The sequence below is a fragment of the Nelumbo nucifera genome, chromosome 1 (assembly GCF_055504915.1).
Source record: "Nelumbo nucifera cultivar China Antique chromosome 1, China Antique-T2T, whole genome shotgun sequence".
Lineage (NCBI taxonomy): Eukaryota > Viridiplantae > Streptophyta > Magnoliopsida > Proteales > Nelumbonaceae > Nelumbo > Nelumbo nucifera.
This window is the reverse complement of record NC_142649.1, coordinates 216,423,034-216,495,122: the sequence shown is the minus strand read 5'-3', so window position 1 is coordinate 216,495,122 and position 72,089 is coordinate 216,423,034. Positions and strand designations below refer to the sequence as shown.

The window sequence follows — 72,089 nt, the reverse complement described above, 5'->3', positions numbered from 1 at the left end:
CATCTCATGTATCTCCGCCTTTAGTTCAGCCGCCAGATGCAGTACCTCTCCTTAATCGTACCACTTCCTATTCAGCTGAGAACTCTTCTCCCGTACAAGCTCCTGTCCACAGGCTGCAACGTTTTCGTACGATGGAGGACTTGTTGGCTCATACACTAGTTGTACCACCACCCACTCGACAGCATTCTATGACCACTCGTTCTATGGATGGCAATCTCCCTGCTCGAGCACATCTCACCACTCGGTATCCCATTTCAACCGCCTTACTTAGTTTTCTCTCATCTGAAATGGAGCCTCACTCCTATACAAAAGCAGCCAAGTCTCCCCAATGGAGGTTGGCTATGCAGCTGGAGTTCGATGCTCTTTTGAAAAATCAAACATGGGATCTCGTGTCGTATCATTCTCCCATGAATGTAGTTGGTACTAAATGGGTGTATAAAATTAAGAGGAAATCAGACGGTTCTTTGGAGCAGTACAAGGCCAGACTTGTTGTTCAAGGTTTTCATCAGGTACCTGGCATTGATTTCACTGATACCTTCAGTCTGGTAGTCAAACTAGTAACTGTTCGTACCATTTTAGCTCTTGCCACTACTCATCGGTGATCTGTACGGCAACTGGACATCAACAATGTTTTTCTTCATGGACTTATAGCAGAGGACATCTATGTTCACCAACCCAAGGAATTTGAACATCCTGAATACCCAGACTATGTCTGCAAACTAAAGAAGGCCCTGTATGGACTCAAGCAAGCCCCTCATTCCTGGTATTCTCGTTTGCCTTCCACTCTTCTTCATTTGGGTTTTCGCAACTCTATGGCTGATCCCTCTTTATTTATTTACAAGAATAAGTCTACTCTTGTTTACATCTTGGTGTATGTCGATGATATCATTGTTATTGGCAATTCTCCGTTTGCTGTTTCATCTCTCCTTCAGCAAATCTCTACCATCTTTCCCGTGAAGGATCTTGGCACATTGCATTATTTTCTTGGGATCGAGAGACAATGGACCTCTACTGGTCTTGATCTATCACAGAAACGGTACGTTCTAGACTTATTGTATTGCACCAAACTTGATGGCGCAAAACTCTGCAGTTCTCCGATGGCAGCATCTGTTCGAATAAGCAAGACATCAGGCACCCCTCTCTCAGATCCATCTAAATACAGGAGCATAGTTGGTGCACTACAGTATATCACTCTCACTAGACTGGATATCTCCTTCTCAATCAACAAAGTTTGTCAATTTCTTCAGACTCTGACTGATGAACATTGGTTTGCGGTTAAATGTATGTTGCGTTACGTTAAGGGAATCCTAGGTCATAGTCTGGATTTTGCTACATCCTCTACTTCACTTCTATTGAATGCCTTCACAGATGCTGACTAGGCTAGCTGTCCAGATGATCGCCGATCTACGGGTGGCTTTGCTATTTATTTGGGTCCTCACCTCATAAGTTGGAGCTCTAAGAAGCAACATATTGTAGCTCATTCAAGCACAGTGTTTTTTTGACTAATCTCGAGTTTCCAGTCTCCAAGCACATGGTATGGTGTGACAATCTTGGTGCTACTTACCTTGATGCTCATCCAGTTTTTCATGCTAGAACCAACCATGTGGAAGTAGATTTTTTACTTCCTTTGGGATCTTTGCGTGGCTAACGAATTATCCCTTCGACATCTCTACTCTGAAGATCAAGTAGTTGACATTTTCACAAAACCTCTAGCCACACCACGATTCAGTCTTCTCCTGTCCAAGCTCCACATCTATACTTTCAGCTTGAGGGGGCATATTGGAGATAACCCTCATAACTGAACCAGATTTGGAGATTATCCTACCAGATCCAGAACCTCTAACCTATCCAGATCCAATCTAGACTCTGAGAAAAATAAGGATAAGGACTATAATCAAGATCAAGATAATCCATCCTGTACTCTATCTAGCTTTCTATTGTTATCTTGTACATATCATTGTATGATCCAAACTCTTCACAACAGTCTATAAATACCACTAGCTTCAGATCTTCAATTCATTGAAGTCTATTCCCTCATATCTCTCTATTTCTGTTACTTCTTTAGTTTAAACTCTTCGAGACGGGGTTGTCACCAAGATACACAAAAACTTGTGACAAAACGGTGGGTGGAAGCACAACCGCCCCAATCACTGGCGCAATAGGCATGAATGGTGTGAGAGAGCTATGAGAAGAGAGAAGGACGCCATGACCAAGGGACCCTTTAACGTAGCTAAGTATTCGTAGTGCTGCACCCCAATGAACTTCATGAGGTTTGCTGAGAAATTGACTGAGAAAATTGACGGAATAAACTATATCTGGCCGGGTAATCGTTAAGTACTGCAAGTGAAGATCAGACATCTATATTTAGAGGGGTCAAACATGAGAGGCCCATCATTACTATCAAGAGTATTGTTTTGCTTCATGGGTAACTTGGCTGGTTTGGCATGAAGAAGTCTGGTATTGAAGACAATGTCCATGGCATACATGTGCTGATTGAGAATGATGCAATGTTTTGATCACACAACTTTGATGCCTAAAAAGGGCGAACAACGAGTAGTTGGCCATTGATTGGGTGAACTCGGCTTCGAGGAGAGAACTAGAGAATTTGGAGAACCAAGTCCTAGAGGCTTGCTTCAACCCGTATAAAGATTTTCAAAGGCAGCAAACTTTCTTCTCCCTCTCAATGGTAAAACCCAATGGGAGTTGCATGTACACATCTTCATCAAGGTCACCATGCAGGAAGGCATTGTTTACATCCAATTGAGAGACAAACCGGCCTTTGGTGGCAGCACAAGCTAGAAGGTAGCAAATTGTGCCCATTTTGACCATCGAGGCGAATGTTTCCTGGTAATTGATCCCCTCGGATTGCATGAAACCTTTGGCTACGAGCCTAGCTTTGTAATGCTCAATGGAGTCATCTGGGTTATACTTGATTTTATAAACCCATTTACAACCAATAAAATGTTTTCCTGAGGGTAAGTCAGTAATTGTCCAAGTGTAATTATACTCAACAACCTAAATCTCTAGCCATGGCATTTCACAATTGGGGCTCTTGAATGACAACCAAGAAAGATTGGTGTTAGCAGTAATAGAGCTAAGGAGTGCAAGATGAGGAGAGATACATTGGTAAGAAATAGTGTTAGATATGCAAGTGGACATACATGGAACCAACAATGAGCGAACTAAGTAGCAATAATCACAGAGATATTGTGGAGGATGCCATTCTCTCGTAGATGGTTGACTAGGTGCTAGGGGTAGTTCATGGTTTGTAGGTACAGTGTTGGAAGGTGGGTGAGGTCCTGGCGATGGAGAAGGGTCAAGTGAAGGTGGTTTGATAATCGCATGCGGTGGGATGGTAGAAGAAGTGACCTCGGTAACAAGCCGAGGAAGAATTGGTGTTGGGGTAGAAGGGAGCAAGATAGAGGAGAAAGGGAAGACGTTTTCATGAAAAATGGCAGTGCAACTGGTGAAAATGGTGTGGTTGAGTAGGTCATTAGGTAGGCCACGGTGAGAACACATTCACCCCAAAAAGCAAGAGGTAGACTTGCCTGAAACCAGTTGGAGGATGCAACCGACTTTAAGGAGATTACAGTGTTTACATTTAAGAACCCCATTTTGTTGAGGAGTGGTGGGTGGAAATGCAAACTGTGGTAATGGAGTACTGTTAGACTGTGTATGCCCTTAGCTCCAATCAGCTTGATGTACATTATGACATTTATTGTAAATGAATAAAATATATATTTGATTCATGTTATTGTGGTGTATTTCTGTGTAATACCCTTAAACTGGACAAATATGAGACTCGTGTTAGTTTAGAATCTTCACAGCCGTTGGATAGATCTGGGGAGATTTATCCTTCCAAGGCTGACACTGATGTGCCGCAAAGTTGGTAGGGGTGACTTGTCTCCGCTGCCAGGGTGAGACCTGAGGTACATGCAATGTGGGTTTTCTTGAAACCCTGAACCAAACCAAATTCTAGTGTTGCCCTGGACCTTGGAGATAGATGGGAAAAACTGGAATGTTACACCTAACCCCTAGACTCGATTATGGTACTGCACTAGGTGTCGAATTAGGCTGTCTTTAATATAACAATCAATGAGATCTTTAGCGGGGTTCAAAACCTGGGTATGTTGGGATAGTCCGAGAATTCACCTGAGTGGGTGATCATAGTGACAGGATCAGCCCCTTTGTCGAACAAAGTGAATGATCGGGGAAATGCACTCTCTCTAATAGAAACCGAAACTGCCAACAGTGGATTTCAAATGTGTTTGAAATTTGGTTTTGCAAAATATATTTATATAGAGATATACTTATATATTATGTTTTCACAAATTGTTTTCAAAAGGTTTTAATGCCCGAGATCCATTTGAGTAAAGAGTGCAGCATTGTACATTGCAGTCGAGGGAGAGGTCCTCTCTTGTCGGGAAGTGTTTGATCATTATGGGCTAAGAGGTTAAGTGTAAGACCATTCAGGGTTATACCTGATGGGCTAATCTTGCATCTGCCCAGTCCTTGGGCCTTCATAAGATGGCTAGACCCAATGACCATTTAGTGTAAATGTTGGGCCCATTGAGAGCCCATGGTGATGGACTCAAGGGTTCACTATATCTTACAGTGAATTCGGTCAAGCCTTATAACTAAGGCTGGGCTGAACCCATGTAGATGATGTGTAGTTCAATGATAAGGCCCCACGCCATACAAAGAGAGCCAATCTAGCCAGCATTAAAAAGAAGTGAGCCTGAAAGCTTAATGGGCCTAAAGCCCATTTTGAAATAGGTTAATTGGATTAATTAAACAAGGGCGAATCTGGGTATGGATCAGTAGATAAGGATAAGAGGATAACTCTTATTCACTTAAAGAGTCCAAATCCAAATAGAGATTTGAATCAGGGAACTTCTAATTTGATTAGGAGTAGTTGATCTTAATCTGTAGAGAAGATAAGGGATTATCCTTATCACTTAAAGAGTTCAGATCCAAATAAAGATTTGGATCAAGAAACTCCTAATCAAATTAGGAAATTATCTCTTTAAGGGTTATTCATTAAGAGCAGGGCGGACCTGAAAAGTGTAACTCAGTTTGACTGTTTCTGCCTCCAGTCTTTTGTCTCTGCTCTTGCCACCCTACCCTGTTCAATCATCATTTCTTGGAACTGATCAAGATTTGATCTTGATATTGTTTCTTGCTAGAACAAACAATTCTGAAGCTGTGCTCACTACCCCATTCGATTCTTGCTGAAGAATCCAAGGTTCTTGGTGAAGAACTTGATATTGTTTCTTGCTAGAACAAACAATTCTGAAGCTGTGCTCACTACCCCATTCGATTCTTGCTGAAGAATCCAAGGTTCTTGGTGAAGAACTACCTACTGATCCTGCCTCATCCTAAGTTGTGTCATCTTCAGTGGAGGAAGGATTTGATACATTCTTTGGGCGTGAACACTTGCGTTGGGAGGAGCTTTTTGCGTGGATTCCGTATCAGGTATACATCTCCCTAATCTTGGTTTCAGACTTGGTCCGGTTTATTTACAAGAACGAACCTTGAAAATGCAATTTTCTAAATTGGAAATACGATTCCCAAATGTGAGTAAAGAAATTTTTGAAATTTTGCCCAACCTTCCTAAAGGGTTCGGCCATCCATATGATGAATCTCCCATCCCTTCAAGTACCCCATGGGCTGTTAGAAATTCTGCATGGGTTGTGAAAAAATTCTTGACCATTGTTCATATGAATGGATTTGATGGTGTAGGTTCAAATGTAGTTAAGAAATGGAACTTCAGTGGATTTTTGTGGAACTTTAGTTCATTTTTCCATAGAATTTCAGTGAATTTTTATGTGGAGTTTCAATGGATTTTTGTGAAACTTTAGTTCATTTTTCTGTAGAATTTCAGTGAATATTTCTATGAAGTGGTGATGGTGGTATTATTCCTGGGCTTTGATGCGGTCAGCCAGATAGGTCTAGGAGAAATCAAGGTAGGCCTTGTTGAAGTGAGAGAAAGAATCTGACAAGGAAGGGAGAGACTCGTGATTGGTAAAGTTGTATCGGGAAGCGGCTACCGTGTTGGAGGGCTTAGAATTGGGCTTAGGGGTGATGGTGGTAGTATTCTGTGAAATTCTGATCTAGGGACTAGGTAGCAACCTCGGAGGTAGGCTTGTGAGACATCTCTAAAATGCACAATCCACAATCAAACTGTGACAGTCCAAAAATGTTATAGACACATGTTCAATGTCACAATCCACAATCAAACGATCAATTTTTTTTTACATCGGTGTAAGTTTCCAAATGATAGCAAAAGTACTAGTGGCAATTGGACGGGTTGGGTTGGGTTGAGCTTCAACCGAACTCATTTAACCCACCAACCCATTAATGACCTTGTCATATAAAATTAAATGGGTTGGGTTCAATCCAAACCCGCTTTAACCCAATCCAATCCGCTCAAACCCATTAATCTTATATTTATGGACTTAAAAAAAAAAAACTAACTCTTTCTTAGCAAATAAGTTGGTCATAGCTTGGTGGTAATTGTAGTTACTATTTATACAAGTGATGAAAGTTCAAATCACATTACATGCATGTTATTTATATACAAGCGGCGAAGCCATTTGACTATGTTCGGATTTCGGGTTTGACCAAACCACTCAGATCCAAACCGGTCAAACCAACTTGAATTATCTAATTGGATTATCTTCGAGCTAATCACATCAAAGGGTGGTTGAATCGTTTAGATTTGGATCAATTCGGTCGGACCAAACCGGACCGGTTCAGTCAATGGTGGATTGACTTGAGCCGGACCATATCAGGTTTGTGCATGGGTTTGGGACCAAACTGACTAGCCCAAAGCGGATCAACATAAGAAAATCAGGTTGGTCCGGATTCGGGTCGGGTTGTGTCGCTATTGGTCGATTGGATGATCCAGACCGGGCAAAGCACACGAACACTGAACCATCCCGCCTAAAACTATTTTAGATTCAGGTCGGCCCGAATCGGCTTATGCCGGGGCAAGTTGGGCTGTGTGAATACTGGTTGGACCAAATGCTCCAAACTAGACAAAGCAAGCAGTACCGAACCATCCTGCCCGGAATCTATTTCAGATTCGGGTTTACCCAGATTAGTATATGCTGGTTTGTATTTTTCAAACCAGTAGAATGCTAATTTACACCCTACAATTTTGTATTTACCCCATTTCCAAACACAACCTTAATGAAAAAAACTATAAGGCTCAATTTGAAAAGAGTACAAATACAAATATGTGCAGTTCAAACATATATAAAATAATATAAAATATAAGATTTTGCACTCTATATATTTGTATTTGTACTCCTTCTAAACTAAAACAGGGGCATAATACGGGTTGGCTGTGAAGACGAAGAGAGAGAGAGAAAGTTAATTTGCATTAATAAACTTCACATGTCCCCTTGCCATTGATAATTCCTCATTAGTATTTAGTAAAGCATGTTCTCAATGAGCCCAGATTTTCAAGTCACGTTTCCTACCCACTGAAAATTGCAGTCACACATCTCTAATTCATAATAGGGATGTGTGGCTACAATTCAGGGCGAGTAGAAAGTGGGTAGGAAAAATGAGTAGGTAATCTCGACTGGTTCTTCAATGGCCAATAAGCAATAATGGCAATTACATGAACGCGCTTTATTTGTATAACCTTCTCTCCTTGCATGCAATACGATTTTCCATTTCTCTCTGATTATGTTTCTGCCGGAAGGAGAACAATTTGGATGCTCAATATATAATTAATATTAGCTAATAACGTTGATTTAATTTTTGGTTTGAAAGAAAAGGTAAAGAAAGGAAGGAAAAAGGTAAGAAAATCTATATAAGGTTTATAAAGGTTCTTTACGTACCTTTCCTTACTTTTTCCTTCAAACCAAACACACAGCCTAATTAAAATCAATAACCTGATTGCATTCAGTGACGAGTTGTTGTTTTAGTTGGTGTAAGGTCTAACCGTCTAAGAAGAGAAGATTTGCAGCTCTTGGGACCAAAATAATTATATTGCAACTGGTGTTTATTATTTGTTGTAATTAGAGCCTCGTAAAGTAAAGTTGTATGTTTGTGTAGCTGGTACCCCAATAAGATGATCTGTAAGAGCTAGCTAGTTGTCTAAATATTTGAATAAATTGGTTACCCGATCGACTTGGCACTACCTTCCTCTTCAGTCCATCTCTAATAACCTAATGGGAAGATGAGATCTGTGTTTAATTATTTAATAACTAACATGCCCACTTGTAGAAATGAAATAGCCTGCGCCTTAAGTAATGCAACTTGTTTTTGTGTTTAGTAAACCACTTCTTTTAATCTGGATTCTTGGTTTTCCTTCTTCGTTGCAGAGCATGCTCGTGTATTTGTGTATGTGTTAATTTAGGCCCCATTTGGTTCGCAGGAATAGGGCTTCGAATCGTAATTGGAATGACTCCAGGCATTTGTTGGGTGGAATCAGAATCCGATTCTCCTTCCTAGTAGAATGTCAATTCCCCATTTGAGGGAATGGTCATTCCCGACCCACCTCCCAGAAATTGGAATCTCATTCTTGCTTTTTAAAATAAAAATAATATAAAAGTCCTTGAACCTTTCTCATTACCCGATTCTAATTTTTTAAGCCTTTCTCCCTCATCTCTCGTCCCTCTCTCCTTACAGCTGAAGTTAGAAGAACGGATTTGGACTGAAGCTCCAACAATGGCAAGGTAAATCATTGTCGATTTTTCTCTCTCTCCTCTCCTCTTCTTCTTCTTCCTCTCCTCTCTCTCTCTCACTCTTTTTTCATTCCTCCCTTGCCTTTCTATCGCATACCAGACCTGACCACAGTGAAATTGAATCTATGAGCCCAGCAACAGCGATGTCTGCATCTAATCAGAAATGATCCACTTCTAGGTCGTCAATCAAGATGTCAAGGTTGATGATGCGGACGATTAGAGGGTAAAGTGGATTGTTTTGGAGTTGGTCCTATAAGAACAGGACTTGGGAGACTTCGAGGATGAGCAAGGTGAAGGATTGGGGGACAGAGAGAGAAGAATGGAGGGAGATGATGATGGCGGCAACTCTGCTTCTAGCTTCAACCACCATTGATGACAGTGATAGCAGTGGGAGTGATCTTCCCCTCTTCCCGAGTCGGGATAACTCAACCTCGCGTGGGGTTCATCCCATACTTGGCACCTTGTCCGATTGGTGGTGGTGATGATGGTCCATGAACATCACCACTGCTTCACTGTTCATGGGGGTTGTTCCCTACTTCATCGCGTCATTCAACGTTTTCCCCTTAAGTGCTTAATATTTTTTATAATATTAATAATATTAACATTTTATATATATTATTTTGAATTAATTTTAGTATTACTTTTTTGTAATATTAATATTTGATTTCAAATATTAACATTTTGAAAATAACAAATATGATTTTATAATATTTTTTGGCCCAACCTGATGGTTGCATTAAGCAGAGAACTTCAACAAAATTTCTGTAATTTTCAGAAATTTCTATAAATTTTCCAATATTTTCATGCATTTTTTATATTTTTTATTTTTATTAGGGGCAAAATTGAAAATCATGACAAATTCCGATTTCATACTGTTAATGAACCAAACATCACAAATCAAAATCAGATTCTAATTTTTGTCTGAAACAAATAAGTAAGGGAAATAGATCATTCCTCCTATCCCAATTCCAAGGGATTCTAATTCCAATTCCAATTCCAATTCCGTTGACAAACCAAAGGAACCCTTCTTTGTTCAATCTTTGAAATGCTACTGCTACTTACTGAGTATTTCATTAGTATTAATCTTCAGTTCAAGGATCACCATGTCATGGCACCAAAGGATAATGCCCAACCTCCCATGGTTCATGATACGAGTAGTAGGTTTGGTTTGCTAATTTTGTGATTTTGTGAGCTTACTTAAACTATAATTTAAGTACAAATTTGGAAGCAAGCAAAAGGTACAAATTAAATGATTTTGGAGCTCAAAAAAAGTCCAAATTTCGTCCCAAAGACCCCCTTTCCTTGAGTTTCTAGACTTTAACACTTTCACCCATTGGACCGTTAATGGGAATGGGGAAAGTAAAATTATTAAATTGCCCATTCAAAGTTATGTAGACTGATATAAACAGATATTAAAATGATGAACGTAACAATTTGAAGGCACAAATTGTTCTGAAGAATTGAGATGAACTTTGTGCCAGTTCTTGTTTTTCAAAACAAAACCAATCATATTGTGAAACATCCCCTAGTTTGGAGTTTCAAAAGATGTTCAATCAAATATTTCATGAATTTAATTGATAGAATGCTAATAACAGGGGCAAACAGCTGAAATGCAAAAGTTAAGGGGTCTTGCTGCAAAACCAAGTTTGGAGGCCAAGTGTCACTACCCTTAAATGGCTGTCTGTAATTTATTCAAATTAAAACACCAAGATCAGTACCCGAACTTTGTAAGAGATCAGTACCCTGTAAGCTGTACTTTGGCCACTGTCAAAGTACCCTGTTCTGGATTGTCACATTTTATGTGATCATAGGCTTTATGGGTGATGCACTGTCAATCTCAATTTTGTAAGAGAACAACGCTAAGATAGGATGGAGCCCACCCGGCTGAACTACCTATCACGATTGAATACACCAGCTGGGTCCTAGATGGAGCCCACAATGAACATTGGTGTGTTCAACTGTGATAGGTAATTCAGCCGGGTGTGTATGATTTTGTCTCCAGCTCATTCGGACTGGAATAGGAACCCACCTCCACCCTCGATTATTATGGGCCTGTTACACCTAAGCCCGTTTACTATTTTTCATACTTCTTACCTCCCCATTATTATTATTTTTGGTAAATCTATTTATTAGGGTCCGTTTGATTTATAATCGGAATCAGTATCAGAATGATTTATTTTCATAGTCTGTTTGATTCAGACAAAAATCGAAATGGGAATTGGGTTTAGTTTAAATGGGATTTCATGCCCAAGAGAGAGAGAGGGAATGGCCATTCCCTCAAATGGGAGAATACCATTCTACCAGGAATGGGAATGGGATTCCGATTCCACCCAACCAAACAGTTAGAATATGAATTGCCCATTCCGATTCCGATTCCAAACCCCTATTCAGCTTAAATGGGATTTCATTCCCAATGGAGGGAGAGGGAATGGCCATTCCCTCAAATGGGAGAATACCATTCCATCAGGAATGGGAATGGGATTCCGATTCTACCCAACTAAACAGTTGGAATATGAATTGCCCATTCCGATTCCGACTCCATACCCCTATCCCCACAAACCAAACAAGACCTTATTTTATATATTGTCTATTACCAAGGTTCAAAGTATCGACACGTATCAGTTCATATCGGCCGATACATATCATTTTGGAACCCTTCCAATACACCCCTATAGTGGGTGTATCGGGGATTTGACCGGTTCAGAGAGTGGAGGAGACCTAAATTGGCCCCCCTGAACCGGTTTCAGAAAAAAAAAAAAAAAAAAAAAACAAAAAAAGTAGTATCGTTTCGCTTGATACGCCCATACCGATATATCAGGCGTATCGATATTTTAAATCTTGTCTATTACCCTTTTATTTTTCCGCTTTTAAAGCAAAAATAAAAAATTAAGGCCTGGTGATATTTGACGACATTTGTAGGGTTATGCACTGATTGAAGAACTGTCTTCGGTACATGCTGATTTTTGGACCAATTCATCCAGTACGTAAGTATCCATCCATCTCTAAGGCTGTATTTGTTTTCGGTTTAAATACCAATCGACATAAAACTTTATCGTCAGTTCACATTTGCATGCGTTTGTTTTCATTGTAAATACAGATCGGTGAAAATTTTCACTCCCAGTCCTTATTTTCATGCGCTTGTTTTCAATCTTTTCATCAGTTGACTTTTCCATCAACAATCGATGTAAATAATACATCGCTTTTATCGATATACATTTACACTGATTATCACATCAAAAAAACTCCAATGGTCCACTAAAATTTTAAATTCATCATTTGTTTTGCATCAACTGAGTTTTACATTGATGAATTTTCTACCAAAAAAAACGTAGCTTTAAATATATCCAACCCTCAAAAAGCAACACATGAGGACAACTATAACCTAAAATTGAGTTCAAATCAGCACCTCACAAGATCCCCCCCACCCCATAACGTCTTACAGTACATTTTCGCCGTGTATTGAAAATATCTCTCAATGATAACATCAAGATTATTATCGAAAGATCTTTCTAATACACGGCAGGAATGAACTGTGGAACGTTGTGGGGGCAATCTTGTGGGGGCTGATAGTCCCTAAAATTTAATGATGTGCATAAATCATTGTCATACAAATTTAAAAAAAAAATGGAAAGAAAGTATGAACTTGTCCCTCAGCCTTTCATGATAAATCATGCACGTGAAAGACATGGCGAAGAAATTTGGCAACCACCCACAACCACGGCCCATGGGTTCTCGGGTTCTGCCCCAAAAGAAGTTGACGATCACGAGAAATTGAAGCTTTTTGTCTTGAGTTGGCTTTGACCAAGTCCAAGAGGCCCATTAGTAGCCCACGGTAGAACGAGCCTAAGGTATATATATGCTTCACTTTCACTCAACAAAGCAGCATTGGACTGTTGAGTGTCGACTGATGGAAAATTGGGCCATGTCGATTACCTTACCTTGTTATCATGGAGGGGTTAAGAATCTCTCCAATATGGATTACGTGGCTTTATTATCCACCGCCAAATTTTTCTTTCACCACCAGGCAATAGGAGATATCATTCAAAAGCGATGGGCTCACCTCTTGTCTCTTGGCACTGATGAATTGGCCCATTCAAAGACCAAGAGAAGAGGTTTCCACTTTCCAAATTGAAAGAAATCGCTCCATATGTTTGAGCGAGGCAAATCGGGGTTACTCCCTCAAATTGCCTTTAACGTGCAGCATCTTTATTAATGCAAGTTGAAATTTTCAACCACATAATAAGAGTCTCAAGTTTGGGCTCAGCCGACAATTTTTCAATCCACAACCCAGCCCAACCCAAGCTGCCTCTTAGTACATCAATTTGCAGGGGTGTAACTTGGTCCAAGTTAGCTCAACCCAACCCGCAAAAAAAAAAAATGTTAAGAGATTGGGTCAGGTCAGGTTGAAGACCAAATTAGGATTAATTAGAGTTGAAAATATCAACCCTGTAGAGTTATATATTGCAATCAAATGTCTTTCCACCTTCGTGTGAACAACAAAGAAGAGGTTCAATGGTTCAAATTGGTCATCAGTAAATCATGTCCGACATTTGCTCTCAGATCAAATTCCCTTTCATTATTCGATGTTGTAGAAACTTCAAATCCATATAATGTTTGTTCTCCTTCCACCTTATTGTCATAATGTTAGAAAATACTCATTAGGATAGGACTCGGATTATGGCCCATGGTGGCCACAATCCAGATTAATTGGTCCAAATCCAAACACTCAAATTAGAGCTCATTATGTGGGTGTTAGGACAAACAATTTCCTAAAATAATCCCTTGATTAGGGGACTTGAAAATCCAAATTTTGAATTTGAAATGACCCATTAATTTGGTAATAATGGAGGCTGTTAATTAGAGAAAATTAAGGGAATTAAATTCCCTCTAATTAGGTAAGCTCTTTGATAAGAAGATTGCCTAAAAAGACAGAGAGAGGACCCCTCTTCCCTGGGTATGTGGTGTGTATTCTCTCACTACTTATCTTATTCTAACCTCCATTAGAGTGCTCTCTATCAACACTGTTCCTGAGAGAGATAGAACACAGAGAGAGATTGGTTGTGGCCTAAGGGGATAGTTCAGTCCTCGCAACCACTGATTATCATATTGGTGAAAGACTGTTATTGCACTCAGTTACGTTGATTTGGTGAAGAAGATAGCGTGCACGCGGCTAGACTTTGCTTCAAAGGTCAAAGGCTGAACCGCATACAAATCGACTTCGAAGAGGACATTAACACAGTGGCTATGGTTAGGGGTAGCAAATGAGTGGGTTGGGTAAGGGTTGAATACCAATCCACTCATCTTGATCCACGAACCCACTATGACCCATCATCGATGCTTGGTAAAGGGTTATAACCCACCCTAACCCTAATCCACTCATATTGACCCACTTGACCAATTCATATTGTCATATTGACCTTTACCCACCCTCACCCATATTGTCCACCAACCCATATATCCAAAAATAACAGTCAAGAAAAAACTCTATCAAGGATATCATGTGACAGAAGCGAGTCAGGTTGACCCATATACCCAAAAACAACGATGACAAGAAAATAATCTCTATTAAGGATACCATATGGCAGAAGCGGGTCGAGTTGACCCATATACCCGGAAAACAACGATGTCAAGAAAACAATCTCTATCAAGGATACCATGCGGCAAAAACAGGTTGGGTTGACTCGTATACCCGAAAATACAAAAATTATGCAGAAAATTACCAAAAAACTTTGCAAAAAAGACAATAATATTGCAGAAAATTCATAAAAAAATACAGAAAATACCAGAAAATTCCAAAAAAAAAGCAAAAAATGCAAAACTTTTGTAAAGAAAATCAGAAAAAATGCAGAAAGTATCGAAAAATTGTAGAAATGCATGAAAACACAATAAAAAAGTAGAAATTAATTAGAAAATTTACAGAAAATTCACAAAAAAATACAGAAATAACAGAAAATTGCAAAATTTATGTAGACAAATACCAGAAAATAGCAGAAATGCATACAATTAGCAGAGAATACCAGAAAATACCAAAAATTACAAAAAATAGCATAAAATACTAGAAAATAGGAGAAAATAGTAGAATATTGAAGAAATGCAGGAAATTATAAAAATTACAAAAAATAACAGAAATTTGAAAACATTATGCAGACAAATAGCAAAAAAATACCACAAAATTGCAGAAAATTACAGAAAATACCAGAGAATACAAGAAAAGGGCAGAAAATGCAAAAAATACCAGGAAATTGCAAAAAATACTAGAAAGTACCAGAAAATAGGAGAAAATTACAAAAATGCAAAAAAAAAATAGCAGAGAATACCAGAAATTGTAGAAAATGCAAAAAAAAAAGCATAAATTATAAAAAAAATGCATAAATTTTGCAAAAAATTAAAAATAAATGCATAATATAATGTTCTAAGAACCTTCCAATAGTATCAAAATTTAGCATAGTAAAGATGGATACCTCATAATTGATAAACTAAGTAAGCAAAGAAATAAGTAATGTTTGAAAGAAAAACCATATAAGATATTACAAATTTCTGTTTAGTTATAATTAAATGGAAGAGATAGCTCACCAAGGAGTTATTCTAAGGAGTTCTTCTATCAAATTGTCACCATATTAGGGTGATGCTACAAAAAACCAGAATTGTCAAATAATTGTAAGTTAAAATAAATATAAATGGCATTCAAATAATCAAACTATAAACATAAATTGATAAATATATAAATGATACTGTCTTTCTAGTTAGATTGAAGGAATATGCTTTGAAATTTGGAGATTTTAACCTCTAAATCAATGTTTACATCATCCTTTTCTACTTTATCTATATTTACAAAAGGAAAAAAGTCAAAAAAATGAAATAGAGGAAGAAAATGTAATGTGCAATATTTACCTTCAGACCCAAATAACCAATCTTGAGTTCATATCAATGCCTCATCCATTCTTGGGGCAAGAGAGCTACGGTACTGATTCAATAGTCTTCCCTCGACACTAAATGCTGCTTCAGAAGTCACAGTCAAAATTGGAATGCTAAAAATATCACGAGCCATTAGAGACAACTCAGGAAATCATTTTTCACATAACTTCCAATATGCTATGATATCTAGTTCAGTTTGTCTCTCAACATATGGCTCCTCAAAATACAAGTCAAGTTGCGACTTCCTTTCATTTGTAGAAAAGACTTGACTTTCATAAGCATCATAATCCTACATAAGACAAAGAAACATATAATTAAAAATGCAAACCAATATATATTCATCATTTTGCATAGGACTTCTTATCATTTATCAAGACAAAAATATAAAATAATACTCACCTTCATAAAGCCATATTCATTGTAACATACATGTTGTGTTGCTACCCTCAGTTGGACTTGTGGAAGCACTTAGATCAATGAATGAATAGTGACTCATGTATTCTTTAAATAATGCATACAATCTCCAGCTTGGCAGTTACGATAGTATGGGTCCACCAACTTCAAGTGGCAAAACACCTTGTAATACTCAACTGCTCTTTCAAGCATAAGATAGGTCGAATTCCACCTTGAAGGAATATCCAAGCATAGGTTCCTCTTGTATTCCATTGAAAACTACAAGACGCATTCTATGAACTTCATCAATCGTGACTCAGAACCCTTGACAAATTTTACATGTTACGGATTTTTATCACAAATCCATCTATCATTTTCAACTCATCTTGCACTATTAAATTCAAAATGTGTGCAATACAACTCACATGAAAGAATTTGCTATCATACAAAAGTGCCTTTTGAAAATTCAACCGAGATCTATAAACATTAATAAATGCTTCATTAGTTGAAGCATTATTTAATGTAATTGAGAACAATTTATTCTTAATCTCCCACTCTTTCAACAATTTTGAAACCATATATGTAATGATAGTACCAGAGTAAGGGGGTGGAAAGTGGCAAAAACTGAGTATCCTCATCTACAAACGCCAATCAAAATCCACAAAAATGTACTATAATGCAAATATAGGACTCTATTGTGATAGAAGTCCACATATCATTAGTTAACTTTTCAAAAACCCCCTCATACATTTGAAAAAACCTCTTTTTCCACTAGTAGAAGTTGAGACTTCTGACATTTTCAACAAAATCTAGAGAAAAACATGCAAACATACAATTTAGGTGTATGGCAAAGAGAAAAAAAAATACATATTTCATATTGTAAGTGTATGAGAAATAAGAGAAATAATACAAAAAATAACATTCTTTATATGTAGCCATGAGAAAAATTAAGTATATAGTATAAATACATTAAGTTGAAGTTGACGATGAAATCAGTTTGTGGCATAAATGAAAATTTCATGGATAACGTTGATAGATAGAGATAAACTCCCTATCTAATAAGAGATAAACATGGGATGACTTAGAAAAAGAAATACTTTAGAAAGATTTAAGAGAGTTTTTAAGGAATGGGGGAGAGGTTGAGAGATTTTAAGACGATTTTTAGGTAATTGGGAAGTAAGGACCAAAAGGAAAACAAATCATTCAAAGGATTTTGAAATGGTAGACCAAAAGGGATTCTACAAATAGCAAAAGTTGTAGAAAAGATATACAACAAAAAACAAGAACCATAAACTTGAAATATAAAACACAACAAAATAGAAACTAGAAAACAACCCAAAGGCAAAAGCTAAAGTGGTACCACTTATAGATAGGAAATTTGTACCCACTCACTGAATCGCTCTACTATAAGTGCACATTGGGAAAGGCCATACACAGACCCACGCAAATTTAACAGCAAGATAAAAAGGCTTTCCTACACATAGGAAATGTTTTCCACGTCTAGAAAGGATTAGCAAGTGGAAAACCATGGCTACCTTGCTTTAATAGAATTACGATCAACAAGGATGGAATGACAGAACATGATTTACATATCTGTCCCCAAGTACATGAGATAAAGCTAATTAGTGATGATACGGATCTTACAAGTGGTCCTCTTTGGCATTTTTGTTTTAATTTTTATCTATTGATTTATCTTTTGCTTAGTGTTCATCATGTGCACTGATATTTTCTCTAACTTTTAATTTCTATTAGAAACTCTTTTGATGACTGAAAAGGGTAAACTCAGGGGCTAGGACTCTAGTAGAATGAACGATGTTTGGAAGTTTTGCAACACATGGTAGTTCACAATGCTACCATGGTATGTGTTACAGGTCTCCACAGGCACATGGAATGCAGAACTTCAGGCTATGTTTGGTTTGAAAGAAAAGGTAAGGAGAGGAAGGCAAAGGAAGGGAAAGGTAGGTTTGTATAGGTTTCCCTACCTTTTCTTTCAAACCAAACACAACTTTAGATATTGTGAGTTGTTACATGGAAACAATGCTATATATAAGCTCCTATCTCAACTAAATGTGGGGACCATTGATGGGCTTGTGTGGACATACATCCTTCATGGGAAAGTTACAACCTCATCGTGCATTAATTTGCTTACCATGGATTCCCAAAAGACTGCTTTCCACTCCCCATGATCGATTGTCTAGTGGATGCAACTTCAGGGCACGAGTTGCTGAGCTTCCTAGATGCCTATTCGGGCTACAACCAGATCAGGATGGACCCAGCTGATGAAAAAAATACTGCCTTTATAACCGAGCTCGGCCTGTACTGTTACAAGGTCATGCCCTTTGGGTTGAAAAATGCTGGGGCAACCTTTAAGCGACTTGTGAATAAATTATTTGAGCCATTGATTGTCAAAAAAATACAATGCTATGTAGACGACATGGTCGTCAAGACCCAATTTTCGCATGATTTAATACAAGACTTGCATTCAGCTTTCGAAATTTTACGCAAATTTAACATGAAATTGAACCCCAATAAGCGTGTCTTCGGTGTTACCTCGGGTAAATTCCTGGGATACATCGTTAACCGGCGCGGCATTGAAGCCAATTTGGACAAAGTAAAGGCCATCCTAAACATTAGACCACCCCGAAAATTGAAGGAGGTTCAGAGGCTGAATGGCCGAATAGCTGCTCTGAGCCGCTTCATGTCCAAGTCGGCGGACCGCTGCCTGCCTTTCTTTAAGGCAATTAAGAGCAAAGGTTTTGAGTGGACCGAAGAATGCCAGTTCGCGTTTGACGAGCTCAAAAAGTACCTTGCTAGTATACCGGTCTTAACCCGGCCTGAGGAGGGCGATGTCTTAGAGTTGTACCTCTCGGCAAGTGACGAGGTGGTCAGCTCGGTACTAATAAAAGAGGTAGATTGGTTCCAACGACCTATCTACTATGTTAGTAAAGTATTGCAGGGAGAAGAGACGAGATATCTAGAGATAGAAAAGTTGGCCTATGCACTAGTTATTGCAGCCCAAAAAGCTCCGTCCGTACTTCCAAGCTCACACTGTCATCATCCTCTCTAACAAACCTCTAAGGCAATTTCTACTCAAGCCCGATGTCTCTGATAGACTGACGAAGTGGGTCGTTGAGCTCAGCGAGTACGACCTCCAATACAAACCGCGAACTACTATCAAGGCCCAAGCCTTAGCAGACTTCATCGCGGAATGCACTTTCAGCTCCGAAGTCCCTAGGCCGGTCGAGCATGAGGCCCCCAGCTCGGGCGAGCCCAAAGCTCTCAGGCCGGTTGAGCTCAAGCACCGTGAGGTAGTAACCAAGCGTGAACTGGGATGAGGAGCCCTGGATCCTTCACGTAGATGGCTCCTCAAACCAGCAGGGCAGCGGAGCCGAAATCGTTCTGTACGGCCCAAGCGGCACAAAACTGGAGTACACACTACGCTTCGAGTTTGTGGCATCCAACAATGAAGTGGAGTACGAGGCATTTATAGCCGGGCTAGCTCTAGCCAAAGAAGTGAAAGCCAAGCATATCATCATCTGCAACGATTCCCAATTTGTGGTAAATCAAGTCACAGGTGAAATACGAAGCTCGCGAACCAACTATGATTTCCTACTTAGCCAAAGTAAGAGAGACTCTACTCAACTTCCAGTCACACTTCATCAAGCAAATCCCGAGATTGGAGAATGCTGAGGCCGACGCCCTATCCCGGTTAGCCAACACCAATGATAATACCATGAGAACCATGTACATAGTGAACCTGCCTCGGCCTAGCATTCTCGGAGGGGCAAAGGAGGTCGCTCCTGTCGTTCAAGTAGAGCCGAGCTGGATTGTTCCTCTCGCGAGCTTCCTGCTACACAGGACCCTCCCTGCGGACTGCAATGCCACCAGAAGGGTAGAGCGTCAGGCAGCCAAATACGTCAAGATAGACGAATGGTTGTACCGAAGATCTTACATGCTCCCCTACCTACGCTGCCTGCAACCTTCCGAAGCCGAGCTCGTGCTCCGTAACACTAATGAGGGCCTGTGTGGCGGACACTTGGGGGGCAGGGCCCTTGCCCAAAAAGAGCTACGACAGGGGTACTATTGGCAAACAATGAAAGCAAACATGATCGTGCTCGTCAGAAAGTGTGACAAATGCCAAAAGTATGCCAATGTCCACCATCAACCTACCGCCGATCTGAAGTATCTCATCAGCCCGTGGCCTTTTGCAAAGTGGGGGATCGATATACTCGGACCATTTTCTCCAGCAACAGGCCAGAGGAGGTTCTTAGTGGTAGCAGTTGATTACTTCACTAAGTGGGTAGAAGTCGAACCTCTCGTAACAATCAAAGCTCGGAACGTACAAAATTTTTTTTGGAAAAGTATAGTGTGCCGCTTCGGGCTACCTCGGGTACTGATCTCCGACAATGGTAAGCAGTTCGAGGACATTAAATTACAGAACTGGTGCCAAGACATGGGGATTCGACAAAACTTTACCTCAGTCGCACACCCTCAAGCAAACGGCCAAGCGGAAGTCACGAATAGAGCTATCCTCCACGGATTGAAGGCACGCCTTGACCGAGCTAAAGGACTATGGGCAAACGAGCTACCCAGTGTTCTATGAGCTTATCGGACCACAGTGAAGACCGCTATAGGTGAGACTCCCTTCAACCTCACCTATGGTACTGAAGCAGTCATCCTAGCTGAGATCGAGGTTCCCTCGCTACGACTAGAAGCGTACGATGACAAGGCAAATGAAGACGAGCTACGCACCAACCTCGATCTGCTTGACGAAGTACGGGACCTCGCATATATTAGGACCGCGGCTTACCAGCAGAAAGTAGCTTGGTACTATAACGCCAGGGTCAAGAAGTAGAACCTCCGTGTTGGTGACCTGGTCCTTCGCAAAGTTATGGTGCCTGAGCCCGATGTTGGTAAGCTCGAGCCAAATTGGGAAGGACCCTACCGAGTAAAGCGACTGCTCGGGGAAGGAACATACGAGCTCGAAACCCTAGAATGGAAATAAGTACCTCGGGCATGAAATATTGTCAACTTAAGGCAATATTACCTATAACTACTGAGTAGACCATGAATCACTCTCAAAGCCTAAGGAACAAAATGCCAAGCTAACGTAAACCTCGGTGCGAGAAGACCCAGTCGCCTCTATGGCATGGTCGAACTACTGAGTAGACCACAAGTCACTCCTAGAGCCTAAGGGCCAAAATGCCGAGCTAATGTAGACCTCGGCGCAATAGGACCCAGTCGCCTCTATGGCATGGGCGAACTCCAAGAGTGGACGATAAGTCACTCCCTTGGCCTAAGGGCTAAAACGTCGAGCTAACTAAGACCTCGGCACTGTGAAAGACCTAACCGTTTCATCGACAAAGGGCTAAAACGCCATTATGCCATCGAGGTTGAGCCCGGAGAACTTCTTCCGGACCAGCCAGCGGTAGAGTTTAAATCCAGAGTGGTAGGAGCTCGAGCCGTACTCCACCTGGAGGTCGTGGTACTCCTGGGAGTCCTTGAAGTCCCACACCGCCTTAGCTCGCTCAGCCTCCACCATGGTGCCGAAGTTCTGAGTCCAATCCTGAAGCATGGACTCCAATTCCCGGACCTGCTGGTGAAGAATCTCCCTCTCCGTTGCCACCCTTGACTCCTCCCCTGGTAGTGAGCGCTCTCCTTAGATAGTCGGGCGATCTGTGACTCCTAGTCCCGGATGAGCATTTCCTGGGCCTCGCTCCCCTTTCGAGCCTGAAGGACTTCACCTCGGGCCCGATTGAGTTCGCCTTGGAGCTTCTGCACGGTTGACCTCTAAGCGAGAGCATCGCTGGAGTGAATGTTGGTCTGGAGGGCCATGGCATGGATGGCGGAGTTCACCTGCCAACAAAAGGCCAAGGTCAAAAAAGAAAAAAGAAGAAGAAGAAGGGAAAAATAGAAAAAAGTAGTCACTTACCACCATGCAGTGAGCGGAGGCTAGCCTAGCAAGCTGCTTGGGGTCCATCCCTCCCCAACTGGCGACCTCCTCGTGGGAGACCGCCTTTCAGCTCCTTCGTGAAGCCACAGTGAAGTTAGTGACGCTTTCCCACCCCCCTGTGGGAAACTGTGGAAAAGCGAAGGGGTGAGACTGCTCAGGCGAAGGGAACTGCCCTTGCGCTGGGACCTCGAGCTCTTCTGCACCACCTTCCGTGGCTACTCCCTCGAACGGGACCGGTGGGACCTCAGGCGGTGGAGAAATGAAGGCTGGATTAGCAACCTCAAACTCAGCGCTCCCGGAAGTGGAAGCTCGGTCAGGGCGTAACCTCTTCGCCCTACGCTTCTAGTTGCTGGACAGAAGGCGGCGTGCGTCTACACCAGACATGATGGCTGAAAAATCACAAGGCATTAGTCCAGTAAAAAAAATTGCAAGGCACTACGCGACCTTAAAGGCAACCTACTAGGGCTCAGGTCGGCCTGCGCGAGCTTGTCCTCGGTCAAGTAGTCCGACCAATGGAAGCCAACCACTGCCCAGGATTGCAGCATTTCCCAAACTTTAGGATCCAAGTCAACACCTGAATCCTAGATGGCAGCCCTCCAATGAGTTGGGAAGGGCCACCCTTCGGGGTCGCGAACTACAAAATAGTCCCGCTTCCAGGCCGAGATCCTGTTTGGCAGCTCGTGCAGGAGCTTGAAGCCTCGACGGGGAGAAAAATAATAGGAACGCCTTTCTGGAGGCGCTCCGGGAGAAGCATTCTTGATGGAAAGACAATATTCATAAAATAAAGAAATTGTCCCAACTACATTTCGGATTGAGTTGGGGTGAAGCTGGTCTATAGTGACGTTAAAATGGTTTAAAACCTCTACTATCAGAGGGTGCAGAGGAAGACGGAGGCCAGCAATGAGCTACTCCTGGAAGATCACGATCTCATCGTGACCGTGTTCCCAAGGGTAGTCACCGGATGGGAGACTATAGATGAGGTTTCTGGGGAGGTTAAATTGAAAAATCAAGGTCCTAAGTCTCTCCATCAACATGGAGGAAGGACCAAAGCTATCTGGCTCCCTGCCCCGGGAGGTGGAAGCCGTCTCGCCGGAGGCCTCCCGAGCCTCCGGAGCTTGCTTCCAAGCTCCCCATGAGCTCAAGGGGGCGTCGTCTTGGTTACCACCCCGGGGAAAGATATTGTACGGATACCCAGACATACTGACAGAGTGATAAGACAGACTCACCAGGGAAGAGAAGAACTGAAAAGACGATGTGAACAGGAAGAAGAGCTCGAGCAGCTAGGTGAAGGCGCGACCTCAGAATCCGAAGGCAAGGCAAATTGGCGTGAAGGAAATGAAGCTTGGGGCCCTCCTATTTATAGCCACTGTTCCCACAAAACCAGCGGTCCAAATTAAGGCAAATATGACGATTTGCAATCAAGCTGACCGCACGTCTTCCATGATTAAGGTAATGCCGACTGCATGACTTTTGGAGGTGAGAGCTGTTTTGGCGTGCTTTTTGGCATTTGAAAAGTCTTGACATCCGTGTGTGTATTTAATGCGATTGGTCAATCAAGTTTGAAATTCAGGTCAAATCCACCCATCACACTCCATGAACTCCTTGCACCAAAGGGGAATCCTTTGCCCGAGGAGTGGGGGGCAATTGATGGAGGGTAATTTGACCCGACCTCCTAAGAAGGCAACACATGGATGTGACTTAGCATGACAGCCTGGTTATGACTGAGTAGCGAGCTCGTTAAGGTCCTCCCAAGATAGCTCGCTACATTACAACTCGCCACGGAATGAGCTCGCTACAGCGCGAGCTCATGGACCCCGGCATGTGGAAAGGGAATACTCCAAGACAAGTCTATCCTAGCTCGCGAGTTGAGAGAACCAACTTGCTCCAATACTTAGGCAAGAAGATTGTTCCAAAGGCAACCTCAGGCGGAATCACCTCGGGACACATCCAAGAGCTCCCTACAAGGCAGCTCGCTATGGGATAGCTCGCTATTAAGCGACGCAGAGTTCTCAGGAAGCTTCTTATCTGACAAGATCGTACCCATCAGACTACATCACGTCTCCTGACTGACGGCGCAGTCCCTACCAACCCAGCAGACTGCACCCACGTCCCTCGACAGGTGGTGGTGTGTCTGTCCTTTCCGGGTCGTGTCTCTCATCCGATTGGGCAGTACTCTGCAACAGTTGCCTACGCGGCCTTGGCGAATAACGACTGCGATAGAGAGCCAGTGGCGGTTACACCCGTTTTGACAAGAACACCTGCATTTAAAGGCCCCAGGGTTGAAGGGGCGAAGGTATCTTGTATCTTGCATCTTGTACCTTGTATCTTGAATTAACCTTGAATTTACTGACCTAGCACTATCTGCACTCTTAGCTCTCTTTGCTTTCCTTACTGCACTTTCAAGTGTTCTAACTTAAGCATCGGAGTATTATCACCGGGCAAGTCCCCCGAGAATCCTTCACCGCCTTCTTCTCAGGTACCGTCCGTCGCCAAATAGGAGCCAGTCGACTTTCAGGTAGGAGTGCTCGAATCGCGCTACATCAATACTATTTTTTCAAAATAAAACGTTGTTCCAAACCACACCTTGGAATCGGGAAAGTGTGGTCTAGAGCAACGCAAAATTTAACATTTTATGAGAAAATGGCACATTGCTGCCTATAGTGCAATGATGTGGCATCAATGTGGCATCATCTTGGATGTTGGATAGTATAGACTAATGCTAAAAAAGGTTCCACAGCACTAGTACCATGCACAACTGCAAAAGGTTGTGAGGACGGTGTGAAGACAACTTTGTGAAGACCAAATCCAATCTCCAAACTCAAAACCCTTCCCTATCTATTACCAAAGAACTTTTCAAAACAAACTCTTCCACTCTTTCCCACTTCCCAATTCATTTTACCCATCCCCTATTTCAATCTTCTCCAATCCAAAACAATTATTACATTGAATATTTAAGGCTAAAAGAAGCAACAATTACATTCAAAGGTTTATTTTACTTTAATGTTTTAACTTCCATTATTGGTCGGTTTAGGTAGGTTTTTTTAGTTTGTTGTATGTTTGTTGGAGTTGCAAATTGAGTTTAATGTGGTATTTTTGACTTGAAATGGACTTGGAGCAAGGGGAGCAAATATTTTGCCATTTTTTACAGGTTCCAATAAAGTGATCTCTCTCATTCTACAATTTTTTGTTTCCTTATTTGATTGAGTGCAAATTTCAAGTATGCACCTTGCTTTCACATAACCTAAGAAAACGCCTAGACAACATCTTCCCTAAGTAGGAAGTGTCCAAAATGGTGTTTCCTCCAAAACTTGTTTTCAGTATAAAAACCATTGCAATTGATCAATCAACCAAATAGGATTTTAGTGGAAATGCCTATGTGGCCACAACTCTACAATGCCTACGCAACACCATGATATGAAACACCACATTTATTAGGCATTTTTTTTGTGGTGAATTATTTACACTACACTCCTCAACTTAATATTGGTCGATCACAATACTCTAAAAGGATGTTTGATGGTATGATTGGTTTTGTTTTTGAAAAAAAACACAATAACCACATCAACAGAAATAATTTAATTTGTTGACATGGAAATACTATGTTTTTGAAATTAAAACAAAATCATGTTGTCAAATACAACATCCCCTACATCATCTCCATATATATATGAGTCCCACATGTCAAGTTGGCAAGGAATATGAAGAATTCAATATTAGTATAGCCTAGTATCATATCCCCACTAATGGTGTTCTATAAAAGATGTTAGGAAATTTTTTTAGTATTTTTAATTAAGAAATTACAAAAATGTTGACTATTTATAGTTGGTCTTCAACCGGAAGAAAGTGTTCTTCTTATTTATCATAAATGGTTCCCAATGTTTACGGTTGCAATCCGAATTGGAAAAAAGTTGGTTATAGTCCTAAATAGTGGTTTTTGATGCTAACCTTCTTTGGTGGTTATGCGTTCTTTGGTTCACAGCTTTGATCTGCCATTGGATCCAGAATGAGGCAAGGAAAGGGAGGAGAGGGAGATGAATGAAAAATGGACAGGGAAAAGAATGTATCCCATGTCCTCCCCCCCCTGAGGTCAGTTTCAGTCAGTGCAAGACTCATTTGAATCCTATTTGAACATCCTTTACAACCTTATATTGGGAATATCTCTCTACTTATATACTTTATTTCATTTTCATGGGGAGATATTCCTAATGCAATGCTATAAAGGCTGTTCGAATGGGCCTTGCACTGATTGAATCCCCTCCCCCCCCCCCAAAAAAAAAAAAAAAAAAAAAAACATGTTTTGTTGATTTGGTCCTAATGTATGGGATGTCATACCATCATGTTGTGCACTAAGGGAAGGAATTGTTGCACAATTGGAAAGAGCAACCAACTAACCAAGGTGGGAAATTTTTAAATCAACTTTATCATCAGCAAAAAGTTGAAATATATATGTTCGTGAACTTTTTTTTATCTTATTTTGAGAAGGCAAACAAAATACATGTTTTGTTTCAAGAAACCATCAAAATAATCCACTTTTTTTTTATTTTTAAGCCACAAATACAATGGTTTCTAATTCAAAAATAAATTTTGGATTACAGATATTGTAAATCATGATATCAACCACCGGGGCGAAGACATTGTTCTTTGAACCATAAACTGGTTAAGAATTTTTTTTTTCAATTTTGAAACCAAAAAACACATGCATAACACAATATCATGATTTCTATGTTTCTTTCTATTTTTAGAAACCAATTTGTTGTCAAAACATTTGGTTTTGATATGTTTTTGGAATTCGTAAGAGAAAAAAAAAAAAAAAAGAAATCATGTTGAAGATTTTTCAAAACACCTTTAGTAGGCCTAGACTCAGTCTAGTCAATTCTTGTCTTTGGGCTACTTTATCGCTATATATCCAATTTGATGTCTTTCACCCCCCCTCAGTCGTAAAACACAACACGATTTGGCTCCTTTCTTCCCTATAAGCAATTTTTGAGTAGTGAAGTATTAGTAGTACCATCATTTATGTATTGTTTATATCATATTGATAATCAAATTCTAAGAGAAAATGAATCATTTGCTTCTAGTCCACTCTAAATGACATACTTAACTCAAATCAAATCAGACCACCTCGATTGCTCTCATGCAGTAGAGAAAGTAAATGCTTTGCACACCCAAGCATTAGAGTATCAACCTTTGCACTTTTAATACCCATTGTCATGGGCATTGTCATAGATAGGAGTTTGTAACCCAATAGATGTGGGTCAATTTGAGTTGGGGCTTGGCATATATTAGCCCCAACTCAAAAATCGATTAAGACTATTGTAGACTTGATGCATGTACAACAATTGATTGGGTCAAGACAAATAGGTTTGTCACTTAACTTGATCCACTAATTTCTCTTCTCTTCCAACTAAGGATTAAAGCATTGGTATCAGGTATTGTATTGGACAACTTAGATTTGGATTCATATACGCTTTGGAAATGCATGGATACGGATGAAAACATGGAAACATTTGGATATGTTAAGAAAATGCAAACAAATTCCATAAATATATTAATACCACTAAATTTAATGTCAAAATAATTACAAATAGTGTATAAATACATTGGAAATGTATATTTTGTGTTATATATGAAGATACATTATAATTATTATACTAGGATGCATAGATATCATACAATTTTATTGATATATAATACATTAATCAAGAGCCCAAGAAATATATTATATAGATTTTTACAAATTAATACATACACAATCATTATTATTATTTTATTTTTTATTAAAGTCAAAGGCAAAAAAAAACATATGCAATTGTTATATTTGAATTATTACATTAATTATTTTATGTTTATTTTTTATTTTTAACTTTAACAAAAAAGGTCAACCAAAAGCTTAATTCTCAAATGTTTGGTAACTAATATTTTTTTTTTTAAACAATAAATATGTTATTATAAAATGTAAATTAGAATATCAATTAATAATTTACAAACATATATAATCTTAAAATATACTAAATCTATTAAAACTTTGAAGATACATAACATATGTAAATTCATAATTTTTAATTACTAAAATAATTGTTCCATTATTAATATTTTTATTATTTTTTTTAATTATCATTTTTTATATAAATGTAGATTTGTTTATATTTACATTCTCAAATAATTTGTAAATAATAGATACATTTTTATTTAATATCAATTAAAATATCCATTAATAATTTATAAAAATTTTAAGATACATATTATGTGCAAATTTATAAATTTTTAGTACTAAAATAATTATTTTATTATTAATATTTTATTTGTATAAATTTCTTGAGGTTACAAATCATTTTTTTGATATAAATTTGGATATGATAGATTATTTGTTCTATTAGTTTATAAAATATTAATCCTAAGTATTATTATTTTTAATTTATAGTTGGAGAGATTGAATAAAATATATGTTATTTTTTTAAATTGGTTGTGGATGTTAAATTATTATCATAAAATGACTATTGGTTTAGTGGTTAATGGCTTGTTTAATTATTGGTTGTGGGTGTCTTGGGTTCTAATCACACCACGCTATAATCTTTATAGCCAATTTAACTATAGGCCCTCGATACACCTCCATATCGCTAAGTATTGGACCATATCAGTTGATATACTATATACAGCGATACGGTGGTGTATTGGGCCAATACGAATGATTGGAAGGATACACTTACAGTTAAATGGGCTATGTTGGGTCTGTAGGTCGTGCCTCCCTCCCCTTGGATATTTTGGGGGGTCAACCCGGCATGGCCCGCAGCCTGAGCCCATGCGGACCCATATTGTGCCGTGCCATGAGCCAGGTTGGTCTGTGTGTCAAGCTAAAGCTATTTATTTAAAAAAATTGAAAAGAAACTTAAAATATATTATATTTATTATTAAACAATTATAATTTATATAATATATATTATATATAAATATATTAATATATTATATATATAAATATATAAAATATTTAAATACATATGGGCCATGCTAGCCCATGGGCCATGGGCGACACTGTTGGGCCATGCCGGCCTGGCCTGTGGACTTGAAACCCCAAGCTTGGCAAGGCCCATACAATCGTGCCAGGCCGTGGACGACACGACCTGATTTACACAGTATATAAACCTAACAGGTTAAACAAAAAACCAGTGGAATCGGTCTCGATTTTAAAAAATTGGCCGATTTTTTATAAACATAAATGTAAATTTCTAGAGACTATAATTTTGCACTGGAATATCTAATTGGAGTGATGGATAATTTTTTGAGATTACGTGTTCCCAATTCCACTATTTTTACTAAAAAATACTTTTTTTGGCCTTAAATGTTAAAAATAGAAATATATATTATAAAAAATATAATTATATATTATAAAAAATATAATTATATATTATAAAAAATATAATTATATATTATAAAATATTATAAATATATATATATATATATATATATATATATATATATATATATATATATATATATATATATATATACATACATATAAACAAACCAACTGAGGTAAAATTCCAGATTTTTTTAAAATTTTGACAGCTGATCCAAACTTCTTACCAAGAAAAAATGAGAATATAACGCTTACGCTGACGATTATTTATGAGTTATCCAGCGAGAAAATGACACCGTATAAGCACAATATCTTTGATCCGAGTTGCATATATGCCCCGATAACGACGCTTCATTGGAAAATGGTCCCACTCGGGAGATCTGGTCGGTCGAAAATATTCAATTTAATCTAATCTTTCACGGACCCTTTTTGTGGAATCAAATCAGATACCACAAATCAACTTGATTAGGTTGACTTTGTGCCGAAGACATTTTTCTCCATGCCTTGAGGTTGGGCTGGATTGGAGAGCGGACTGACACCGGAGCGGACCCACTAAATGCCGGTCTTAATCCCCAAAGGATACTACACGCATCAGGTCAGGCTGTGCCAACAGGAATTTTCCCTTTTTGACCTTTTCTTTTCGCCTTTCTAAAAGAGGAGTTGGGATCTGCTTCCAGCAGCAACTGCCTGCTGCCTATAAAACGCTCTTAATACTGTCCCAATAACCCAACCGTACGTTGGGATCATCTCCCTCCCTTCTCATTCATGGAAGATGTTCCCATGCTGGAGCGTGTCTGTGGGTGGTAGATTGCGTTGGAACGTTATTTTGTTGGTAGCGAATCTAAAGGTGGTACGGTAAGAGCTATCGGGCAGAGAGAACGAAAAACCGCTACCGGTTACTGCTGCCGGAAAACTGCTACCGGTTATACGTGTGGTGTATTGTCTTTCTTCTTCTCAAATTTACTCCTCTCCCCATTAAACTCTCAATATCGTCTTTGTTGAGACAGAGCGCGCGCTGCGCATGCGCATATCCGACAGTCAAAACCTCAAAAAAATAGAGAGGATCGAAGCATAAAAGCAAAGCAAAGCGAAAGAAGAAGGGATAAAGAAGAAGCGGAGCAGAGTCGCGTCGATAGACCGTCGAATCTTGGAATATGGTTATTGTTATTTAAATAACTGTTCTAGTTACAGTTTCTTACCATCAAGTATTGCGTGCTTCGTACGGTCTATCAACGCGCTCTGCAACAATCACCACCACAGCATCAACGACCGAAAAACAGAAAAAGTGATCGCAGCAATCCATCCACTAAACCCTAGTGTGTCCACCAGTTCGTTCTCTTACCCATTTATATCTTTTACTTTCTAGTTATTAAATCACTGTAAGTTAAAGCTCCATCCCTCCTATCTCTCTGTCGATCATCTTCTTCCTAATTTGTTCATCGCTCGTTTCTTTACTCTCTCTCTCTCTCTCTCTTGTAATTTTCATTTTCTTATCGATTCTTCTTTTTGACGACTCTTCTTTGACTAGTAAATTAATGGAGGAAGCTAGGGTTTTTGAGAGCATTGGCGGCCAAGGGACTAGGTCCCCGGACAATGTTAAGTCTTCTTACTGGCTTGATGCTTGTGAGGATATGCCATGTGACCTTATCAGTGACTTCGTTGATTTTGATTCGGTTGCCCCCGAAGCAGTCGACGATTCTTCTTTGAGCCAGGGTGCTGATGCCTGTTTCTTTGGGGGAATCGATAAGATTCTTGATAGCATAAAAAATGGTTGTGGTTTACAGCCTCCTGTTTGCGACCCGATCGCAACTGGTCAAGGAGTTAATGATAGTTTTGTCGGAGAAGTTCGACCAGAGAACGTAGTGTATGGGGACTCCAAAATGCGAGTAGAGGAGTCCTTCAATGCCACGGTTGAAGAGGATAGTCCTTTAAGAAGAGCACGGCGGATTGAGTGTAATCGAAGTAGTACTGACGCTAATAGGCGTTGCGGATCTCACAGTTCCACTAAGCGTTTTGATGGTTCAGAACATTGGGAGGAAACGTACTCAAAGGACGATGGGGTTCAAAGGCGTGAAAGTAGGGATAGCGAGGTTAGGAAAGAGAATGGATTCCGAAGGCATGAAGAAAATCGAGATGGTGAGGCTAGGAGAGACAATGGCGTGCGAAGGCATGGTGGTCGGGATAGTGAGGTCAGGAGAGACAATGGCGTGCTAAGGCATGGAAGTCGGGATAGCGAGACTGTTAGTAGAGATGGAGGCGTTGACAATTCAGAAAGATGCAACAAATGGCTTCGTCTTAACTACTGTAGTGAGGGGAGGGATTATTCAGTCAGCCGCCATGATCTCCCAAGGGAGCGTTCAAGCAGGAAGAGGCTCCGAGATCGTGAAGAGATTGAAAGGCGTGATAGGGATCGGGGCAGTAAAAGGGAGCGCTACTGTAGTGATAAGAGAGACTTTAGGGATCGGGATTGGAGGGAGAGAGAAAGAAGAGGTTACTGGGAGAGGGATCGATCTGGCAAGGTCATTTTTCATGTTGGTTCTTGGGAGGCTGAGTACAACAGGGAGTTGAAGAGAGCCAAGGAAGAAAACCCTGGTCCAATTGAGACTGTTGAGAAAAAAACTGATGAGAAGAAGGAGAAACCAGCTGAAGAGCAGGCCAGGAAGTATCAGTTGGATGTTCTGGAACAGGCAAAGAAGAAGAATACAATAGCTTTTCTTGAAACAGGAGCAGGAAAAACTCTCATAGCTGTTCTCCTTATCAAGAGTGTTTGCAACAATCTTCTTAGGGAAAATAAGAAAATGCTAGCAATATTTTTGGTACCCAAGGTTCCACTTGTATATCAGGTAACAGGACTTTTGTAAACTCTCTTTTACCGGTAAATTTACATTTCTTTTATCATGCCTTTACTAGCTATATGTTGATTCATTATTGTTGCTTCTTCACCTTCAAATTTTAGCAAGCTGAAGTTATTCGTGAGAGAACTGGTTACAAAGTGGGGCATTATTGCGGTGAGATGGGTCAAGATTTCTGGGATGCTCGTAGGTGGCAGCGTGAATTTGAATCAAAACAGGTACTTCCATGGATACATCTTATAATTTAAATATGGTTATTTGATATCCTCATCTGTGTAATTGTAAAATCTTGGGCTGACAAACACGAAAATGCTGGAACAAGTCTGAGCACAACCACTTTGTGCAAAAAATTCCAAATGTTAGGTCCATATCCAGTTCCCCCTCCGGCCCTCCCAAGGCCCCACATAGCTGGGACCAACATTGGTTAATGAACATTTTTATCTGATATCCTGATGTATAGTCTTCTGCAATTTGTTTTCTTCATTTTTCTTATCCTGCCAATGGAAGAAAACCTTTGAAGTCATAGCCTTTTAACCTTTTTGAGTGCAACTTGTTTTCGTTAATTGTTTGGTCATTTGTTATCACCATCATTTATTTGCTGATATTGTTCTGATCTTGTCCACCTGTCAACAACACTTAATTCATAAACATCTTCAATGTAGTCATTATAGAATTTTTTCCATTATTTATAAGCCTAAACCCAACATAGTGCACTCAGAACTTTAAGCTATATGGATAATTCCTCTATGTTAATCTGTACCAAGCCCATTTTGGGTGTGTAATATGGCATATCATAGTTGTGCTTTGTATGTTCAACATAAGGAACTTAGTTTCTGTTTTAAGAATTGTAAAAATTATTTTGATAATAGGCTCATCTCTGTTATTTGATTCTTTTGATCATCCATGCCTTATCCCAACATAGTTGTGCCTCATCTCTGTTAGTTTCTGTAAAAATTAATTAAGACCACGAGGCTTGCTCTAGTCAACTTGTAGTCAATTGTCTTAGGCATCTAATATTCTATCCTGTTCAGGTCATCAGAGGTGCCTCATGAATTACTAAGTTCTTATTTGATCTTTATTCCTGATAAGATCCCATCTTTGTCACCTATATGACATGCCTCTCATCCCATACACTTAGTGGTGGGGAAAAAATAATCAGTACTCTGAGGATGTGAATATGAGGAAAATAATCAATACACTTATATATACTTTACTTGTTTCAAAAAAGAAAAAGTGAATATGAGAAAATAACCGATCTCCTAAAGCCTGGTTTGTAGGCTGACCCATATTGGAACTGTGATGGATCATCGGTCCACCTAGATGGGCTAATGATAGGTTGAAAACACTACAAACAACCTGTCGAACAAGTCTTTACTTTATAGTGGCCCAATCAGGTGAGTATTTGTGGCTGCTACTAGGAGTGCTCCCGTGTCAATCCAAAACCAAAAATGTCCATTGGCAAGACATGCTTTTGAATCTTTTTTTGATAATAAAAAGAAGGGAAAATTCCACTTTAGTACCCTAAACTTTGGGGGTAGTGTCAAGTTAGTACCCACACTTTCAAATGGTCATTGCAGTACCCAAACTTTCAAAAAGTGTCAAGTTGGTCCCTGCCGTTAACCGACTGTCAGTTATCTGATCACATGATGACATGTGCAACTTAAAATTTTTAAAAATGTCAAAACTACCCTTCAAAAGAAGACACTGTTCATTGTCATCTACCTTGAGGCTGAACTGGTTGAGGTGTAAAACCACTGCCATTTTTTGTTTTTTTAATTAATGTTGGAGGTGTAAAATGTTGGAAGTTCTCCCTTCAAGCGAAACTCGGGAAGAAGAAAAACCTATTGAATTGTAGGCGATCCAAGACTAGGCCATGGACCAAAATCCGAGTTCATCTAATCCTCAGGCACAGGATGGGAGATTAGAGATCGAACCTGGCTTTCTACCCTACCGAAGCAAAGGAACATGATGATGAGCGAGATAGAGGCTTGGATTTTCTTTCTTAATACTTCTCAGTCAAGTGATCTTCAACTTGAAATGAATTTAATGAAATGGTTGGTTGTTCAATTCGGAATTCTCTTTATTTGACAATATAAATGATTTGGTTAAAAAAAGAAAATAGAAATGATTTAATAAAATAAAATAATATGTTGGGTTGCATGAACGAATCGTCATCTCTGTGCATAAACTAGGCCTGTGATAAATAAGACAAGAGCACTTGTCTAAAGAAAAAGGAGAAAGAAGACAAGAGGCAAGCTTTAACTTTACAGCTACATTCCGTGTGAGGGGAACCACGCAGAGGGATAAACTAATGCCATTTGGATTCTTTTGCTTGGACGTGACCAAACTGGCCATCCAATTGTTATCGTGTGGCAGTTAATGAATGAGTGATGCACTAATAATAATACGATATTAAGCTCCCGCCAATCATCTTGGGCCGCTCAACCCTCTCGTGTTTATGCTGGTCCCTCCCTTGTTTTTGTCCACATTTCCATCTTTTTTCGGTTTTTTAGAAAACAAAGAGATAGGGAGAGAATAAATTTTTCTCTCCCATCAGCTCAAGTTTATGTACTGACAATGGCAATTTGTCTGGTCTTGAGTGTACATATGCATCATGGTTTCTCATTTTCATGCATAGATAACAAGGTATATTTCTGGGTTTTGTTTTTTTTTTCTCTATTTTCTAACATTTGGATTTGGTAGTGGGGGTGGAGGAATTTCTTGTTCTTAATATTTTTCAGGTGATCAAGGAGCTTAATATTTCAAAGTGAGTAGTGAGAATAGAATATAGCTCCCCTAAGTGATGAAATGGTTGGGATTTTCTCTTCAACACAGAGTGTTCTAAGAAGACCAACTTAGTGGGGTACTGGGGTTGCATCCGTTGCACATAATGCACCATACAATAATGATTAAATTGTACTTAAAGCCGATCTGTGTTGCTCCACTTTCTTTGTTCCCTTGCGCTTCACCTCTGACGCGGTTGATAATGATTATGAACACAGAACACCCTCATCCAACAGTGTTCCACTTGCGCTGGTTCTGTCGAGAAAGCCATCAAATGGCTTCTTGGTATTTGAGATAGTTGAAAATCACACCTACAGTAATTCAGATAATGCAAGAAAAGAAGAAAAGAGAGAAAGAGAAAGAAGTTTCAACAATAGGTTGTGGAAGAAGAAAAGAAGGGAAGAGAGAAAAGAAGAATTCGAACCTCTCTCTAGCCTCCTTTCATCACTTTTATTAATAATTCTAAGTCTGAGTACAATTACTTGGATGCCCTTAATGGGGCGGCCAGCACTAAAGAGATAATTAAAGAAAATAAAAGAAGGCCCATAACTAAGAAACATAACTTTTAAACACTACTTAAAAGAAACAAAGAACACTAAGGCCCATTTGGCCCATTCTCACTACACTCCACCTCAAGCTGAGCATAATGTCAATCATGCCCAGTTTGCTTACATAATGTTGAAGCCTTGCCTTTGGAACTCCCTTAGTTAGAAAATCTGCTAGCTACTCTTCTGATGCAATGAAAGGTAGGCACACCTCTCCTGAAGCCACTCTCTCCTGTATAGTGTCTGTCTATCTCAATGTGCTTAGTTCTATCATGCTGAACTGGGTTGTGAGCAATATTAATAGCAGCTTGGTTATCACAATACAACATCGGTGGCTCGTCACATGAAATACCCATCTCATTAAGGAGAGATCTAAGCCATAGCAACTCAAAAGCACCATGGGCCATAGTTCTATACTCTACCTCAGCTGAAGATCTTGCAACCACTGATTGCTTTTTTGCTTCTCTAGGAAACAATATTTCTGGCTACCATAGCATAATATCCTGATGTGGATCTCTTGTCATCCACATTTCCTGCCCAATCAGCATTTGTATATGCTTCTACCATCATGTGTCCATGTTTAGCAATTAATATACCCTTCCCAGGGGTTCCTTTAAGGTAGCATAACGCCCTTTTTGCTGCAGCGATATGTGTGTCTTTGGGAGCATGCATGAACTAGTTGATGGCGCTCACAGCATATGAAATGTCTGAACAAATCATACATAGATAAAGAAGTTTCCCTAGTAATCTTTGAAACACTCCCTTGTCAGCTAAAAGTTCTCCATCATTAATTGAGAGTTTATGATTCACATCAATAGGGGTAGAGGCGGGTTTAGCACCAAGTTTTCCAGTCTCATTAAGAAGGTTTAGCACATACTTCCGTTGAGAAGTAAAGATACCTTCCTTGGACCTAGCAACCTCAATGCCCAAAAAATACCCCAACTCCCCTAGATCTTTAATTTCAAATTCAGAACTGAGAAACTTATTAAGAGCACTAACTTCTTCTGTATCACTACTAGTAACCACAATATCATCTACATAAACTATAAGGAATGTCACCAGAGTGCATTTTCTTTTAACAAAGAGGGTATGATCTGATTGAGTATGAGTGTAGCCGAACTGAACAAGAGCAGCCCTAAATCTGTCAAACAAAGCACGCGGAGATTGTTTAGGCCATAAAGTGATTTCTTCAATTTACATGCTTTACCTTGCATTTCCTTGCCATATATACTAGGAGGAAGGGTCATATATACCTCTTTAGTGAGATCACCATTTAGGAATCATTCTTAACATCAAATTGATATAGAGTTCAATCATAGCTCACGGCTAAGGATAAAAGAACTCTCACCGAAGTCATCTTATCAACTGGAGAAAAGGTCTCAATGTAATCTATCCCATATACCTAGGTATATCTCTTGGCAACAAGCCAAGCTTCTCAATTGACCCATTTACACGATACTTGATAGTGAAAACCCACTTGCACCCAACTGGTTCCTTTCCAGCTAGCAAGTCAACAATATCCCAAGTATTGTTTTTATGAAGGGCTTCTATTTCAGTACTCATAGCATCCCTCCAATATGGTGTGGCTAAGGCTTCTGAAACAGACTTTGGGATGGATTGAGAGGAAATGGAGGTTAGAAAGGCATAGTAGGATGGGGACAACAAGCTGTAGGAAAGGTGTTTGGAAATACAATAGCTGTACATTTTCTCTTACCTTTTCTCAAAGCAATGAGTAGGTCAAGGTCTGGAAATGAGGGTGCTGGTGGAGGAGGTGATGGACATGGCCTCTCTTTAGTAATCGGAGCGCTTGAGTCTCAACTGGAGGTGTGGGATCAACCTATGTTTACCTTAGCCTTTTCCGTTGGTACCACCTTTGGAGAATAGGATGGGTGGAAACAATTGGAGGATTAGCAAGAGGAGGGGGAGGAGCAAGAGTGGAAGACCTCAAAGGAGAAGATCCTTCCATGAGAATGGGGGTAACTGTGGAGGTCTCGACAGAAAACTCAATTGAAGTTGGCAAAGGAAGGGATTAAGAAAACAACTTGAGAGATCTCTCACCCTTAGAAGGATGGCTATAAAAAGGAACTGACTCTGCAAATGTGACATCCATGGAAACAAACCGAGTGCCACTAATGGGATCAAAACAACAATACCCTTTCTGTGTTGAGGCATAACCAAGGAAGATACACTTCTGAGCCTTAGGGTCAAACTTGTGTCTTTTGGAACTGGGAATGTGGACATAACAAGCGCAACCAAAGACCCTCAGAGGAATAGAGAAAATCTCAACATCAGGAAAGAGGACTCCAAAGAGAGATTTTAACCCCAAGACTCGAGAAGGCATGCGGTTAATAAGGTATGTAGTTGTTAAAATTGCATCACCCAAAACTTCTTAGGAACATGGGTAGCAAAAATAATGCTCCTTGCAACTTCCACAATGTGTTTGTTTTTTTTCTCCGCTACTCTATTTTGTTGTGGAGTGCGAGCACAAGAACTTTGATGAATAACCCCAAACTTCTCAAGATAGGAGGTAAGGTCCTTCTCAAAATATTCCTTAGCATTGTCTGACTGGAATATTTTGATACGGGTATTAAACTGAGTATGTGTTCATGAAACTGTTGCACAAGTTTAGGCACTTCAGCTCGAGAGTGCATAAGGTAAATCCAAGTATATCGTGAAAAATCATCAATAAACAAGATGAAATATTTATACCCACCTACATGTTAAATGGTAAGGCCCCCACACACCAGAGTGAACAATATTAAAAGGAATAGTTGATCTTTTATTACTTGATAGACTAATTCCTTTAAATAACTCTAGAAACAACTGACTCAATGAAGTAAAGGACAAATGACCTAAACGACTATGACATAACATAATATGACTAGTAGACTCTGAAACAAATGCAGTTCTTTTAGGTAGGGGTGTCAATGGTATTCGAAAATCCGATTTTGAATTCGATATTCGACATAATCGAATTGAATTTGGATAATTCGAATATCTAATCGGTCGAATTCGGATATCCTATTCATACCAAATAGTTAATCGGATTTGAATTCGGATATGACCTGATTCGATTCGATAAATATCTGAATTTAACCAATTATTTAATTCTTATATATAATATATAAAATATTTTATATAGTTTATATATATAATAATTAAGTTATATAAATAACTTATATATTTATATACTTTATATCAATAAAATATTTATTAATTATCTAAAATAATTAATTAATTGAATTTGAATTGAATATTCGAATATTTAATCGGATTCGAATTTGGATATTAATTTTTAATATCTGTCGATTATCAAATCTAATTCGGATATCGAATTTTCTAATCGGATTCGAATTCGAATATTGCTTGATCTGATTCAAATTCGATTCGTTTACACCCCTACTCTTAGGTTGTACTTGGCTCTGCTCATGTATGTCCAACATATAGATCCCATTTGCCTCATGGCCACTCTCAATCTCCTTCTGAGATTCTATGTCCTAAAAAACACAATATGAAGGAAAAAAGGGCACATTGCAATTTAGGGATTTAGTCAAATTACTAACTGAAAGCAAATTGGTATTAAGTTTAGGTACATGAAGAACAAATGATAAGGTTAGGGCATTAGAGGTCTTAATGTCTCCCTTTCCCATGATAGGGGCTAGGGAGCCATCAACAAGGGATATCTTATCTCGACCAGAAAGTTGGTAAAAGGTGAATAACTGTAACACTGGTCATATGGTCAGAAGCACCAGAATTAATTATCCAAGGGGTTTTATGAGTACTAGAGAAGCATGATGTGCAGTGGCATGAATACATGAGTGAGCATATGCAGAGGAAGGAACAATCTCTGAAGGAGCTATAGCAGTGGACTCCAAGTGACTGATGATTCGGCCATACTTCTCATATTCAGCCTTGGCGGCTACAAGTTGTTCTCCCATTGACTTCTCTCCACCCTGTCCTTGTTCACCTTGTGAAGAAGTAGCTACATTTGCATTTCCACATTTTCTAGTTTCAACCCTTTTCCCACCATTTTCTTTCTTGAATCTGGTAGGAACAAGCTCTGGATGCAGCTTCCAACATGTGTCTTTAGTGTGTTTAGGCTTCTTGTAGTATTCACAGATAACATCTTTCTTCCCAGTGCTAACCTTTGGCTTCATCCCCACATTAGCATAGTGATCAACCTACTACGGCTCAACAGACTGAACCTGTCTTCTGCTCTCCTCGCTGCTCACCATAGCATATGCCTAAGACAAAGTCACATCATCTTTTGCTAAAACATTCTACCTCATAATATCATACTCCGAGTTGAGTTTGGTGAGGAACTCAAAGACCCGATTTTTCTCTACCAACCTCCTATATGTTTCTGCATCCTTTGTGCAACCCCAAACAACATTCTCCATCAGCTCAATCTCTTGCCAAAGAGATTTCAGCATAGAGAAGTAGACTGCTAAGGGCTTCTCCCCCTATCTAAGATTATTCACATCATGCTTTAATTTGTAGGCCCGAGCAGCATTAAGCTTTTGGGAATAGGTCTTTGTGACACTATCCCACACTTCTTTTGCAGTTTCCATCCACAGGTAATGGTTGTATAGAATTCACTAACCAACCCACCACTGTGTAGTTTTCTTGCATCCAACTTTCATAGGTAGGATCCATCCTCCTCTAGTTTTTTCTTGCTCCCAGTAATATACACCATTTTCTTCTACTACACACGTATCTTAATAGATTGAGACCAAGCTAAATAATTGGTCCCTTCTAGCTTCACAGTAGTCACAACCCCAAAAAGATTCTCCACTGACCCCCCATGTCCAAACCCGGAATCTGTGGAATATTTGGTCTTTCCTCTAGTTTGCTCCATTGAGTAAACGGATGCAAACGAAAATCAAATTAGGGCTTTACTAGGCTAGATTTACTTTTCTAAGCAAAGAACAACCTCTCAACCCCCCAAAATTAGGGTTTCACAGGGTCTTACGGGATGAAAAGAAAGAGAGAAACTTCAACCACTCCTTCCAGATGTTCCAGAATTCAATCCAACCAAAACTGCCCCTAATAGAAATCAAAAGGCTTACCTCTAATCCCCAAGCACCTGGTTCAAACTGTATCTATGACCTATAACAAGGTTTTTCCAATATAGGGTTTTTGGGAAAAATCTCCAAGAACCTGCCTTGGGCTTCAACTAAGGATGAAAAACCTCTGCAAAACTCTCCAAAACCTTCCTAACTGAGCTGCATAAGTAGTTGATTGATCAACCGATCAATTCTCCATACACACTATGTTGGGCAAAGAAGGAGAAAAAAGTCGAAAGTGAGAACCCGCTCTGTTACCAAGTTGAAAATTACACCTACAGTAATTCAGATAATGCAAGAAAAGAGAGAAAGAGAAAGAAGAAGAAAAGAAGTTTCAGCAATAGGTTGTGGAAGAAGAAAAGAAGGGAAGAGAGAAAAGAAGAATTCGAACCTCTCTCTAGCCCCCTTTGATCACTTTTATTAATAATTCTAAGTTTGAGTACAATTACTTGGATGCCCTTGATGGGGCGGCCAGCACTAAAGAGATAATTAAAGAAACTAAAAAGGCCTATAAGGCCCATAGCTAAGAAACATAACTTTTAAACACTACTTAAAAGAAATAAAGAACACTAGGGCCCATTCGGCCCATTCTCACTACAGAGATGCTGCTGTTGATGTTCTCAACAACAAAGCCCTGGTTCTCTTTTTCCCAAATAAAGAGATTGGATACCAGTCATAAAAAAATTAGATGATAGGTGAAGGGAATTTTTGTCCTTTTACATGATACTTAACGTCTGTTAACGATTTTGGACCAACTTGACATTTTTTGAAAGTTTGGGTACTGCAGTGACACGTTTGGAAGTTCGGGTACTAACTTGACACTACCCCCAAAGTTCAGGGTACTAAAGTGGAATTTTCCCTAAAAAGAAATATATTAAAGGAAAAAAGAATACAAGAGGGAGGTTGCACCATGGAGTAAATATCCTCCATTCAGTACTTGTCAATATCAGGTGTCTTAGTTTCATGATGTTGTTGTTTAAATTTCCACAAAAAAATTATCTTTTATCATTAATTATAAAAGGAAGATAAAAGTGTAAAAATATTCTTTTTGTCACAAAAATGATTTCATGGTTCCCATGGCAATAATGAATCTAAAGGCTTTAAATGGCAGGAAGCATTAGGTTCCTTGATGGAGTTCGATAGGAATCACAGGTGAAACAATCAACAGGAAAAAAATTGCCAATACATTTGTTTATCATTTTAAAACTCTATATCACACTTCTCTCCCCTAGAGACTTCAAGTAGAAAGAAAGACTCAGCCTAGTTTAGACTGGGAAACTATCTTTCCAATGGCTATTGATAAAGCCTTGGGTCCAATGGTTTTTCAATGGCAATTTTTAGTATTTTTGGGATATCCTCAAATATGAGTTGATGGAAGATTTTAGAAATTCTATGAAAAGGGAATCATTCATGTCTGTGCCAGTATGACCTTTTTGGCTTTAATTCTGAAGTCCAACATATCAGTCATAGCATACGATACGTATCAGTTTTTGAATCCACCAAAATGCTATTTATGTGTTTCATGCCTATTGATACGTATCGATACTTTGAACCATGGTGAGATTCTTTTATAGAATAACTTCTAAGGTTATTCATCAAAAAAAACTTCTAAGGTTCTCCCATTGAGGTTAAAGGAGATCATATCTCAATTTCAAGGGGCCTTTATCCAAGGGAGACAAATCAAATGTGTATAGGAACATCAAAAGGAAGGACAAATAATGTCAGTACAGAAGCTAGATTTAGAAAAAAAACCTAGAACGTAGTGGAATGAACATTCTTTTTTTTTTGATAGATATTGTGGAATGAACATTCTTGGATATGGTTATGGTGAAAAGTGGGTTTGAGGGAGAGAATGGACAAAGGGTTATTTCCACTCTTATCTTTACTTGTTTCTGGTGAATGGGTCAACATTTTTTTTTGAGATAGGAGGGGCCCTTAGACAGAATATCCCCATCTTCCCTCTTAAAAAATCTCTATCCTCATTGCGAGAAAATTAGAGAAGATATCCAGAGATTTCCTTTGGGTCCTTGGTGCTTCTAAAAAGGGATCACTTAGCGGTGATCATTTTAGCCCAGCCCAAAAATTCTGGGTTTGGGCCTAGATTTTCTATTCAGGCCTGGCCTGGGCCCAGGTGACGGGTCCACAAATTTTAGGGCTGGACCTAGGCCTGGCCTGGGCCTGGGCCTGGCCCAGCCTGCATATATTTAAATATATGTATTTTTTCTTATATTATATATTATATATAAGTATTATAATATGACGCTTATAATATATATCATATATAATATATTGTATTATTACATAATGTAGAAAATAAATTTATATGCATATTATATGCCATTTAATATAAAGTATTATGTATGTGTAATATTGTATATATAAAAGACAATGGACTGGAGCTGGCTGGGCCTGGGCCTTTGCTTTAGTAGCCCTTATCATAGGTGCAAAGCCTGGCCAGGGCCCGGTCCTTCCCATGAACACCTCTGGGATCACTTGATCAACTAGGTGACAGTGTAAATGGAAGAAAGAATGGGGTTTAGGAACGGGAAACTTATTCTTAGGAATGTGGATTTTGGGAAGCGGTTATGTACATTCCCATTGGAATAAGATAGGTTATTGTATGCTGTGATCAAGAGCATCCATGGTATCTGAGTCCATATGGATTGGATACAAGGAGTTCTTGGTATCCACTTGTTTCTATTTGATTCTTGAATGCTATTTGGAACTTTGGCTTCAGGAGAAGGTTAAGAGAATATGAAATCTTGGATGTTTCTTTAATTCTTTGGAAGGCCTTTTCCTGGATGCCTCTCTTAGCAATTGCAGAATTTAGACAACTAGTATGCTGGGTCTCTTCTCTTGTTCATCCTTTTTCAAGGCTCTTTCCTCAAACCCCATTTCCTCATTTGGATTTCTTGCTTTAAACTGTTTGGAGTGGACTGATACCACCCAAGGTTAGGGTATTGGCCGTTTGGAAAAAAAAAAAAAACAGCCTGGACTATTTTGAAGCTTCTTCTGCATGATACATTACCCCACTTAATTCATTATTCTTCTTTTTTAATTAAAAGAACATTGATTGCAATTATTCTTTTACCCGACATCCATTCTAATGTGTCATGCACATGAGCTGTTTTTCCAAACAACCAAGCCTTTTCCTTTTATTGGCTGTTTAGAAAATAAAACACTTGTAAGGTGAAACACATGAAAACCAACACTTGTGAGTATTTTAAAGGAGAGAAGGCCTAATCTCTTGTCCGCGTATGACTAGAATTTAGGATGTTTTTTCTTTTCATTATGTGGAAATAGGTAGAATTGTCTGGTAGACTTGAGTAGTCTTTTTTAAACATCTTTTTTCTCCCTGCCTAAGAAAAGAGGCAAAATCATGTTGAGATGGATTGGGGTAGCAATCTTATGGATGAATTGGGAAGAATAAAAGAAACTTCAAAGATAAGAGATATGCAGGATGGGGTAGGGGTTCTACTCCTTTAAGATCTGGTGGTGGGCTTTCTAGAGAAATAGGGATCATAGATGAAGAATAAGGGTAGAAGAGCAAGTAGATAGCTTGCTGTCTTCCAAAGAATGAGCAAGAAGCCAAAAACTAGAATTCACTAAACCAACTAGAATCTCTTGCAGCAACTAGAAATTCACTAAACCAAACTTCAATTCTTCCAGTCAACTCTTGTTGAACTCCAATTACACTCTATTATAGACCCAATGTATTAACCTGGATGAGCTACAGATTCCAATTTGTACTAGGAAACGGAAAGTGACAGTGCTGCCTTCACCCGGTTTGGGGGGGGAGGGGTAGGAGTTTGGAGGAGGGCTACCCATAAAGACACTCCAATGTGGACTCTAATTACTAATACAAACTCTAATAACCCATTACTGATACAAAATATTTTTATATTTTTTATTTTTTTTTAATTTGTTTGGCATTTTTTGTAATTTAGTGTCTTGCTTTAAAAAGGCACGCGCCTCGCCTTGCGCCTCGGGTGCAAATTGCCCCTTGTGCTTATAGTGTCAATCATTGCTTCCTTCAATTGGCTCTTTGATGTAGAACCATGTACTTGGTTAGATCAGTTTGAGCCTCATTGGAAGACCAAAAAGAAGCTAACAGATCTGAAGAGAAGGAAGAAATAGTCTGATAAAGACTTTTGACCTCATTCCCCATGCTACTTGTCATAAGTGGATTTCATTTGTTGCTGGGCCTTGGAGAGGTGCTTCTGGAGTTGGGTATACTATCCCGGTTGGTATGCTGATAATCCACTTCAGCCACTGCTGCACCCTTCTCTTGAGTATGCAAGAGGTTGCCCTTGTTGCATGAGTACTGCACCAATGCCCCAGCTTGAAGCATTGGTTTCATCCACAAATTGCTTGTTTGAGGGCCTGAAAGGCCTTCTCAGCCTGTTTTTTCCATACAAAGGACTCTTTCTTAAGCAACTGAGTCAAGGTTGCAACCATCTTCCCATAAACTCTAATAAACTGGTGGTACCCGGTTAGGCCCAAGAAACCCCTCAAGGTCTTCTGGTGGTGGGCCGGACCCAATTCAGCATGCATTTTACCTTCTCTGGGTCGGTCTGAACCTTGCCACCAGAAATGATATGACCCAGGTAGTGCACCTGAGTTTGCCCAAATGAGCACTTAGATAGCTTGGCAAACAAATGATGCCTTATATATATATATATATATATATATATATATATATCTTTTGAAGTGCTACACAATGGGGGTAGCCCATCCCCCAACCCAGGTGTAGGCGGGATTCAATCCCAAGTCTCTGCTACGACCAGCAGGAGACCTCACCAACCAGCTGGTTGGCACCTTGCGATAAACAGATGATGTCTTCGCAAGGTTTCTAGTGTATCCCTTAAATGTTGCATATGAGAGGTCCAAGAAGGGCTATAAAGTAAAATGTCATCATAGAACACAAGAATAAATTGTCATAGCAAGGGTCAGAGCATATCATTCATCAATCTTTGGAAAGTGGATGGTGCATTAGTAAGCCCAAAGGGCATAACCACGAATTCATAATGTTCCATCAGCCGCCTGGAAAGCTGTTTTATGGATGTCTCTTGGATGGACCCGGATTTGATGCTATCCGGACCTCAATTCTAGTTTGGAAAAGTAAATGGCTTGATCCGATTCATCAAACAACTCCTCAATGAGTGGGGTGGGGAACCTGTCCTTGAAAGTGGTTTGGATTAGTGCCTTGTAGTTGAAACAAAACCTCCACATCCCATCTTTTTTTTTTTGACTAGTAGGAGATGAGAAGGGACTGTTGCTGGGCTGAATTAATCCTACACTTAAGAGTTCTTGGACCATTATCTTGATCTCCCCCCTTTGGTAGTTGGGGTACTGGTAGGGCTTTACATTAACTAGTGGGACCTCTGGTTGCAGCTCTATTCGATGGTCATGGGTACAAGAGCTGATTCAACTTGGCTTGGTGATCTGTGGTTTCCAGCATCCCTGGGCGGCTGAGCCCAAAAATAAATTGGGCCCAATTGTCATAGACCCCAGGTGCATAAAAGGTTGGGTTACCCATGTAATTGCAGTGTTTCATGAGTTATTCAGGTATTCCCCCTTTTGCTCCCTACTGTTTGGTCCCACTGAGCCAAATCTTACGGCCTTCTATATTAAAGTCCATAGTCATGGCTGTCTTGTCACACAGAACCGGGCCTAATTTCTGTAACCACTGTATGCCGAACATTATGTTGGCCCCGGCGAAATCTAAGGGATGCAAGTCCACCAAGAAGGAATTCCCTTGAAGCTTGAGGGTCAGGGACTTGCAAACACCATTACATTGGATCTGGTTCCCATTAGCTATGTGGATGAGGAAGGATTATATGGGCTAGATGTCCAGACCCAATTGCCGAGTTATCATTGTCGTGACAAAATTTAGAGAACTGCCGCTATCAATCAAAACCGACACCCACCAGCCCATCAGCTGGCTCATAACCCTCGTAGTCTGTGGGGGGTCCATCTCAACTAAGGCCTGTAGGGATATGGCATAATAATTAGCCCTTTTGTTGTCAATTTGTTGGTCTTTCTCCTCAGTCCCCACATGTTCACTGGGTTCTTCAGTCTCTTCATCTAACTGAAGCAAGTAGAATTGCTGGGCCTTACAACGATGGCCCGGAACAAATTGCTCATCATAGTTATAGCAAAGCCCTTTATCTTTGTGGCCTTGCATTTCCTTCCAGGTGAGCTGTTTGTATGGTATAACAAGGGGTCCAGGTCCAGGAGTGTTAATGCGGCTGGGCTTAGGTCTAGTGGGTGGTGTCTTAAGAATAAGACCCATGGGCTTGGGAATCTTCTTTAAACAGTTTAATCTTTCTTCCTGTATCTTGGCAAGGTCAATAGCTGATAGTATGGATGTTGGTTGCATGGCCTTGACCTCAACCCGGATATCATCCTTTAGACCTTCGACAAAACACTGAACTGGGGCCTTCTCTAGCCATCCATGAACTCAGTTGGTCAATCTCTCAAATTCAACCTAGTATTCTCTAATCGTACCTCAGCTTGTCTAGTGATCTGTCAAAGTCTTGGTAGCCAAAAGGGCCAAATCGAATGAAGTGGGCTTCTACGAAGGTGAGCCAGGACAATTGAGGATGTGATTTGTGGTACCATGGGTACCAAAGACTGGCTTCACTACCCAAATGCATCAAAGCCATTAGTACCCATTGGGCTACAGGTATTTCATGGAATTTGAAATAGCATTCTATTGGATAAAGCCATGGTGTAGGATCCTCACTTGAGAAGACCTTAAACTCCAATTTGGTCATTCTTACTGGCCAACAACTCGTCTTGTGATGCTGCTGTTGTTGGATGCTTTTCGCTCGCCATTCTTACTCTGAAGCTGTTATTCTCTTGAATTTGGAAGCTATCACTGTCAACACCTCCTTCAAGCCGGTCTACTCTCTCCTCAGTGGACATGGATCTGGTTTAAGGCATCAGTGGCTACACTCTGATACCAGTTGTTACAACTCAATAAGCACTGAAGTTAACTCAGGAGAATGATTCAATGTTTGATTACAGGTAAGAAAAGGAGTATGATTCAATAAGTACTCTGCTCTGCTGAGTGCTTCTTGTTGGCTGCTCTATATAGTCTTATTACATTTTTTTTTGCTGCTTGAACTGGGCCTTGAGTATGAGCCTGCTGGGCATCCTGCTGGACCGGGGCTTGCTGCTCCTGGGCTGCTTTCCTTAGCTTTTGGTTCATAACACCTGGCTTCGTGAGACAACTAAAAAAAAGAGGAATAATGTGGAGGGAAATGAGAGCAGCTCTGTTGTGGATTATTTGGGAAGGAAGGAAAATGACAGATTTTTAAAGACATGCAGCACAGAAGAAGACATAATAAGCAGTATAAAGATGAAAGTGGCACATTGGGTGAAAACAATGGAAGCTTATAAGGCCTTCTTGGTAGCAATGAATTAATGAGAAGTGGTGACAAAGTCCACAATTGTGAAGGACATGGTTGTGTTGGAGTGGTTTTGATGGGAGCTCTTTGGGCAATCTTGGACCCTCGGGAGTTGGGGGAGTATTTAGAAATGAAGAAGGTGTGGTGGTAGCAATGTATTCAAGATTGATTGGACACAGGGACTCATTAAAAGCGGAGGTTTTACCTTGCTTACATGTTAAAAGGGTTGGTATTAGGTAAACAGCTTGGGATGAAGCAGGTGGAGGTTGAAGGGGACTCAAAACTTTTTATCTCCCGGATAAGCTGCAACAATCCAGGTGCTTGGATGTTCAAACAAAGTTTTAGGGAGATGAGAAGGTTGGATATAGAGGTAGAAGCTACATTCAAATGGGTGAAAAGAACGGAAGTGGATTTTGGTTGATGTCCCAGCAAAGCAAGGGGTTTTTAGTGAACTGCTTTTTGTGCAGAATTGTAAGGGGTCGGATATACACGAACGGGTTGCTGGATTAATTTTACAGTATCATATTTAATGATTTAAGTTTTCAATTAACGAAAGTTTCTTTTGCTGATCTGAAAAAAAGATTATTGGGAAGATTGCCTTATGATGCTCTGCTGCGAAAGGAGTTTGCTTCCTCTAATACCTTTATGCTGCTGAGAGCGGAGTTTGTTTGATGTCTAATTAATTGTAATCCTTTCTGCTCTCTGTTACTGTTGTTTGGCTCCACTATGGCTCTGTGTTTGAATAGGGGTGGGTTCTGTTGTACTGTTCTGCTATTAGCAATAAAGTTCCCTTTCCTTCTTCCAAAATATTTATAAATAAATTTCATGGTTACAAAGCAAAAAGAAAGGACTAATCCAATCTTGGTTGTTATTCTTCCTTTGAAGTGCAAAACTAGCTATATTTCCAATTCATTCTATGTTAAATTAATTATGCAACACCAGCAGTGTCTCTTATAGTTCTTCAATTTTTCTTTGAACTTACTTTTTTAGGTAATTGCTTATAATGAACCAAGTATTATACTTATTTTTCTGCTTGACAGTGTCTGCTTCCTTCTACTGCAGGTTCTGGTAATGACAGCTCAAATTCTTTTGAACATTCTCAGGCATAGTATAATCAAGATGGAATCCATTCATCTCCTTATTTTGGATGAGTGCCATCATGCTGTGAAGAAACATCCATATTCACTAGTGATGTCTGAGTTCTATCATACCACTCCAAAGGAAAAGAGACCTGCTGTTTTTGGAATGACGGCTTCTCCTGTCAACTTGAAGGGTATATATCTGTTGTGTGTGTGTGTGTGTGTGTTTGGGGTGGGGGGATTATGTTTCTGCAGAATGCTAATGCCATCTTTTATCATATCCAAGAATAGCTACTTAACATGCTTAATATTAACTGATTCTCTCTTTTTATACTTGCTTAATGTTTTTTTTAATGTATTGTTTAGACATCTATCTTTCAGAGCATTTGGTTATTCGTTGTTCTTCTTACACAGGTGTTTCCAGCCAAGAGGATTGTGCAATAAAAATTCGGAATCTTGAAAGTAAATTAGATTCTATAGTTTGTACAATAAAAGACCGGAGAGAGCTGGAAAAACATGTTCCTATGCCATCAGAAGTTGTGGTGGAGTATGACAAAGCAGCTAGCTTGTGGTCCCTTCATGAACAGATAAAACAAATGGAATTAGCTGTTGAAGAAGCTGCACATTCAAGTTCCAGAAGAAGTAAATGGCAATTTATGGGGGCCAGAGATGCTGGAGCAAAAGAAGAGCTGCGCCTTGTTTATGGTGTTTCTGAAAGAACTGAAAGCGATGGAGCTGCTAATTTAATTCAGAAACTGAGGGCTATTAACTATGCTTTGGGAGAGTTAGGACAGTGGTGTGCTTACAAGGTATCCATGGGACAGTGATGGTGGTAATTGCATTTCTATTCATTCAAAAAGGTAAAAGTTTATTCAACTAAGTATCCAATCCATTTCCACAGGTTGCCCATTCATTTTTAATGGCCTTACAGAATGATGAAAGGGCAAACTATCAGCTTGATGTGAAGTTTCAAGAGTCCTACTTGAATAGAGTAGTTTCTCTCTTACAATGCCAGTTATCTGAGGGAGCTGTATCTGACAAGGATGCTAAAGGTGCAGATGGAGAGAATGGTAATGTTCAATATGGGGGTGATCCTGATGAAATTGAAGAAGGGGAGCTTCCTGATAGTCATGGTAGGTATTACTAATATGCTTTTCAAAAAATTTTAGTTAATTAAGTTGGTCTTTAGTTAAAAAAAAATCTATCATATCAAATCATGATAACTTGAGCCGCTGTCCTTTATGCCTGAATCTGAAATAGTTGATAGATGAAAGTTGTTTTGCATTGACTTGGTGTTTGTAGATTCTTATAAGCCTTGTCTGAACTATATTGAGTCAGCTATATGAATCCTGTCCCTCCATTCCATTCTGTTCAATGCCATGATTAAAGTTACATTCATTTCTTCATAAAGCCCACTTGCTATCTCTTCATCTTCATCCAAATCAATTCTGACAGATGATTTATTGTTGGTTTGCCTGAAATTTATGATAATGGTATGCTGGCGAATGGTGCTAAAGCTATTTATTACTTTCTTGGAAAAAACGGAAGTAGCATTGGAGTTGAATGATTTTTCTCTCAATTAGTCTTATTTCTAGTGTGTATGAAATTATTGCAGAGGTGCTTTCTAATAAACTGAAATAAGCATCATAAGATATTGTTGGTTCAACACAAATGGTTTTGGAGAAAAGTGAAGTTTTAAACGTTAAGGAAGTTTCTTTCAATCAATGCTTTGAAAGAAGAGGATATTAGATTTTTTTGGTTTTTTTGTCTTTAGGTAGCTCTTTACTGGACAGGGAGTTAGAAGAATGTATTTCTTTACTTTGAAAGTCAGAAGTGTAAAAAATTGACCTATCCACATGGGATGCTATGTCGATGGTAAGTTCACTGTGAACTCATCTTTTTATGATGCTTTCATTCAGAATCCCATGGAGAATTTTCCTTTTAAGGGTGTTTGGGGAAACCCAGGTCCTCCAAGGATGGAAGCATTCACATGTTTGCTCTGTTTAGGCAGTATTTTAATCATTGGTTTTTAAGGTCAAGAGGATTCCAAGTGAGATTTTCCTTTTTAAGGTGGTATGCATTTCCAAGAGGAAAGAGAGCCAAAATCTTATATCATACCTTTTGCAGTTTGTTTGGACTTATTGGAAATAGAACAATTGTCATATCATTCAAGGAATATCTTGTTCAACAAAGGAAATTGGTTTGGTGGCTGACATTTGTTCAATGATGGTAGGGTGATTATTGGCCTGTGGTTTTTTCTACAGAATCTTTTGGTTTGTGATTATGGTAGTCTTTTGATGTTGTACTGCCCAATGATTAAGATTTTGTTTGTTTTTGTTGTTGCCTCTTCATTCTTCAGCATATATTTCCTGTCATGTCCTTGGTAAGTATGTCATGAATTGGTATGTGAATTGTGTACCACTCTTTACTATCTAGTTGTCTCTGGTGGAGAGCATGTGGATGTGATAATTGGAGCAGCAGTAGCTGATGGAAAAGTGACACCAAAAGTGCAATCATTGATTAAAATTCTTCTAAAGTATCAGCACACAGAGGATTTCCGTGCAATCATTTTTGTGGAGAGAGTTGTGGCTGCATTAGTTCTTCCAAAGGTTGAAATTTTTAATGCCTATATTTGTGGTATCTTCATTATATAATTTTCTTTCCATAGCAAGGCCTTAGTAGTTGATGTATTATCTTCCTGTCAACTGTTCAGGTTTTTGCAGAGCTTCCATCTCTTAGTTTTATCAAATGTGCAAGCTTGATTGGACATAACAATAGTCAGGAAATGCGTACTTGTCAAATGCAGGATACAATTGCAAAATTCCGTGATGGTCGAGTATGTTTAGAAACTGAGCTATAATAAAACATAAATCTGCTGCTTTGATGTCTCAGGCAGTTTTTCATGAAAATTGAATAAATTCTATTGGCAGGTGACATTATTAGTGGCCACTAGTGTAGCGGAAGAAGGGTTGGATATTCGGCAATGCAATGTTGTCATTCGGTTTGATCTTGCAAAGACAGTTTTGGCATACATTCAGTCCAGGGGCCGTGCAAGGAAGCCCGGGTCTGATTACATTTTGATGGTTGAGAGGTACTTAGGCTGGACCTGATGCATGTTAATGAACAATTTGATGTATTTCATATTCTTGGACTAAATTTGGACATGAATCATCTCAAACAAATTTTGCATATAGGGGAAATTTATCACATGAAACTTTTCTGAGAAATGCACGGAATAGTGAGGAAACATTGCGAAAGGAAGCCATAGAGAGAACTGACCTTAGCCATCTTAAGGGTACTTCAAGGTTAACATCAATGGATGCAATACCAGGTTCAGTGTATCAGGTGGAGTCAACTGGTGCTATTGTGAGCCTGAACTCTGCTGTCGGACTAATACATTTTTACTGCTCACAGCTCCCTAGTGACAGGTGCCCATTCTTTATTATATGATTGACAGTATTATGTTGGTTGAATAGAAGATAAGGAAAATAAATCTCCTACTCTATTCCTATCCTATATCCAGGTATTCAATACTTCGTCCTGAGTTTATTATGGAGAGACACGAGAAGCCAGGTGGTTCCACCGAGTATTCATGCAAACTTCAACTTCCCTGTAATGCACCCTTTGAAAAGCTTGAGGGTCCTTTATGCAGTTCAATGCGACTAGCACAACAGGCAATGCTAATATTCTCTTATGAAATTTATTATTAAATCCAGTTTTCTCTATGATGTCACTAATACAAAATTCTTTTATTGTCTAGGCTGTATGTTTGGCTGCCTGCAAGAAGCTGCATGAGATGGGGGCTTTTACTGACATGCTCTTACCAGACAAGGGAAGTGGGGAGGAAGGTGAGAAGGTTGACCAGAATGATGAAGGAGATCCTCTCCCTGGAACTGCAAGGCATAGAGAATTCTATCCTGAAGGCGTTGCTGATATTCTTTGGGTTGGTTCTTCTGTCCTACTGGTATCTTGATGTGTGTATTTATCTTGCATCAGTCTTATGTTAAGCATGCCCACTGAAAGGGAGTGCAACCAGCACACCTGGAAGACACTTTCATTGACCATAATGCCCCTGGTATTTTATCCCTTTTGCAGATGCAATGATGACAAGGCCCACTCAAGTGGTGCCACATGGGTTCCATTAGCATTTTCCATCCACTTAAATGATTGAATGGGATTCTGTAAATGACCTTCACAGGGATGTGGTTATTACTTATATTTCACGTGAACTTTCTGACATATAGTTCACGTATACCCCCTCTGTTAGAATCAATGTTTTAAAACGCGGAGGCGTGACGCGAGGCGTTCCACTACCTAGAGGCGTGAGGCATAGTTCAAAACGCAAGAGGCGTAACCTTCCCGGACACAAGGAGAGGAGGGGGTTAGGAGCAAGGTTTAAAATTTCAATGTCGATGGAAATGTTGCTTACCAAAATATAGGACATATGTCGGAAATGTCGAGGGGAAATATTGTAAAAATTAGAGACATTGTGGAAATATTATGAAATATGTGGAAATATGCAAAGATATTTTGTAAAATGATAAAAGAAGCATGAATACATATTTCTAGACTATTATCTTATTCCCAACCATTATATAAAGCTAAGAAACTAAGGTCAATAACAAATTAGTAGATGATGATTTACTGATTTATTATGGATTTTGATGTTTTTACATGGTTATCTGATATTTTGTTTTCTTATTTTTAATTCTGATTTATTATAAATTCTAATGTATTTATTTCACACTAGTAAATAGAAATACATTTATTCTGATTTTTTAAATATTAAAGTTATAATACATTATGTTTTATTATAAATTTAATAAACTGATTCTTCTTTTTGTAGTATTAAGATTATGATAAGTTATGATTTCTTATAAAAATTAATGAATTTATTATGATTTTTAGTACTAAGTTTATAATAAATTATGATTTAGTATAAAATTTATTAAATTTATTCTGATTTTTTATATTAAATGTAGAATATGATTTATTATAAAATTTAATAAACATTTTCTGTTTTTAATAAATATTTTAAAAAATACTAACTAGTTAATATTTTATTACTTGAAAAATATTTTATGTTTTATATTATAAAGTAATTAATTTATTCTTTTGTTTTTATATTTTGTTAATTCTTTTTTATAAATATTTTGTTTGAAATATTAAATAGAAATTATTAATGGAAATCTTATTAATATACATTAGTCGACATCTTGTCGAAATTAGTCGACATCCTGTCGACATAATAGGAAAAACTGCATTTTTTTGGTTATTTGGACTGATTTGGTTGACATTTCCGAAGTATAGGAAATGTTGATCGAAATAATGTAATTTTTATATTTCCATCCATTTTCATGTTGGTGAGCCTCAACATTGACATATGTCGGGCGACATTAGTGACATTTGGCGACATTTGAAACCACGGTTAGGAGAAGGAAGGGGGGATCTCATTTTTTCTTTATTTTTAATAAAAATCTTTTATATTAAGAAGAATAAAGATGCATAGCATTAGTTGAAAGGGGGGTCTTGTCGAAGCAGGGCCCCTCAGCCGAAGGGGCAGGGGGCAAACCAGTTTCTTTCCCCTTATCTTTTCTTCCCTTCCTTTTCCTTTGCTTTTTATTCCTTTTCTCTTTTTTCTTCTCTTTCTTTTAAAAGAGAAGATGTGTGACCAAAAAATATATGAAAAGTAATTGCATGGTTTGGCTGATCTATTTTCACAATTTGCAAACCGAAGATGTGTGACCACCACTTCCTCCCTCCCAACTCTCCAACCTCTAATCAGGTTCTTAGCATCAGCCCTTGAAATCAGATCGCTTAGAACATCAGCTACTAGAGTAAAGAGGGGTGACAAAGGGTCTCCTTGTCTTAGGTCCCTTTTAATAGGAAAGAAATTCCTAGCTACTACATTCACCAATATGGAAAAAATGACGAGGAAATACACCCTTCACCCATCTACACCATCTTTCTCCAAACAACCTACAATTAAGAACTTCTAGAAAAGAGTCCCAATCCACAATGTCATAAGCCTTTTTCAAGTCCAACTTACAAACCAACCACTTTTCCTTTTGTCTCCTTCTATACTCTATGCATTCATTTGCAATGAGAGTTGCAATAGGATGGCTGCAGGCAAAAAGTCTGGGGGTGTGGACTTTTAGACAGAAGATGAGGGAGATTTATTGCTTAGCAAGGGAAGCTGGAGTAATCTTTATTTGGACAAGGAGGTCAGCCAACAGTGTAGCTGATACTTTGGCAAAGCAGAGGACTCAAAGGGAAAATCTTTTTTGGGATATACTGTAAATCTTGGGATAAAATATGGGGTCAACACTCATGCTGTGAGTGATTGGCATTGTACTCTACCAAATCAATGAAAGTTACCGTTTCCAATGAAAAAAATGAAAGTTGTAACTGTTATTATAAGGCTTTCTTTATCTTGTTTGTCTTTGCATTTGTTTTTTTTGACAGTGTTGCTGCTTGTGGTTATTCTCCCCTTAGTCCATCATTTCCATCTCCCCAAAATGATGGCAGTTCTTTTCTTAAGGTCAATACAGTTATTGATAAAACGCTTTTTTTAGGATTCATTATTTTGAACCATTGGGTTATTTTGTTTCTTAGTACAATTGTAGGTTCCTCTCTAGGTAACTAAGAGCAAGAAAAGAATTTAAATTGTATAACCTTTTGTTTTTTTTTGTCAATTTAGGTGTGTAGATATCCTAATCCTCACTTTGTCGAGGCTCTTTTCTTTTAATTTCGTTTTCTAGGATTAGATATCCATTTCTTCCATGGGTAGCAGGAAGTCACCATTGTTATGATTTACAATACAATTCATGATTAGAATCACAAATGCCTAGGGTATCAACTCTCAATTTGGACCTTGTGTCTGAATCGAGATTTTTGTGTGAACTACACTATTTGATTCTTGAATAATATGATTTATATGATTTATGCAATTTTAAACCAATTTGATCAGAATTACTTCTCTACTTCGTTACCTCTTTATTTCTATTTAGTTGTCAAGGGAGATTTATTTTAAGGCTTTATTAGAAAATGTTTCATTTTAATTTTGTATTGAGTTTATTAACCATCACAAGCTATTGTATGTGGATTATTTGACTTGAAAGTCAAACTTGATTATATCATCTTAGGCTTCTAGTATACAAGTGCTAAACTCAATTGTTTTAGATGCATATATGGTGGATATGGATTGAAAATAAGGTAAAATCACTTTTCTAAATGTATTTTGATTTTTTTGTTTATCTATTTTTTTTTTAAATTTGACAATTTTGTAAAATACAATTCACGATTCAAACAACTTTCTCGACAAGCCATTACAATTTTCAGAATATTGTTGCACCATTTCTATCCCTTTTCTGTGGTAGTTGACAATTTTTTCCGTATCTCTATATATTTAATAGCTCTTCTCTTGTAACCTTTTTTATTTTTAGTAAAGTCTTTTACTTTGCTCTTAAAAATTCTCTATATTTAGTAATGCAATTCTGTTAGTGGTAAAGCAGAATTTACAAGATACGCCATGGCATTTATTGATGTTTTTTAACCATGATGTCTAGGCAAAGTAGCGTCAAGTCAGATGACAATTGTAGTTAATCTTTCTTGTACAAGTCATTGATTTTTCTAATGTAATCATTTAGATGGTTGATGGGGATTCAATGGGTTCTACTTTAAGTTATTTCTTCAGTAATGAGGTGATATTTTCTTAAATGCAGGAGTAGGTTGATTTTGGTACTTATTGGAAGTTTACACGCTTTCTAATATAACTCTTTATGGTCTTGCAGGGAGATTGGATTTTGACTGGTAAAGATGTCTGCGATAACTTGAAATTGATTCACCTGTATATATATGCTGTGAAGTGTGTAAACGTTGGCGCTTCAAAAGATCCTTTTTTGACTCAAGTTTCAGATTTTGCAGTACTTTTTGGCAATGAGCTGGATGCAGAGGTACTCCATCTAATTGCTTTCTTATTGCTTCGGAAACTTGAATTTCTTTACTTCTCTAAAATCATCCTGATTTTTCCTAGGTTTTATCGATGTCGATGGATCTCTTTGTTGCTCGAACTATGATAACAAAGGCATCCCTCGTCTATAGGGGACCTATAGATATTACAGAAACCCAGGTAAGTTGTCTCTTGTTTTAATGAGCAATGTTCAGAGTGGGAACTTTCTTAAATTTTGGTTTTTAAAAATGCAAATTGGCTGTTAATCTAATTATTTACTTTGTTTTCATGCAGCTGGTTTCTCTGAAAAGTTTTCATGTTAGACTCATGAGCATTGTTCTAGATGTGGATGTTCAACCCTCTACCACTCCCTGGGATCCTGCAAAGGCATATTTATTTGTTCCTGTTGTTGACAAGATATGTCATGATCCTATAAAAGAAATTGACTGGGATCTGGTTGAAAATATAATAAGTACAGATGCATGGAGCAATCCCCTTCAGAGGGCTCGTCCGGATGTTTACCTTGGTACAAATGAACGAACGCTAGGTGGAGACCGTAGAGAATATGGATTTGGGAAACTGCGGCATGGTATGGCTTTTGGCCAGAAATCCCATCCCACCTATGGAATTAGAGGAGCTGTTGCACAATTTGATGTTGTCAAAGCTTCTGGATTAGTTCCTAATCGGGATGCTATGGAAAACCTTGATGAGGATGTTACCCAAGGCAAATTGTTCATGGCTGATTCATGCATTGATGCAGAATCTTTAGTGGGGAGGATTGTCACTGCAGCTCACTCAGGGAAGAGGTTCTATGTGGATTCTGTGCGCTATGATATGAATGCTGAAAATTCATTCCCTAGGAAAGAGGGTTATTTAGGTCCACTGGAGTATAGTTCATATGCTGACTACTACAGGCAAAAGTATGTTTCCCTTTTAATCCTAAAGTTCATCCAATATTACATCTTCATCTTTCCATGAAAAGTAAAAAGAAAAAAAATATGCTCTTAGGAGTTTTTCTTTTACTTGCTGAAACTTGTCAACTGATCTTTGCTCACTATTGAATGCAAGGAATGGATAACTAGAATGCACCTGAAGTGTTGCGCTTGGGGAAGAAAAGCTGATTACAATCTATCAAAGAAGCATAAACCCGCTGACTACTGTTGCATGTGAAATATGTGTGCCATAAAATATGTTCCTTATATTTCACCATGAATAGTAGCCTACAAGTCTTTGAATAGATTGGGAATGCTTTTGTTTCTTCTTGTGTGACACAAAGGTGCATTTGGTTATCCGTTTCTTCTATACTATCAGGTATGGAGTAGAGTTGATATATAAGAAGCAACCTCTAATAAGAGGACGTGGCGTCTCATATTGCAAAAATCTTCTCTCCCCTCGATTTGAGCATTCTGAAGGTTTGCTGTTTTGAAACCATCCACTTTATTCTGATATGCAAATTGCTCAATTACTTCACATATTTCTAGCAGTTGAACTTATGTACTTGATATCTTTTGGTTTGTAGCATGTGAAAGTGAATCTGATGAGGCTCTTGATAAAACATACTATGTGTTCTTGCCTCCTGAACTATGTTTTGTACATCCACTTCCGGGTTCACTTGTTAGAGGTGCTCAGAGGTTGCCCTCAATAATGAGGAGAGTTGAAAGTATGCTTTTGGCAGTTCAATTGAAGGATATGATCAATTATCCTGTTCTTGCTTCAAAGGTATCATATATCCCACCTCATCAGCTTTCAAGAGATTTCAGCAACTTCTCTTGTTGGTTCTTTTTTATTTATAATTTGTAGTAATTTGTGTCTTCTCCCTACCCCCCACCCCCCACCTCCCACCCAAAAAAAATGCAGATCTTGGAGGCTTTGACTGCTGCCTCATGTCAGGAGACCTTCTGCTATGAAAGAGCAGAACTTTTAGGAGATGCTTACCTCAAGTGGGTTGTTAGCAGATTCCTTTTTCTTAAATACCCCCAGAAACACGAGGGTCAGCTTACTAGGATGAGGCAGCAAATGGTCAGTAACATGGTACTCTACCAGTATGCTCTAAATAAAGGACTCCAGTCATATATTCAAGCCGATCGTTTTGCTCCATCAAGATGGGCTGCTCCTGGTGTGTTACCTGTATTTGATGAGGACACCAAGGAAGCAGAAGTATCGTTCTTTGAGAAGGATGTTACACCACCTGAGGTTGAACCAGGAAAAAGCTTGTGTGGTGATTCATATGAAGATGATGAAATGGAGGATGGTGAAGTTGAGAGTGATTCAAGTTGCTATAGAGTCCTCTCTAGCAAAACATTGGCTGATGTTGTTGAAGCATTGATAGGAGTATATTATGTTGAAGGTGGGAAGCAAGCTGCAAATCACCTAATGAAATGGATTGGAATTCAGGTGGAGTTTGATCCTAAAGAGATAGAAAGCTCAAACAAGCCACGTGCTATCCCAGAAAGCATACTCAGGAGTGTCAATTTTGAAGCCCTGGAAGGTGCCTTAAATATTAAATTTAAAGATAGAGGTTTGTTGGTTGAATCCATTACTCATGCTTCACGCCCTTCATCGGGAGTTTCCTGTTATCAACGCCTAGAGTTTGTTGGTGATGCTGTTCTGGATCATTTGATTACAAGGCACTTGTTCTTCACATACACTGATCTACCACCAGGCCGCTTGACTGACTTGCGTGCTGCTGCTGTAAACAACGAAAACTTTGCACGTGTTGCAGTTAAGCACAAGCTCCATCTGCACCTTCGGCACGGATCAAGTGCCCTTGAAGCTCAGGTCCATCTTCCCCTTTCTCCCCTTTTTATCTTTTCATGTACTGGCCTTAGCAAATTTCTTTCTGCGGGAAGTTGTTGTGACATTAGTTTTGGTCTTTCTTCTCAGATTCGGGACTTCGTAAATGATGTCCAAGATGAATTGTTAAAGCCAGGGTTCAACTCTTTTGGCTTGGGAGATTGTAAAGCTCCCAAGGTACTTGGTGATATTGTTGAATCCATTGCTGGTGCCATTTTTCTTGATAGTGGAGGGGATACTTCTGTCGTGTGGAGAGTAAGTTTGAGCACAGATCATGCCTTTGGAGTTTTTAGATCTTGAATTATGCTATAAATTGCAGGCCCTGAAAATGTGTTGATTGGCTGATGCCGCTGATCTTTCTATTTTGTTGTTATTCCCAGGTTTTCCAACCGTTGTTGCATCCAATGGTAACTCCAGAAACCCTTCCAATGCATCCTGTCAGAGAACTGCAAGAGCGATGCCAGCAACAGGCTGAAGGGTTGGAATACAAAGCCACTCGAAGTGGCAATCTGGCTACTGTTGAAGTCTACATTGATGGTGTTCAGGTTGGAATTGCTCAGAACCCACAGAAGAAGATGGCACAGAAATTAGCTGCAAGGAATGCGCTCATTGTATTGAAAGACGAGGAAACATCCAAAGCTAAGAAGGGTGAAGAGAATGGAAAGAAAAAGAACGGCACTCAAACATTCACTAGACAGACATTGAATGACATATGCTTGCGGAGGCAGTGGCCGATGCCTCAATATCGGTAAGAGAAGATTACCAACCTTCGAACCCCATTCAAACTGTAGATTGACATTCCTTTAACATGCCTATGTTTTGTTACTTTTAGGTGTGTAAATGAAGGTGGTCCTGCACATGCAAAGAGGTTTACATATTCTGTTCGTGTGAATACTACTGATAGGGGGTGGACAGATGATTGCGTTGGGGAACCCATGCCAAGCGTTAAGAAGGCCAAGGATTCTGCCGCTGTTCTTCTGTTGGAGCTTCTTAATAAATGGTATCCACATTCATGAGTGGATAATATGCTTCTCTAGAGTAAAGCTGCTCATCGAAAGCAACTCAACTCAACCCAAAGCTTCAGCCCTCCCAGACAAAGGATGGCCTGCAACTTAAATATGTCAATAAACATATAGGGCTGCGTACAAAATCAGATACAGGTAGATCCAAATTTGTTTTATTTATATTTGGATTCGAATTGATCTTTTTGTTGGATTAATATCGGATTCAAATTGTATTTATGTTGCAATTTAATATTGAATAACGTCTGATAAAAAATGATATTGAATAACGTTAACAGGGTAAAACTATACACAACAATTGTAACCCAATAAAATGAACTAAAAATGATCTTGATATTATATATCATGAACAAAATGAATTGAAAATAAATTATATGAAACTAGTTCCATATAGTTGAGATAAGGCTTAGATGATGATGATGATTAAATTGAATTGAATCGTCTTGGATCAGATAGAGGTGGTTCCATATTCCATTAAAACATATACCCTTAACCAGATCAAATTCAAATTTGGATGAAACAGATATTGTTCATAGCCTTTTATGCAGAGATTTGATATGAGATATCGTTCAATCAAACCTTACCATTAGCTGGTGTTTGGCATCGATGCCGTTGCCTCAGCCATTTTCTGAGAAAATGGTGTTGTAAGGATGAGGTCTATTGCACCATTTTCTGAGAAAATGGCTCTTTTTTTCTGTTTAACATGGGTGCTGCCACATAGGCAAAATAGACGCTGAAACAGGTAATATTTGTTCAGACAGCACTCCAACGGTGATGGTGTAGATCTCCAGCAGTGGTAGACCTCACTGCAGACCAGTGGTGTAGAGGTTGCAGACGGTGATGGTGTATATCTCGTTGCAGACAGTGATGGTGTAGATCTTGTTGTAGATCTCGGTGGTGTAGGTCTTCCACGATGTTGTAGGTCTCATTGCAGACCGGTGATGGTGCAGATCCCCAGCAATGGTGATCTCATTGGCGCTACATCAGCAGCCACGTCATGTAGTCATGGCAGCAATGGATGAGAAAATGAGAAAACGTTCAATTTGATGATTCCTCAAACGACACATCGATTTTCAAGGCATGGTCGTTTTCTCTCCGTTTTCTGAAAAACCGGAACCAAACAGCTACCTGTTTTTCACAGTAATGTTTTTTTCTGACGGGCTGATGTAGCCCATTTTTTAGGGCAACGACATCGATGACAAACACCACCTTAGTTCATTCTTTCAGTGATAGTCGATGATGTCATCTAGGTGTTCCACGTTTGCTTGCTCTTGTATCGTAGATTCATAGTTGGGAATTCTGGCACCAAAAGATGACCATGCGACCAATACAAAATGAGAATGGGTGAACACTAGGCCCAAGATTAATACTCTGAATTACTGATTAATTAGTATGGCGATCAGATGGCAAACTCAAAAACTGAGAAATATGTTAATTATAAAGCAAATAATAAAAACAAATAATAAAGGTAAAGATGACACCAGATTTACGTGGTTCAGTCAAAGAGACCTACATTCACGAGAGAGGAAGGAGAACTAGAGGAAGGAGAACTTGTTTTATTCATGTCCTTGATGAAAGTACTACAAATTGGCTACCTTAATAGTGTCGAGATGCTTTTAACAAAGTCTTGACGCACTCCATGACATAGGCTATTGAAAGATTGCTGAATCGGACACCTTCAAGTTGTAGACTTCTTTGTTGTTGCAGTTTCAGAAACCAGACACCTTGAGAGTTTGTTGAATCGATTGGATGAGAGAAAATCTCTTTCGTTGCAGTTTCACGAACTGGACATTCAATGAAGCACGCTGATGTAACATTTTCTGGTCATGTACCAATTTTTTGTGATGTATCAATTTTTTTTTGGCTAAGTGTCTCGCCATTTGACCTGCTCCCAGGAGAGGATGGTGGAGTTCCCTGGTGGTGAGCTACCTGGTGACGAGCTCCCTGGCGGTGGGCTACCTGGTGATGAACTCCCTGGTGGTGAGCTACTTGGTGACGAGCTCCCTGGTGGTGAGCTATCTGGTGACGAGTTCCTTGGTGGTGAGCTACTTGGTGACGAGCTCCCTAGCGGTGAACTACCTGGTGACGAGCTCCCTGGCGGTGAGCTACCTGGTGACGAGCTCCCTAGTGGTGAGCTACCTGGTGATGAGCTCCCTGGTGGTGAGCTACCTGGGTGGACTCATCATTTGACCTGCTCCTAGGCGGCCTGTAACTCAGGGGATGGTGGAGCTCCCTGGTGTAGCGCAACCCGACTGCCCTCTGCATGAGGTGATATCCTCTCCTTTGTAGGCGGTGGGAGCTAATGGACCTGCGAGAACTAAATCAGAGGACCCGGGGGCATTTTCCTAGCAGGGACTCTCCGATGCCTAAGTTAGCATTCTGATTGTAGGGAGCTTGGAGAGAAATGAGAGAGCTAGAGAGCAGGGATTACCTCCATTTTTTCATTCTCTCCCCCTTGTCTTTGGGGGTCAGAGTCCTTATATAGTGGTGTCCTGTCAAATAAGGCGTAACAGCCTCTATCAAGTCAGGCGTAACCGCCTCTGTCTCTCTGCCGCAGCCATTACTGCCAGAGCTGAGGTGGCGGGTGCAGGCGGCTACTGCAGAGTACGGCTCTGCCAGTCAAGGGACAGCTCTCAGGGCTGGCAGGCACGACGTCGCTTAGCGAGAGACGTGGGCGTAGGTCTCCAGATCTGTCAGGTACGGTTGTCAGGAAGGAGATCTTCCTGCGATACGCCGAGCTGCCCCTCAGTGGCGAGCTACCTATGCCGAGCTACCTGTAAGTGTCGAGCTGCCCCTAAGTGGCGAGCTCTTCGTAAGACGCTAGGCTGCCTGCGGAGTGGCCAACTGCCTGTGGCGAGCTGCCTACGCCGAGCTGCCCCTAGCTATACCGAGCTCCCCGAGTTATGCCGAGCTGCTTGTGGCGAGCTTTGCTGAGCTGCCTGTGGCGAGCCATGCCGAGCTGTCTGTAAGTGGCAAGCTCTGCCGAGCTGCCCGAGCTTCCCGTGTTGCCCAGTTGTCAAGAGGCTACACTTGGTTCGAATTTAATTTGACACCGCTTTATTTTATAAAATGCCAAAAAATAATTAAGTACTTTTCAACTTTTATATGTAATGAATTAATGTAGATATAACATATTGAATTTATTATATATAAATTTATATAGAACATAATATATATAGAATATATTTTATATAATTTTACATATAATTATATAAAATTTATATATTAAAATCAATAAATATTATAATATACACGGATTCAGATTTTAATCGGATCATATGGGGTCAAATCCAAATCCGATCCAATTATTAATAACATCCATATCCAATTCGATTACATAAATACATCATCTGAATTCGAGATAATTGGATTGGATGTCGGATAATGCCTTTGATTTTCAAAGATCACTGATGGGCCTAAGTATGTTTAAATAGTGGGGCCAACTGTGAGCATAAAAAAACGACTCACTTGGGCTAAAATGGAGTTGCCACCCATCAATTAAAAAAATGGAAGTGATGGGACCTTTAAGTATGTTTAAGTAGTGGGGCCAACTGTAAGCATTGGAAAACGGCTCACTTGGGATAAAATGGAGTTGCCACCTATCAATTAAAGCAATGAAAGTGATGGAACCTCTAAGAATATCATAAAAAATGGGGAAATTGCCGATTAGTACCCTATACTTTGGGCCTAGTGCCACTTTGGTACCCGAACTTTCAAAATGTGTCAATCTAGTACTTGTCATTAACCAATCCGTTAACCAGCCATTAAGTGACATCTGAAAATACACAAATGCCCTTTGAGTATCATCTAATTTTCTTTATCAACCATCCATATGTTGATAAAAATGAACTTCAAGAAAGTTGGAGTTACGTCATAGTGGGTATTCTAGTGACCCCAACTTTCTTTAACAGAAGAGGCAAAGATTTGGGACTGTTCATTTTTATCAACATATGGATGGTTGATAAAGAAAATTAGATGACACTGAAAGGGCATTTGTGTCTTTTCAAATGTCACTTAATGGCTGATTAACGAGATGGTTAATAGCAGGTACTAGATTGGCACGTTTTGAAAGTTTGGGTACTAAATTGTCGGATTTTAAAGTTCGGGGGACCAAAGTGGCACTAGAGTACAGAATACTAATATAGAAAAACAGGGTACAAGGTACAATGTACCCTGTAAAATAACAATAACAACAACAACAACAACAACAACAATAATAATAATAATAATAATAATAATAATAATAATAATAATAATAATAATAATAATAATAATAATAATAATAATATAATAATAATAATAATAATAATAATAATAATAATAATAATAATAATAATAATAATAATAATATTATTATTATTATTATTATTATTAGTAGTAGTACATGATACTAATATAGAAAAACAGGGTACAGTCAACAACAACAACAAATAATAATAATAATAATAATAATAATAATAATAACACTTGAAGGGTATTTATGTCTTTTCAAATGACACTTAATGGTTGGTTAAAGTAGGTACTAGATTGGCACATTTTGAAAGTTTGGGTACTAAATTGTCGCATTTTAAAGTTCGGGGACCAAAGTGGCACTAGAGTGCAGGGTACTAATATAGAAAAACAAGATACACGGTACACTGTACTCTATACAACAACAACAACAACAACAACAACAACAACAATAATAATAATAATAATAATAATAATAATAATAATAATAATAATAATAATAATAATAATAACAAGAACAAGAACAAGAACAAGAACAAGAAACATAAGCTAACACAAAAAGAAAAACCTCCCTAATTATATGTTTATTTATTTTATTTTATTTTGTTTTATGTATTTTATTTTCTTCTATTATTATTTTTAATTTAGTTTTATCATATGTTTATGTTGTTTCCTTATGGAACTCCACTTCATTTTTATTTCTCTTATTTTTTTTATCTTTTATTATCTTTTCACTTTTTATTTGCTAACTGTTTTATTTATATATTTTTTACTTCAACTTTTTTCTTTTTTTGCCGTTTATTCTCCCTCCATAACTTGCTCACCATATCCATTTTTCATCTTTATTTTCTTATCTTTATTTATATATGTTTTTGTTTTCATCTATAATTGGATGAATTTCTCAACAGGAGGATTTCACCTAGGTTGTTCTCTCTAAATCCTATCACAGCAAAAGTCTAACGTGTTTGGAGTCTTTCTTAACAATCCTAAAGGGATAAAGGATGTCAATTCTCGATTCCAATAAACCCCTTTGATGGAATTGAAGCATTAACAGAATGTTAAGCTTAAGCAAACCACATAGATCGAAACTAAATGCAACATATACAAGGACTGACACTAAGGAAATGACTGAACAAAGAAGACAACGAAAGAAGATGTTCAACTTCGACAATTACTTGATCAAATACAGTTTAAACCTCAGATAACAGAGCTATGACAATTCTATTCTAAGAAATGAAACACATTATTAACAACACTGTAGAGGACAAAACAATAACTAGGAAATAGAAATAAACACTGGTTTCCTCTCAGCCTTGAAGGATCATCCCTAATGGGCTGATTTCAGTAAGTTCACAGAAATTGGCTTAGCCACAACTTCATTACCAACTCTGATGGCCGTCCGTTTCCATTCGGCATCAAGGTTGAGAGAAACTAAAGCAACAAGAAAAACTAACAAGCTATGGCGGGTAGGTACTAAGAATCTACAGGAGCTGGTTCGGTAGAACCGATTACTAGCTCCGTCAGTTCATTCTCCCCCAAATCCCCATAATCTTACAATGGCACTAGAATGATAAGAGAGGAAAAACGAATCAGAGAGGAGAGCTTACTTGCTTGAATGTTGGCCTGGACACGGTCACTGAAGCAGCGAAAACTTGTCGTACGTCCTTGATTTCTCCCTCTTCGAATTTTTGCAATGGTCGGTGTTCGTCGATAGGAGCTTGATGGAATTACTCAGAAACAATCGCCTATGGTGGAGGCTTCACTTGATACAGAAAGGGAGCGAATCTGAGTGGCGTCCACTATAGTCAGTTAGATCGGTTATGATTGGAAGTGAGGAATGCGGCAACGGTGGCGAACATTACAGCGGCAAACAAAGAGATTCGATCGATGAAATAACGAGGGAAAATGACGAGAGAATAAAAAATGGGAGAAGATGAGGGAGAAGAGAGATCAAGAAAGAGAGGGAAAGAGAGATTGAGTGGGAAGAGTGATAAGAGGAGGTTGCTGCTGTTGGAAAACGGGATCACTTAATTTTGGAGGAGAAGCTCTGAGGCGCGTCTGAAGACACTGTCTTTAAAACGTTATTTGCCCCCATTCAGTTTCATTGAGTTTTGTTGTTGGGTTACAGGCAAATCCGTTCTCAGGATACAACAGAGCCTTGGGCGAGAATCTGCAACCAACAAAGTTGAAGAATCTCCGGAGAAACTTTCTGTGAGATTGTAGCAGACTGGATTGAGAGAGAGAGACAAAGTGGATTTCGAAAATGTGTGTTTTTGGAGTCTGATTCATGCTCCTTAAATAATTTATGAAGAGGTATGAAGAAAAGGTAGGTGCTGGTTTAGAGAAGGCACCTTGAACAGTCACAATTTCAAACATTGTGATTGTTTAAGAAGTAGTTAACAGTTAATGACTGTTAACTTTGAATTGTGCCTCTTGATCACACCCGATTGAATCGTGACCGTTGATCTCATCAAGGTGATCAGCGGTCAGCATCGCACCAAAACCAAAGCCACCCTTCGCGAGCCACGCGGGTGCGCGCGAATTGCGCCACACACACGCGTGGACGCGCAATGCGCGATATCAAACCCCCATACTCTTCTCTACTATTTCTAAGGAGTGTAAATCAACTCCTATTAAAATGCTGAAAACAAAGCTTATAATTTTTCAATGTGGGACAAGTTCAAAACTGGGTTTTGTAAGAGAAAAGCTAATTTTTCAATTAAGTGTGCAGGTGCAATTTCTCATGTAATTGACCAATCAAATCCATTGGATTTAATCTCTTATGAGATTAAAATCCAACAACTACTATTACCAGCATTGAAAGTTTCGTTCGCCACTGGTTCACTGCCTCAGTTCGGCATTGAGAGAAAGGAGGTGAGGCAATGAACAGTGTTTATTTAGGTAGACTTCGAAGGGGAGAAGATAAGAAGAAGAGAGAGAGAGAGAGAGAGAAAGAGAGAGAGAGAGAGAGCCCAAAGGGAAAGGAACTACCATTGCCGCTGGTTGGGTTCCGTCGCAGGGAAGACGAAGGTGAATAGTCGATTCTCGGTGGATTAGAGTGGATTGGCCGCTGTCACCCCTATTCGAATGAAAGAGGAGGTTAACGGTGTCTTCCCGAGTGGTTTTGCCGATTAGTATCGATCACGGCAAACGAGAAAGAACAGGTTAAAGGGAAAGTTCCTGGTCAGCACCCTGTAATTTGACTCGAGTGACAATTTGGTCCCAAAACTTTAAAATGCGACAATTCAATATCTGAACTTTCAAAATCTGACAATCGAGTATTCGAACTTTCAAAGTGTGATAATCTAGTACCCGTCATTAGCCAGTTCGTTAATCAGCCATTAAATGACACTTGAAAAGTCAAAAATGCCCTAAGGATGTCATATAATTCTCTTTATCAATCATCCAAACCATGGTTTTTAAAAATGAACGTGTCAGGGGTTTGGTTACTGGTTTGAATGGTCTCGTTCTGGCAAAAAAATAAAAAAATAAAAAAAATAGAAAATGGTTGAAACGGTTTGAATGGTTAACCGGCCTGTTCAGCGGTTTGCTGACCAAAATCAACGGTTTTGAGGGAAAAAACAGTTTTGGAGGAAAACACAACCGGTCCTGACCGGTTCTCGGTTTTTCTAGTCCGGCCGTCCGGTCCAGTTCGGTTTTGAAAACAGTGATCCAAACATTGACAATAAAATGAACAGTCCCAAATTCTAGATTCATCTAAAACAGTCATCAACTTTTTTGAATAGAAGAGGTTAGGATTTGGGAATGTTCAGTTTTTTGTCGACGTTTGGATGGTTGATAAATAGAATTAGATGGCATTCAAAGGGCATTTTTGAATTTTCAAATCTCACTTAACGACTGATTAATGGACTGGTTAACGACAGGTACTGAATTGTCACATTTTGAAAGTTTAGGTACTGAATTGTCACATTTTGAAAATTCGGGTACTGGACTGTTGCAATTTAAAGTTTAGGGTACTGATGGGGAATTTTCCCTAGGTTAAATTTACACAAGTTAAAAGGCCATTTTCATAATTTTAAAAATTTAGTGGCAGTTTGGTAATTTTGGAAAAATGGGGTCAAACTGGGGTTCTTTGATGTATTGCTAGGACTTTTGGGTCAAAGATCAATGGTTGAGATGGGTCTGATCGCAGAGAGGGGTTGTACATGTGTGGACCAGTGAGATTGGTCAAAATAGAATCTTTTTAGATGGAAGGGTAAATGAGGGTAATTTTGGCTGACATTTCACAGGGTGGGGTTTCAAACATTTTGTTGGATTGGCCCAATTGGACCCGAATCAGGCAAATCTAAGAGGGTAGTGATTCGACCAATTAGGGGTTTCAAAGTGGAATCTTGGTGCGATGAAGGGGCAAACAAAGGTATTCTAGGCTAAAATTTTATAGGTGGGTATTTTAGGGTACCCAGGGTCTGCTGATAATGTCTGATTGGTTCAGGGGGGTCAAGATTGTTTGGGTCAACAAGGGGATCCAGAACGGAATTTGGGTTTAATGGGAGGGTAAATGGGGGAATCTTTGGTTAAAACTTTATGGGCAAGTGTTTTGGTATGTTCAGGGTTTAATGGTGTAGTTTGATCAATTCGGATGTGTTAAGATCGAGAGAATTTGGGTTGTGGGTGTTTTAGGCTAATGAGAGGGGTTGAAATGTAATCTTCACTTAATGAGAGGGTAAATGGAGGAATTTTAAGTTGAGATTTGCTGGGTAAGTATTTTGGGAAGTTTTGAGTCTGATGGTGGGGTCTGATCTAGGGGTCAAAGTGTAGACGGGGGTTGATTGGGGCCATCGGATTGGTATCAGGAAGATTTAACGGTGGATTTAAGGGCTCTTGTTGAAAAATTCAGGCTCTTTGGTTTTTTTGGTGTTTTGGAGGGATCGAAAGGGCTTGATCGGGTGTTTGGGATAAATTGGAGGTTTAGGTTAAGCAAAAATCAGGGGTTGACACCAACCCATAAGGTATATTTAAGTCTAATTTGATGCCTCCATAAACAACATAGGACATTGTGCACTTGGTTGCATTGCTATAAACCATCTCGGAAATGTTCTAGAAGCTAAAGCATGCTTTATTAGAAATTCCACAATCAATGTGGCTAAAGCTTGGGCTGCTTGAGAAACCCATAACATGGCTCTTAACTATAGAAGCCCATAACATGACTCTTCATTGGTTATATCTTGCCTAGAAAATAAAGTCAACATCCCGTGGAGAGTGAAGACCATTATGGACATAGAATCTCTTACTCTCACACTTTTAAGGAGGCGAATCAAGTTGCAGATTGGTTGGCACCTCAAGCTCTCTTGTGTTCCCCCACCTAGTGATTCTTGGGGCCGAGCTACCCCCACCTTGTGTAGTTTCTCCTGTTTCTTATTAAAAAAAAAAAAAAAAAGAAAGTCTATTTGAAAAGCTTAGGACACATTTAAGTCAATTTATGAAAAAGACAAAGACTTAAACCACCAAAGCACAGCTCAGCAGCGGCAAATACCCTTCCATATTCACTCCAAAATAAATTCATTTTCATATAATCTCTCTCTCTCTCTTTCTCTCTATAGCATTTTTTTTGAAGATTTTATGGCGGATAAGAAATCCGAGCACTTGAATATAGGTTTAAAAGATGATTGAAGAGATTTCTGGTAATAATCCCAATTTGAATTGGGTTTCTGGTAATAATCCCAATTTGATGATCTGTCCATGTACAAACTTCCCTTTTGGAAGAGATTTCTGTCTTCTATAGCTCTTACTTGTAGAAAGCAGTGAAGAACGATTTGGTAAGCTCGTGGTTAGAAACTTCACTAACCTACGTTATTTCATTTAGACAGAAGGTATTTTGATCAAGATATCAGGTGGTTGGGACCCAAAGCAATGCCTGTGTGCACCAAGCATTGACGGTGCTAGTTGTCCTATTACATTTTGTCTTAAATGATTCAAGAACCAAATCACAAAAGGAGGGTTGTCAATGGATCAAGTAGAACCATGAGACCCCAAGGAGATTGCAAAGTGTGAAAGTTCTCCATCACTGAATACCTTTTTGGTTGTCTTATGGAATTTTTGATGTCTACAATCAGACAAACTCTATTTTGGGGATCAATGGTTTAGGAACTCGGTGGTCTTCGTTGTTGGTATTTGAGAACATGGGGAGACAAGAGGGAGGAAGGATGGGAGAAGCAACAGCTCTACTTCTGTGTTGGCTATAGTGATAGATAGTGGAGGAAGAATAGAGGAGAGGTGAGGTGGAATAAATGGAGAATAAGAAGGGAAGGGAGGAGGAAGAAGGAAGGCGTTGTTTCTCTTTGTTTCGTGCTCAATGGAGAAGATGAATAGTGCTCATTCAGGGGAAAGTCCCATTAATTCTCAGTTTCCCCATTAATTTTGAAATAAAAGATTGAAAATGTGGCAAGTATTGATTGGAGGGTCCACATATGGTCCATCTAATGTGAGTTTGAACAAGAGGGATCGATTTAGCTAGGTTCATGGGAAGCGTGAACCCACCAATAAGATAATAGCATGTAGGTAGCTTCAAAAGTTATTTCAACCGTTACCTAAAGGAATCCGGTTGAACCTTGATTCATTCAAACACTCTCCCTCTCATTTCTTCCTCTCCTCCAAGCCCTAACCAAGAAAAGCATCCCACCAACGATCTCACTCTCTTTCTCTTTATCTGTGAATGTGGAATCCACTGGCGGAAGCAAGAAATATGGCGGTAAGCATGCTTTGTCTTCTTCTTCTTGCATGTGTCTATGAGATTCATTATTTCACTCTCTTTCTCTCTCTCTCTCTAAATCCCCGCAACTCTTTTTTTTTTTTCCACTTTTTCTTTTGTTTCTATCTCTTAACGTCTCTTTCAAGTTCTGCGGTTTTTTGATTGAAATGGCCATTGGCTTTAGCGAGCGAAACAAAAACTATTTCAGTTTTTGTACCTTTCATATTTGTTGGGTTGGTGTGGTAAGTCCAAATGTTTTTCTTCTTCTAAGTTTCTTTCATTTCTTTCATTGGGTCTTTCTCTTGTTGGATTACCAACAATTTTAA

General features: G+C 39.1%; 1 protein-coding gene across 1 annotated transcript; it reads left to right on the top strand.

The window, feature by feature from the left end:
- Positions 1–30,558: 30,558 nt before the first annotated feature.
- On the top strand, positions 30,559–61,090 carry DCL1 (dicer-like 1). Its single transcript, XM_010242755.3, has 21 exons — positions 30,559–30,696; positions 30,846–32,160; positions 32,274–32,387; positions 49,042–49,252; positions 49,473–49,867; positions 49,960–50,191; positions 51,495–51,667; positions 51,772–51,894; positions 51,989–52,149; positions 52,253–52,486; positions 52,582–52,732; positions 52,819–53,001; positions 56,852–57,013; positions 57,094–57,189; positions 57,304–57,929; positions 58,321–58,421; positions 58,529–58,728; positions 58,867–59,787; positions 59,893–60,057; positions 60,183–60,550; positions 60,635–61,090. The coding sequence occupies exons 2-21, from the start codon at positions 30,853–30,855 to the stop codon at positions 60,816–60,818; spliced, it is 6,108 nt and encodes a 2,035-aa protein (XP_010241057.1). The 5' UTR covers positions 30,559–30,696; positions 30,846–30,852; the 3' UTR covers positions 60,819–61,090.
- The last annotated feature ends 10,999 nt before the right edge of the window (positions 61,091–72,089 follow it).

Coding starts and splice junctions, on each gene's coding strand:
- DCL1 (XM_010242755.3), top strand. CDS start 30,853: ATGGAGGAAGCTAGGGTTTTTGAGAGCATTGGCGGCCAAGGGACTAGG. Junction 52,733..52,818: donor CAATGCGACTAGCACAACAG/GCAATGCTAATA, acceptor TTTATTGTCTAG/GCTGTATGTTTGGCTGCCTG. Junction 60,058..60,182: donor ATACTTCTGTCGTGTGGAGA/GTAAGTTTGAGC, acceptor TGTTATTCCCAG/GTTTTCCAACCGTTGTTGCA.